We start from the raw sequence: 72089 nt of genomic DNA on the forward strand, positions 1-72089 counted from the left end.
TGGTTGATGCATGCAACATCTGAGCTGGAGAACGCGATCATCAAATCATGTATTGCTTGAGTGGACTTTATGCAAACTGGAAACCACATATCCTGAGGCTGCATTTATTGTAGCTGGGGATTTTAACAAAGCAAATTTGAAGAAAATGCTACCGAAGTTCTAACAACACAGACTGCAGTACTCGTGCTGCTAAAACACTTGACCACTGATACTCCAACTTCCGGGATGCCTACAAGGCCCTCCCTTCGGCAGATCATACCACGACTCCATATTAGCTCCTCCTTTCCTATAGGCAGAAACTCAAACAGGAAGTACCCATGCTAAGGACTATTCAACGCTGGTCTGACCAATCGGAATCCGCGCTTCAAGATTGTTTTGATTATGTGGACCGGGATATGTTCCGGGTAGCCTCTGACAATAACATAGACAAATACACTGATACGGTGACTGAGTTTATCAGGAAATGTGTAGGAAGAAGAATTATAGTAGACGGTTTGTGTTCGAAAGTGATTGATGACCTGTTTTATGTGTCACGTGGTTATGCCCATTTATAAACATCTGGTCCGGATGTTCTCACGTTATCGAGTGAGTGCTTATGTAACCTGATAGTGGAGCTGTTTGGGTAAAGCCTGTGTTTGCACTAAAGCTGTCCTGGTGAATGTTGTGTAGTGACCTTGTTGAACTGTGGAATGTGTTTGAACATTTGAAAGAGTTGTGAATTAGTTTTTTTGTAGTGAGCTTATGTCTCTGCTGTTTAGTGATCTTGTATATGAAACAGTAATTTCCGGGGGGGTAGGTATGCCTCAGTATAAGTAAAGAGCTGTGAACACTACGCGCGACAAGAAACCTCAAGAGAGATAAACCACAGAAGACCAATTGTTGGTGTATTGTGTCCTTCGTGTCATGAACAAAATTACAAAACCATCGAAGCCATTCTTTGTGAGACCATTGATTGTTTTAATGCTGTGGTGGATATGAGTGACAGACATATGGGTTACATTTTCCAACCGGACAATTCAACAGTGAAGATTTTCACAAACGGCTGCCTCAACACCCCTTTTCAAGTTTTTCTCCTGCATTGGGGATGAGAGAATGACTTAAGTAAACACTTGCTCTTGTTTAGATCGAACAGGCCCTCAGTGGAACATCCCTCCCGGGGTACGCATTGGAAGAGGCAGTCTGTGGGCGAGATGATTTGAAAGCCATAACAATCTCTTCAGTGGCATATAGTCCAAACTCCAAAGTGACAATTTTAGGTTGTGCCGAATTCAATTGTTCAAATGCAACCAAATCCGTTAGTTCGTATGTATTTTCAAAAGCCTAGAGGTCAACTATTTTGTGCCTGTCTTTAGCTTTAGGTGGGGAGATTACTTTAAAGTCCTTGAAATCATGAAACAAGTGGAAAATCTTTTCCAACATTGTGAACAATTAAGTTGATGGGCCCTTCTGTCTTCATGATATAACATGGGCCTAAAGGCAAGAAGGCTGATCTATCAGGGAAAAGAAAACATATGAAACCTGGAATGCACTAGAGATCAAGGGGGGAAGAGACAGTGTCGGAACCGGTCACATCTTGACGATGGGGATTTAGAGACAGATGGTAGTGTAGGCTTACAATAGATCATTCACAAGGCCTTTTTCTCTAAGAAAGGAATTAAAGAAGAATTACGTGTAAACAGTTGTATGAACAGTTGAAGACGGGAGTTTACATACACCTTAGCCAAATACATTTAAACTCAGTTTTTCACAATTCCTGACATTTAATCCTAGTAAAAATGTCCTGTCTAGGCCAGTCAAAAAATTGAAATGTCCGAATAATAGTAGAGAGAATGATTTATTTCAGCTTTTATTTCTTTCATCACATTCCCAGTGGGTCAGAAGTTGACATACATACAATTAGTATTTGGTAGCATTGCCTTTAAATTGTTTAACTCTGGGCAAATGTTTTGGGTAGCCTTCCACAAGCTTCCCACAATAAGTTGGGTGAATTTTGGGTCATTCCTCCTGACAGAGCTGGTGTAACTTTTTCAGTTCTGCCACACATTTTCTAAGTAATTTATCCAACAATTATTTACAGACAGATTATTTCACTTATAATTCACTGTATCACAATTACAGTGGGTCAGAAATGTACATACACTAAGTTGACTGCCTTTAAACAGCTTGGAAAATTCCATAAAATTATGTCATAGCTTTAGAAGCTTCTGATAGGCTAATTGACATAATTTGAGTCAATTGGAGGTATACATGTGGATGTATTTGGCGAAGCCAGGTAGGAGACCTGCGCCAACTTCCTGTGCTTACTGGAGGGCGAGAGAGACCGGGCAGGCACCGTGTTATGCGGTGGAGCGCACGGTGTCCCCAGTGCGGGTGCATAGCCCGGTGCGGTACCTACCAGCTCCTAGTATCGGCCGGGCTAGAGTGGGCATCGAGCCAGGTGCCATGAAGCCGGCTCTACGCATCTGGTCTCCAGTGCATCTCCTTGGGCCGGCGTACATGGCACCAGCCTTATGCATGGTGTCCACGGTTCGCCTGCACAGCCCAGTGCGGGCTATTCCACCTCGCAGCACTGGCAGGGCGGCCGGGAGCATTCAACCAGGTAAGGTTGGGCAGGCTCGGTGCTCAAGAGCTCCAGTGCGCCTGCACGGTCTGGTCTATCCAGTATCACCTCCACGCACCAGCCCTCCGATGGAAGCCCCCCGCACCAGGCTGTCTCTCCGTCTCGTCCCTACAGGTGCTCCCGCCTGTCCAACGCTGCCGGACCCTTCCTCCTCTCTAGCGCCTCTCTAGCGCCGTGAGCTGGCCGTCTGCCCAGCGCCGTCTGAGCTGGCCGTCTGCCCAGCGTCGTCTGAGCTGGCCATCTGTCCAGAGCTGCTAGAGTCTCCCGTCTGTCCAGAGCTGCTAGAGTCTCCCGTCTGTCCAGAGCTGCTAGAGTCGCCAGTCTGTCCAGAGTTGCCAGTCTGTCATGAGCCACCAGAGCCGCCAGTCAGCATGGAGCCGCCAGAGCTGCCAGTCAGCATGGAGCCGCCAGAGCCGCAGGGAGCTGCCAGAGCCGTCTGTCAGCCAGAAGCTGCCAGAGCCGTCAACCAGCCTGAGCTACCCCTCAGTCCTGAGCTACCCCTCAGTCCTGAACTACCTCAGTCCCGAGCTCTCCCTCAGTCCGGAGCTGCCCCTCAGTCCAGTGGGGCCCTTGGTTAGGGTTTCTAGGCCAAGGTCGGCGGCGAGGGTCGCCACTCAAAGGACGCTAAGGAGGTGGACAAAGACAATGATGCCCACCTAGACCCTCCCCTATAGGTTTAGGTTATGCGGTCGGAGTCCGCACCTTGGGGGGGGGGGGGTACTGTCACGTTCTGACCATAGTTCTTTTGTGTTTTCCTTGTTTTATTGTTGGTCAAACGTGAGCTGGGTGGGCATTCTATGTTGGATGTCTAGTTTGTCTGTTTCTGTGTTTGGCCTGATATGGTTCTCAATCAGAGGCAGGTGTTAGTCGTTGTCTCTGATTGGAAACCATATTTAGGTAGCCTGTTTTGTCATTGTGGGTTGTGGGTGATTGTCTATGTTAGTTGCTTGTGTCAGCACAGTTCTTATGATAGCTGCAGGGTCATTATTTGTTTATTGTTTTTGTACAGTTTATTTCGTGTTATATCCAACAATTGTAACTTTTAATCACCTGCAATCTGCAGTTAGAATGACTGTCAATTTATCTTTCTGTAGTAAAAGATACATTAATCAATCAATGTGCATGCAAAAACATAGATATTAAAACAAACTATTCTAAAAAAACTTGCAACAAAGCCTGCTGGGAAATATGGTAATGAGGCCTCTCCATGTATTTTTCACTCAGAGTTAACAGAAATGAATTCAATACAGTTGAGTAACAATGTGGTGTTGATTCCACTGTGATTCAAATAACCCTTAATTTATTCACTGCAGGTGGCATCAATTTCAATCCCACTGGTGTTAACCCCTCTAGAATCAACATTCAGATATAAAACTTACAACACTTTTTACCTCAACACCAAGATTTTAACACCTGCATATTTGCTGTGCATGGACAGAGCCATGCTCTGTTTGTTTCTATTGCAGAGGTTGTGGTACAGCTACGCCTAATCAGACTTGCCTGTGCTAATGGGCCTCCAGGCAAAGTAAAATGATACGAATTACTTTTTTGATGCATGCCCCTCAAATGATACAAATGTAACAACAGCCTGAGCGCACAGAACTTGAAACAACAATACAGATGAAACCAAGTGTGCAATACAATGTATTATCTGAGTGGCACTGGTGCTCCCAAATCAAAATTCCATGTGCATTCCACAGGTCACGTTTATAAGTGTGTTCCAAAAAATTATCAAGATTAGGTAATATTTCGCAGCACACCTGAGAGTTCCAGTAGAGTGAAGTATAATGTACTCTGCTATACTATACTGTACTTAACTGTAGTCTACTGTACTCCACTCTATTGAACTAAACACTGCTGTGCTGCACTGCACTCTAATCACTGTACTGTGCTGTACTGTCCAACTTGTGAAATGTAGATGTGTATGATCGTTCAGATTTGGTCCGGTCCAGACCAACCAAACGTGATCATGTTTGGAACGGGGCTCATTAGAACCAGGCAATTTATACATTTACATTTTGATCATTTAGAGATCTACAGTCAGTGCATTCAATTAAGGTATTTAAACAACCACATATCACAGTCATAGCAAGACAAAAACGTTTCTGTAACCTTTACTGAGAATGTTGAAGTGTTCCATTATTTTTTTTCTCTTGGTCAGCTTTTGAAAAAGCAAACATAAGTGCATGTGACAGATGGGAGCAATAATACATATTCCACACAGCAATCTTCAGTTGGCTCCATTTTCTCTTTTAAATTGTAATTCAATGTCGAGAAAATAAGTATTTTCACATAATTGCAAATAGCCTACAAAAATCATACCGGTATTCATTGAAGTTTATAAACAAGCGCACCCTAAACCTATGCGGCTACACTCGAAAGTCTGCTGTGGAGATAACCGCTCTTTAACCAAACTATCAACAGAGTACTGGGTATAATAAATAATTAAATTGCGCGAAGGGAGCTGCAGCTGAATTGCTGATGTAAGGGGTTCAGTGCAGCATTTCATGTCGCAGGGTGGAAGGAAGCTTTGCAATCTGCCCGGCGTTTTTTGCTATCTCACACATGCAAATCCGACAAAAAAATATGCTGTCAATAGTTAAAAACTGCGTATTATTTTCAGTTGTGTGCTTGTACATAGCTACGCCGATTTCTTTAAAAAGGATTTCCAGATGTCCTTCAGCATGCAGCTGTTCCAAGGAGTCCATCATTTGTTTTGGATCTTCCTATGTCCCAAGGATCATCCCGAACGACATTAATTCACTGTAAGTAACTTCAGTCATACCTGATTTAGTCTAGGCTACTAAAAATTGTCTTTGCCGCTAATGCAAATTATGACATATGAACGAACGAGTTATAGTAGGCCTACATATCTCATATTGTATAGGCTAAGAGATGTTTGTGGTGACACTGGCACAAGCTTGTTATACATTTTTATATATTTATATATATATCCATATATATTATATACATGCAATGACATAGGGGAGACCGGGGCTAACACTTTGGTTTATTTCTGAAAAAACTGAGTGAGATTAATAATATTTTTACACAAACATAGGCTACATGTCTCAGCTACCATTGCCCACTGTCACTACGTTTCTAGGACATACCAGTCATGTACAATTTAAACCGAAGGTGGTGGAGGTGAAATGTTACATTTAACCCCACAGACTGGGTTATATGTAACACTGTCTTCAATTGTAGAAATGAGGGGTTATAGATAAATGTTATGATTTGAAACTGATATTAAGATAAAAAATACACTAAATGGACAAATGTTTTTTACAGTTTAAGAATGCCATATTGACCAGAAACGGTGTAGCCAGAATTTATTAGCATTCAAATGTATAAATTAAACTCAATATATATATATATATTATCCTATTTCTAGTTGATGTAAAGACGTGACATTTGATACAATTATGTAAATATGTCTAAATACCATAATATATGATATAATTCTTGGTAACCTGCGTTTAAAACTAACCCTGTTACAACTAGCCCCCATTTACTAATCTGAGGTTTGTGGGGAAATACAACAATAATGAATGTCATTAACTATACCAATCAAAATACCTCTTCATACGGATCAAAATTAGGCCATGGCTACGGTTATAGTGTTTTTGCGTCCGGAAAGCTCTTTTTTAAATCTGAGGATCCGAATCACGTTCTGCGCATGTGTTATTTTACGTTTTTTCTAATTTAGCTGCTGCTCATACTCCCCTCCCTTCACGTTTCGCTCTTCTGAGCCATGATGTTGCCTTTGTTTTTGCCTCATATTTTTCTGAATATCTGAAATAAAAACCCTGCAGCGATTTGAACGAACATTCCAAAACATATTTATTATCAACCTTCTCTGTCTGTTGTAACGGATATTGCAGATGCACAAGCAGGACGCAGTCCTTACACTTTGGACACATTTTGTATGATTATGTAGACTAATCTTTATAGTTGCTGCCATATCATGGTTCCTGAAAAAAGTGTATAAGGACCGGTAAAAAAATAATCGGACATTGGGCGAGTTCGTTTTGCATCGCCCGGTGCCATAGGTATGCCATATATACTGACATCGTGTCGATAATACAGAGCTGAATGCATGTCAGCAGCTAAGAAGACCATGGAACCGCTAGACGGCCTGTTTGTGTCGTATGTACAGTATTCTTGCAATACTAACAACACATTTTGGACCAACATGTCGATATTGTATTTTGTGTAAAACATTTAAATAGCTGCATGTAGCCTAATCCCCTCCTGGAAAAAACAACATGAAATCGCGTTTATGCCTACTGAGGAATGGAATACAATAGTTTGTTGTGTACAACATGAAATGTGTAAACTACCCCAGTGACCAGACAAAGACGATCAAGGAGGGTGAGTGGCGCCAGGACACTCAGCACAGCAGCTAAGTAATCACCGGAGTGAGCACAAAAAATATCCTGCACATGCACAGCAATATCCGTATTTTGCGGGAAAACTCTGTATCAGTAACCACTCCCGAGGGTTCCCGAGTGGCGCAGCGGTCTAAGGCATTTCATATCAGTGCTAGAGGGGTCACTACAGACCCTGGTTCGATTCTAGGCTGTATCACAATCGGCCGTGATTGGGAATCACATAGGGCAGTGCACAATTGGGTCACTGTCGTCAGGAGTAGGCCTTCATTGTAAATAAGAATTTGCTCTTAATTAACTGACTTGCCTAGTTAAGTAATGGGGAATGTTCTACAGGTCAATAATCAAAAAAGAGAGGCAGGCAAGAATATTCATTTTAGGGCTCCATTTTTTTTTTGTCAATACAAAAAAGGAAACTGATGGATTTAAATAAACAGTGCCTTCAGAAAGTAGTCACACACCTTGACTTGTTCCACATTTTGTGGACAAAGTGAAAACATGTTTTTATAAATGTTAGCACATTTATTGAAAGTGAAATATAGAAATATCTAAATTACATATGTATTCACACCCCAGACTCAATACATCTTAGAATTACCTTTGGCAATGATTACAGCTCAAATCAAATTTGATTTATTTGTCACATACACATGTGTAGCAGATGTTATTGCGGGTGTAGCGAAATGCTTGTGTTTCTAGATACAACAGTGCAGTAATATCTTAAAATTCACAACAATACAGACAAGGCACACAACCTAATAGAATGGAATTAAGGAATATATAAATATTAGGATGAGCATTGTCAGAGTGGCATAGACTAAAATACAGTAGAATAGAATACAGTATATAAGATGAGTAAAGCAAAAATATGTAACCATTATTAAAGTGACTAGTGTTCCATTATTAAAGTGGTCAGTGATTTCAAGTCTATGAATATGGGGCAGTGGCCTCTAAGGTTCAGGGTTACGAAACTGGGTGGAAGCCGCCTAGTGATGGCTATTTAAAAGTCTGATGTCCACCATTGTTCCTGTACCTGCCACCCTACACCCACTTCAATTTGCATACTGCCCCAATATGTCCACAGATGATGCGATCACCATCACACTGCACACTGCCCTATCCCATCTGGACCAGAGGAATAACTATGTAAGAATGCTGTTCGTTGACTACAGTGCGGCATTCAAGATCATAGTACCCTCCAAGCTCATCATTAAGCTTGAGGCCCTGGGTCTCAACCCCACCCTGTGCAATTGGGTTCTGGACTTCCTGACGGGCTACCTCCAGGTGGTGAAGGTAGGATACATCTCCACTTTGCGATCCTCAACACTGGGGCCCCACAATGGTGCATGCTCAGCCCCCTCCTGTACTCCCTGTTCACCCATGACTGCATGGCCAATTACACCTCCAACTCAATCATCAAGTTTGCAGACGATACAACAGTAGTAGGCCTGATTACCAACAATGACGAGACAGCCTACAGAGAGGAGGTGATTGCACTCGGAGTGTGGTGTCAGGAAAATAACCTCTTACTCAACATCAACAAAACAAAAGGAGATTATTGTGGATTTCAGGAAACAGCAGAGGGAACATGCTCCTATCCACACGGCGTACACATCACTGACGATCTGAAATGATCCACCCACACAGACAGAGCGGTGAAGGCGCAACAGCGCCTCTTCAACCTCAGGAGGCAGAAGAAATTTGTCTTGGCACCTAAAACCCTCACAAACTTTTACAGATGCACAATTGAGAGCATTCTGTCGGGCTGTATCACCAGAGGGTGGTGTGGTCTTCCCAACACATCACCGGGGGCAAACTACCCACCCGCCAGGACACCTACAGCACCCGATGTCACAGGAAGGCAAAAAAGATAATCAAGGTCAACAACCACCCAAGCCACTGCCTGTTCACCCTGCTATCATCCAGAAGGTGAGGTCAGTACAGGTGCATCAAAGCTGGGACAGAGAGACTGAAAAACAGCTTCTATCTCAAGGCCACTGTTAAATAGCCACCACTAGGCGGCTTCCACCCAGTTACTTAACCCTGAACCTTAGAGGCTGCTGCCCCATATACATAGACTTGAAATCACTGGCCACTTTAATAATGGTTACATATTTCTGCTTTACTCATCTCATATGTACAGTGGGGCAAAAAAGTATTTAGTCAGCCACCAATTGTGAAAGTTCTCCCATTTAAAAAGATGAGAGAGGCCTGTAATTTTCATCATAGGTACACTTCAACTATGACAGGCAAAATGAGGGAAAAAAATCCAGAAAATCACATTGTAGCATTTTTAATGAATTTATTTGCAAATTATGGTGGAAAATAAGTATTTGGTCACCTACAAACAAGCAAGATTTATGGCTCTCACAGACCTGTAACTTCTTCTTTAAGAGGCTTCTCTGTCCTCCACTCGTTACCTGTATTAATGGCACCTGTTTGAACTTGTTATCAGTATAAAAGACACCTGTCCACAACCTCAAACAGTCACACTCCAAACTCCACTATGGCCAAGACCAAAGAGCTGTCAAAGGACACCAGAAACAACATTGTAGACCTGCACCAGGCTGGGAAGACTGAATCTGCAATAGGTAAGCAGCTTGGTTTGAAGAAATCAACTATGGGAGCAATTATTAGGAAATGGAAGCCATACAAGACCACTGATAATCTCCCTTGATCTGGGGCTCCACGCAAGATCTCACCCCATGGGGTCAAAATGATCACAAGAACGGTGAGCAAAAATCCCAGAACCATACAGGGGGACCTAGTGAATGACCTGCAGAGAGCTGGGACCAAAGTAACAAAGCCTACCATCAGTAACACACTACGTCGCCAGGGACTCAAATCCTGCAGTGCTAGACGTGTCCCCCTGCTTAAGCCAGTACATGTCCAGGCCCGTCTGAAGTTCGCTAGAGAATTTGGATGATCCAGAAGAAGATTGGGAGAATGTCATATGGTCAGATGAAACCAAAATATAAATTTTTGGTAAAAACTCAACTCGTCTTGTTTGGAGGACAAAGAACGCTGAGTTGCATCCAAAGAACACCATACCTCCTGTGAAGCATGGGGGTGGAAACATCATGCTTTGGGGCTGTTTTTCTGCAAAGGGACGAGGACGACTGATCCGTGTAAAGGAAAGAATGAATGGGGCCATGTATCGTGAGATTTTGAGTGAAAACCTCCTTCCATCAGCAAGGGTATTGAAGATGAAACGTGGCTGGGTCTTTCAGCATGACGATGATCCCAAACACATGCCCGGGCAACGAAGGAGTGGCTTCGTAAGAAGCATTTCAAGGTCCTGTAGTGGCCTAGCCAGTCTCCAGATCTCAACCCCATAGAAAATCTTTGGAGGGAGTTGAAAGTCTGCGTTGCCCGGCAACAGCCCCAAAACATCACTGCTCTAGAGGAGATCTGCATGGAGGAATGGGCCAAAATACCAGCAACAGTGTGTGAAAACCTTGTGAAGACTTACAGAAAACGTTTGACCTCTGTCATTGCCAACAAAGGGTATATAACAAAGTATTGAGATAAACTTTTGTTATTGACCAAATACTTATTTTCCACCATAATTTGCAAATAAATTCATAAAAAATCCTACAATGTGATTTTCTGGATTTTTTTTCTCATGTTGTCTGTCATAGTTGAAGTGTACCTATGATGAAAATTATAGGCCTCTCTCATCTTTTTAAGTGGGAGAACTTGCACAGTTGGTGGCTGACTAAATACTTTTTTGCCCCAATGTATATACTGTATTCTATTCTACTGTATTTTCGTCTATGCCACTCTGACAATGCTCATCCTAATATTTATATATTCCTTAATTCCATTCTTTACTTTTAGGTTGTGTGTCTTGTCTGTATTGTTGTGAAGCAAGTGGGCACAGCAGACTGGGATAGGGTGAGATTGAATATGTCCGTAAACACTCCAGCCAGCTGGTCTGCACATGCTCTGAGGACGCGGCTAGGGACGCCGTCTGGGCCGGCAGCCATGCGAGTGTTAACACGCTTAAATGTCTTTCTCACCTCAGCCACGGAGAAGGAGAGCCCAAAGTCCTTGGTAGCGGGCCGCATCGGTGGCAATGTCTTATCCTCAAAGCGGGCGAAGAAGGTGTTTAGCTTGTCCGGGAGCAAGACGTCGGTGTCTGTGACAGGGCTGGTTACCCATTTGTAGTCTGTGATTGTCTGTAGACCCTGCCACATACAGTGCCTTGCGAAAGTATTCGGCCCCCTTGAACTTTGCGACCTTTTGCCACATTTCAGGCTTCAAACATAAAGATATAAAACTGTATTTTTTTGTGAAGAATCAACAACAAGTGGAACACAATCATGAAGTGGAACGACATTTATTGGATATTTCAAACTTTTTTAACAAATGAAAAACTGAAAAATTGGGCGTGCAAAATTATTCAGCCCCTTAAGTTAATACTTTGTAGCGCCACCTTTTGCTGCGATTACAGCTGTAAGTCGCTTGGGGTATGTCTCTATCAGTTTTGCACATCGAGAGACTGAAATTTTTTCCCATTCCTCCTTGCAAAACAGCTCGAGCTCAGTGAGGTTGGATGGAGAGCATTTGTGAACAGCAGTTTTCAGTTCTTTCCACAGATTCTCGATTGGATTCAGGTCTGGACTTTGACTTGGCCATTCTAACACCTGGATATGTTTATTTTTGAACCATTCCATTGTAGATTTTGCTTTATGTTTTGGATCATTGTCTTGTTGGAAGACAAATCTCCGTCCCAGTCTCAGGTCTTTTGCAGACTCCATCAGGTTTTCTTCCAGAATGGTCCTGTATTTGGCTCCATCCATCTTCCCATCAATTTTAACCATCTTCCCTGTCCCTGCTGAAGAAAAGCAGGCCCAAACCATGATGCTGCCACCACCATGTTTGACAGTGGGGATGGTGTGTTCAGGGTGATGAGCTGTGTTGCTTTTACGCCAAACATAATGTTTTGTATTGTTGCCAAAAAGTTCAATTTTGGTTTCATCTGACCAGAGCACCTTCTTCCACATGTTTGGTGTGTCTCCCAGGTGGCTTCTGGCAAACTTTAAACGACACTTTTTACGGATATCTTTAAGAAATGGCTTTCTTCTTGCCACTCTTCCATAAAGGCCAGATTTGTGCAATATACGACTGATTGTTGTCCTATGGACAGAGTCTCCCACCTCAGCTGTAGATCTCTGCAGTTCATCCAGAGTGATCATGGGCCTCTTGGCTGCATCTCTGATCAGTCTTCTCCTTGTATGAGCTGAAAGTTTAGAGGGATGGCCAGGTCTTGGTAGATTTGCAGTGGTCTGATACTCCTTCCATTTCAATATTATCGCTTGCACAGTGCTCCTTGGGATGTTTAAAGCTTGGGAAATCTTTTTGTATCCAAATCCGGCTTTAAACTTCTTCACAACAGTATCTCGGACCTGCCTGGTGTGTTCCTTGTTCTTCATGATGCTCTCTGCGCTTTTAACGGACCTCTGAGACTATCACAGTGCAGGTGCATTTATACGGAGACTTGATTACACACAGGTGGATTGTATTTATCATCATTAATCATTTAGGTCAACATTGGATCATTCAGAGATTCTCACTGAACTTCTGGAGAGAGTTTGCTGCACTGAAAGTAAAGGGGCTGAATAATTTTGCACGCCCAATTTTTCAGTTTTTGATTTGTTAAAAAGGTTTGAAATATCCAATACATGTCATTCCACTTCACGATTGTGTCCCACTTGTTGTTGATTCTTCACAAAAAAATACAGTTTTATATGTTTGAAGCCTGAAATGTGGCAAAAGGTCGCAAAGTTCAAGGGGGCCGAATACTTTCGCAAGGCACTGTACGTGTTGTGTCTCAAACCGTTGAACTGCAACTCCACTTTGTCTCTATACTGACGTTTTGCCTGTTTGATTGCCTTGTGGACGGAATAACTACACTGTTTGTATTCAGTCATATTCCCAGTCAACTTGCCATGGTTAAATACAGTGGTTCACGCTTTCAGTTTTGTGCGAATGCTGACATCTATCCACTGTTTCTGGTTGGGGTTGCTTAATAGTCACACTGGGTACAACATCTCCTATTAACTTCCTGATAAACTCAGTCACAGTATCCGTGTATTTGTCAATGTTATTCTCAGAGGCTACCTGGAACATGTCCCAGTCCGCTTGATCAAAACAATCTTGACGGGTGGATTCTGATTGGTCAGACCAGCTTTGAATAGTACTTAGCACAGGTGCTTCCTGTTTGAGTTTCTGCCTATAGAATGGGAGGAGCAAAATGGAGTCGTGATCAGATTTGTAGAAGGGATGGGGGGGGAAGGGCCTTGTAGGCATCCCAGAAGTTGGAGTAGCAGTGGTCGAGTGCTACAGTCAATGTGTTGATAGAACTTCGGTAGCTTTTTCCTCAAATTTGCTTTATTAAAAACCCCAGCTACAATAAATGCGGCCTCAGCATATGTGGTTTCCAGATTGCGTAAAGTCCAGTGAAGTTCTTTAAGGGCCGTTGTGGTATTGGCTTGAGGGGGAATATACATGGCTGTGACTATAACCAAAGATAATTATTTTGGGAGGTAATACAGTCAGAATTTGATTGAGGTATTCTAAGTTGGGTGAACAGAAGGACTTAAGTTTCTGTGTGTTATCACAATGGTTAATCATGCACCCTCGCCTTTCTTCTTCCCGGAGAGTTCTTTATTCCTGTCTGCGAGATATACTGAGAACCCAGCTGGCTGTATGGACAAAGGCAGTATATCCCGAGAGAACCATGTTTCTGTGAAACAGAGTATGTTACAATCCCTGATGTCTCTCTGGAAGGAAATTCTCGCCCACTCCGAAAACCTCTTCTCTGCCGGCTGTGTTTTGGATCAGCCTCTGGAATCAGTTCAATTGCCCTGGGCTGTACGAACAAAGGATCCAATGTGGGAAAGTCGTATTCCTGGTTGTAATGCTGGTGAGTTACCGCTGCTCTGATATAAAAAAGTTAATTCCGGCTGTATGTAATAACACAAAAAATTTCCTGGGCAAATAATGTAAGAATTAACACAAAAAAACATGAAGAGTGGTACTCGGTGATGCGTTGCGTTAGATTTGCCCCAAACATAACGCTTTCTATTCAGGACATAAAGTTTATTTCTTTAACACATTTTTTGCAGTTTTACTTTAGTGCCTTATTGCAAACAGGATGCATGTTTTGGAATATTTTTTATTCTGTATAGGTGTCCTTCTTTTCACTCTGTCATTTAGTGTTGTTGATCCACCCTCAGATTTATCCTAACATAGCCATTAAACTCTGTAACTGTTTTAAAGTCACCATTGGCCTCATGGTGAAATTCCTGAGTGGTTTCCTTCCTCAGGCATCAGAGTTAGGAAGTATTCCTGTATCTTTGTAGTGACTGGGTGTACTGATACACCATCCAAAGTGTAAATAATATATTCACTGTGCTCAAAGGGATATTCAATGTATGTTTCTTTTTTAACTAACAATAGGTGCCCTTTTTTTTGCAATGCATTGGAAAACATCACTGGTCTTTGTGGTTGAATCTGTGTTTGATACCTCCAGGCTGTGTAATGGCTATTTGACCAAGAAGGAAAGTGATGGAGTGCTGCATCAGATGACCTGGCCTCCACAATCACCTGACCTCAACTCAACTGAGATGGTTTGGGATGAGTTGGACCGCAGAGTGAAGGAAAAGCAGCCAATAAGTGCTCAGAATATGTGGGAACTCCTTAAAGACTGTTGGAAAAGCATTCCAGGTGAGGCTGGTTGAGAGAATGCCAAGAGTATGCAAAGCTGTCATCAAGGCGAAGGGTGGCTACTTTGAAGATTGTCAAATATGTTTTGATTTGTGCAACACTTTTTTGGTTACTACATTATTCCATGTGTGTCATTTCATAGTTTTGATGTCTTCACTAGTCTTGAAGGAGTTCCCATGTATGCTGAGAACTTGATGGCTGCTTTTCCTTCACTCTACAGTCTAACTCATCCCAAACCATCTCAATTGGGTTGAGGTCGGGTGATTGTGGAGGCCAGGTCATCTGATGCAGCACTCCATCACTCTCCTTCTTGGTCAAATAGCCCTTACACAGCCTGGAGGTGTGTTGGGTCATTGTCCTGTTGAAAAACAAATGATAGTCCCACTAATGCCAAGAGTGTGCAAAGGTGTCATCAAGGCAAAGGGTAGCTACTTTGAAAAATCTAAAATATACAATATATTTTGACTTGTTTAACACATTTTTTGGTTACTACATGGTTCCATATGTGTCATTTTATAGTTTGATGTCTTCACTATTATTCTACAATGTAGAAAATAGTAAAAAATAAATAAAAACCCTTGAATGAGTAGGTGTGTCCAAACTTTTGACTGGTACTGTATTTATTCAACAGTTTTTAAAATACCTGTACCCTCAATTAGATCTTTATTTATTCATTGTACAATGGGACATTTCACACAATAAGCTAGGAGTATCACAATGTCAGCCTCAGAGTTCAAGGTCTAAATGGCAGTAGGGGATGCAACCAGACCTGGGTGTAAATAGTATTATTCTTGCCTGCCACAATGGAAATCAATGGAATAGTCCCAAAAGTCCCTGTCCATCTAGCACTCCAGTCTCATGCAAACGCTCAAAGTATTGAACGATTTAAAATACAAGTTAAAGCTAGGTCTGGATAGGACATAAGCAATTTATGCCATTGTAATGTGTTAAGTAACCTTGGCTGAGACAGTGAGGCGTAATCTCGGCAACCCAGAACCAAATCTAAAAAACAGTGCACCCATACAATTTTTCCTCATACTGTATCCCACAGCCAATCAATCTTCTGTTCCCAACAACACACTCACAAAGCAGCGTAATCTTCACTCCACAAGTGCCATGTGTGTGAAATCGTTGTTAGCGCCAACTGAGAATGCAGTAGCCTAAAGTTGCACACTTCTGTACTGTTCACAGATTCTGTGAAACCCACGAATAGTCAGTTCCTTCAGGATTTAGCAACAATTTGCAGCATATTATGCGGGGCTTGCACATTTGACCAATCACGCACTAGTCCTATTACAACATAAAACAGTAAAATCATCCCAATATTACCGTTAGATCACCGCACTACAAAAACAGGGCTCTCAATTTTAACCAATCAACCTACTTTTGCCACATAAAATGGTTCAATCAGAAGTTTACATACACTAAGTTGACTGTGCCTTTAACTTCATGGCTTTAGAAGCTTCTGATAGGCTAAATAACATAATTTTGAGTCAATTGGAGGTGTACCTGTGTCTGTATTTCAAGGCCTACCTTCAAACTCAGTGCCTCTTTGCTTGACATCATGGGCAAATCAAAATAAATAAGCCAAGACCTCAGAAAAAAAATTGTAGACCTCCACAAGTCTGGTTCATCCTTGAGAGCAATTTCCAAACACCTGAAGGTACCACGTTCATCTGTACAAACAATAGTATGCAAGTATAAACACCATGGGACCACGCAGCCGTCATACCGCTCAGGAAGGAGATGCGCTCTGACTCCTAGAGATGAACATACTATGGTGCGAAAAGTGCAAATCAATCCCAGAACAACAGCAAAGCACCTCGTGAAGATGCTGGAGGAAACAGGTACAAAAGTTTCTATGTCCACAATAAAACGAGTCCTATATTGACATAACCTGAAAGGCCGCTCAGCAAGGTAGAAGCCACTGCCCCAAAACCGCCATAAAAAAGCCAGACTACGGTTTGCAACTGCACATGGGGACAAAGATTGTACTTTTTGGAGAAATGTCCTCTGGTCTGATGAAACAAAAATAGAACTGTTTGGCCATAATGACCATCGTTATGTTTGGAGGAAAAAAGAGGGAGACTTGCAAGCCGAAGAACACCATCCCAACCAACGGGCCTGGCAGCATCATGTTGTGGGGGTGCTTTGCTGCAGGAGGGACTGGTGCACTTCACAAAATAGATGAGATCATGAGGGAGGAAAATTACGTGGATATATTGAAGCAACATCTCAAGACATCAGTCAGGAAGTTAAAGATTAGTCGCAAATGGGTTTTCCAAATGGACAATGACCACCAAGCATACTTCCAAAGTTGTGAAAAAATGGCTTAAGGACAACAAAGTCAAGGTATTGGAGTGGCCATCACAAAGCACTGACCTCAATCCTATAGAAAATGTGTGGACAGAACATAAAAAGCGTGTGTGAGCAAAGAGGCCTACAAAATTGACTCAGTTACACCAGCTCTGTCAGGAGGAAGGGGATTCACCCAATTTATAGTGGGAAGCTTGTGGAAGTCTACTCAAAACGTTTGACCCAAGTTAAACAATTTAAGGGCAATGCTATCAAATAGTAATTGAGTGTATGTAAACTTCTGACCCACTGGGAATGTGGTGAAAGAAATAAAAGCTGAAATAAATCTCTCTCTACTATTGTTCTAAAATTTCACATTCTTAAAATAAAGTGGTGATCCTATCTGACATAGAACAGGGAATTTTTACTAGGATTAAATGTCAAGAATTGTGAAAAACTGAGTTTAAATCCATTTGGTTAAGGTGTATGTAAACTTCCGACTTCAATTGCATGTACATAGTGTACAGTTTGCCACTACTCTCCTGCACTGTAAAAAAAGAAAAACAAGTCTGTCCACTGATCATTGCACTGCTACAACTGGCCTGCCTCCTCCTTTGAAACTGTACCTTTTTTCTATATATATATTTATATACAGTATATATATATTTTTACCTTTATTTAAGTTAAGAAAAAATTCTTACTTTCAATGACGGCCTACCCCAGCCAAACCCTCCCTTAACCCGGACGACGCTGGGCCAATTGTGTGCCGCCCAATGGGACTCCTTGATCACGGCCGGTTGTGATACAGCCCGGGATCGAACCCGGTTTGGTAGTGATGCCTCTAGCACTGCAATGACTGCAATGTGCCACTCGGTCCCCTAAACATAATCTTTTCTACTTTTAATTTGCTCTGTGCTTACTCCATAATCTTACTATCTTTCAGGAGCATTGTCAACGGGTCCTTCTCCGAGATCAAGGAGACCATGTTTGCTCACATGCCATCTCTCCAACTCCTGTGAGTCAATGACACTTGTACTATACATTAATATGCAAACGAGACATGACTACCAGTTTGTGTGTCCATGGGAATGGGTAGGGGTTTAACCAGTTGGGAAATTAAGTTGAACTCAACAACAGATGGTCATAAAAAGTGTCGTTCTTAAAAAAAATTGATGTTTGAAAATTGATGACAGTAAGTCACTTTGGATAAAAGCGTCTGCTAAATGGCATATATTATTATATATTATTATTATATATAAGTTTGCGACTGTAGTTACATGTATTCACATCATAGTTAAGCCCCTGCTAGTGTTGCTGCAGGTATAAAATCCTAGGAAATGTTCTGTACCTGACACAAGCTTTCTCCAATTAATAAATCAATGTCTGGTTGTGTGTGTGTATGTGTTTTGCGGGGGCAGGAGAATCTTTGTTGCTTTAGTGATTCATTTAAGTTTGTCCCTCATTTTAAGCTCAACCCTGTAACGTGAACTGAACTCTTGTTTTAATATAGTAAAACTATACTTTTTTTTTTATCAAAAGAAAACATGTAACATCTAGTAGTCAAATCATAGTGGAAAAGCAGGTGATACTCTTTTTGGCTATTTTATGGTGTTTTGTGGTAGAAAACTGAGTACGTTGAGCGTAATAGATGTTACTCATAGATAGATGGGCTACACATGTTTTAACAAGTTCAAATGTTTTGTTAAGTTTGCATTTAATTGCACACAACATGCTTCCATTCCCCCTGTCACAAGGGGAGTTATAGCTGATTTTAAGATGAAATTGTCAACCCTGTTACTTTAATTGGCATTTTTCTTAACTTGATCTCTTGAGATGGTAAAACATGATTTTTATTAAGTTGAACATGTGTACTTATGACAGAATATAAACATTTGGTAAAAAAAATAGTTATTTTAACCATAAAATAGTTATTTTTGACAGACTTACACTACCCAAAAAGCACTCTATTTATGGAACGACGCATATCTATTTAGCCAAAGCCAAGACATGAATGTTGTTCTTACCATATTCTACCTTACATATGACTTGATATTCATATAGTTTTTGTGTGTTTTTTAATTACCTTAACATTTTACTTGTCTATTTTAGCATGTAGGGAATGTAGGCTTAGTGGAGTGCTCAGTACTGAATTTGATGATGAGCATACCTAGCAAACAGGGGATGTCCTGAGCACATTCGGTGACATTCCCATTAGGTCTCTTAAGAGTTTCGAACGTTGTGTGATGGTCCAAAGGCAATGTTCTCTGGGGGACCTTTGTCTAGTCCCCTATAAGTTCCTAGGATGTCACTGAGGACCATATCAGGACCTTTTTAGGATATTCTCAGGATGTTAATTTGACTAGTCCTTAGACATTGCGTGATGGTTCCAAGGGAACGTTCTCTAGGACTTTTCTTGGGACGTGTCTTTGTTCCCTGTAGGTTTTGTCTAGTTCCTGGTTTGTCCCGGGGATGTCCCCGAGAACATTTTTTGATCTTTCTTGGGAAGTTGTGTCATTTTGTTTAATTCCCGGTTTGTCCTAGGGACACCCCCGAATAATTTTTTAAAGACGTTCTTGGTACGTTGTGTCATGGTCCCCTGAAGCTCCCCTGATTGTCCTATGTGTCCCAAACCATGATACACTATATATACAGAAGTATGTGGACACACCTTGAAATTAGTGGATTCGGCTATTTCAGCCACACCCGTTGCTGACAGGTGTATAAAATTGAGCACACAGCAATGCAATCTCCATAGACAAACATTGGCAGTCGAATTGCCCATACTGAAGAGCTCAGTGACTTTCAACTTGGCACCGTCATAAGATGCAACCTTTCCAACAGTTCATCAAATTTCTGCCCTGCTAGAGCTGCCCCAGTCAACTGTAAGTGCTGTTATTGTGAAGTGGAAACATCTAGGAGCAACAACAACTCAACCGCAAAGTGACAGGCCACACAAGCACACATAATGGGACTGCCAAATCTGTCCTTTGCAACACACTCTACAGAGTTCCAAACTGTCCCTGGAAGAACTGGTCGTCGGGGGCTTCGGCCGTGCAGCCACACACACACAAGCCTTAGATCACCATGCACAATGTCAAGCATCAGCTGGGGTGGTGTAAAGCTTTCCGCCATTGGACTCTGGAGCAGTGGAAATGTGTTCTTTGTAGTGATGAATCACACTTCACCATCTGGAAGTCTGACGGACAAATCTGGGTTTGGCGGATGCCAGAAGAACGCTACCTGCCCAAATGCATAGTGTCAAATGTAAAGTTTGGTGGAGGAGGAATAATGGTCTGGGGCTGTTTTTCATGGTTCAGGCTAGGCCCCTTAATTCCAGTGAAGGGAAATCTTAACGCTACAGCATACAATGACATTCTAGATGATTCTGTGCTTCCAACTTTGTGGCAAAAGTTTTGGGAAGACCCTTCCCTGTTTCAGCATGACAATGCCCCCGTGCACAAAACGAGGTCCATACAGAATTGGTTTTTCGAGATCAGTGTGGAAGAACTTGACTGGCCTTCACGGAGCCCTGAACTAAACTCTATCGAACACCTTTGGGATGAATTGGGACGCCGACTGCGAGCCAGTGTAATGGATGTGAAACGGCTAGCTAGTTAGCGGTGGTGTGCGCTAAATAGTGTTTCAATTGGTGACATCACTTGCTTTGAGACCTTGAAGTAGTGGTTACCCTTGCTCTGCAAGGGCCGCGGCTTTTGTGGAGCGATGGGTAACGATGCTTTGAGGGTGACTGTTGTTGATGTGTGCAGAGGGTCCCTGGTTCGCGAGGGGACGGTCTAAAGTTATACTGTTACACCAGGTCTAATCACCCAAAATCAGTGCCTGACCTCACTAATGGTCTTGTGGCTGAATGGAAGCAAGTCCCTGCAGCAATGTTCCAACATCTAGTGGAAAGCCTTCCCAGAGGAGTGGAGGCTGTTACAGCAGCAAAGGGGGGACCAACTCCATATTAACGCCCATGATTTTGGTATGAGGTGTTTGACAAGCAGTTGTCCACATACTTTGGTCATGTAGTGTAAATGAAGTAATGAAAAATGTGTCAGGGTTTTAAGGTAAGTGGTATGCTATTCAGCTAAAATAGTGTAAATTATTTAAACAATGACAATGTTATTGCGTTTGACATGATCATTTAGTACTGACTTTCCAATACCCTACCTGTGCTTTGAATTCACAACCTCTGGATTTGGAGTATGCTTTTTCTTTCTGCTGTGCCACAGTTTGTAGAATTTCAGAATAGGTAATACACATGTATTACCTATAGTGCCATCTACACTGCTATTTTAATTATCAGTTAATCTGACTATTCTTTCATTAATCTTTCATTAATCTTTCATTAATTTCATTTATTTGAGGTTGGTTTTTTAGTATAGTTGTTGGTGTTTTAATGTTACTCCTGAATCACTATGATAAATATAATGGATTTTGCACCTTTGGCAGCAATTACAGCTTTGAGTTTTCTTGGGTTTGACGATACACTTGGCACACCTGTATTTGGGGAATTTCTCCCACTCTTCTCTGCAGATCCTCTCAAGCTCAGCAGAGGGAGCACCCCCCTATCCACATCGACGGGACAGTAGTGGATAAAGTGGAAACTTTTAACTTCCTCCGCGTACACATCACGGACAAACTGGAATGGTCCACCCACACAGACAGCGTGGTGAAGAAGGCGCAACAGCGCCTCTTCAACCTCAGGAGGCTGAAAAAATTTGGCTTGTCGCCAAAATCACTCACAAACTTTTACAGATGCACAATCGAGAGCATCCTGTCGGGCTGTATCACCACCTGGTACGGCAACTGCTCCGCCCACAACTGTAAGGCTCTCCAGAGGGTAGTGAGGTCTGCACAACGCATCACCGGGGGAAAACTACCTGCTCTCCAGGACACCTACACCACCCGATATCACAGGAAGGCCAAAAAGATCATCAAGGACAACAACCACCCGAGCCACTGCTTGTTCACCCCGTTAGCATCCAGATGGCAAGGTCAGTACAGGTGCATCAAAGCTGGGACCAAGAGACTGAAAAACAGCTTCTATCTCAAGGCCATCACACTGTTAAACAGCCATCACCTACATTGAGTGGCTGCTGCCAACATACTGACTCTATCTCCAGCCACTTTAATAATAAAAAATTGGATGCAATACATGTATCACTAGTCACTTTAAACTATGTCACTTTATATAATGCTTACATACCCTACACTGCTAATCTCATATGTATATACTGTACTCTATACCATCTACTGCATCTTGCCTATGCCATCGCTCATCCAAATATATTTTATGTACATATTCTTATTCATTCCTTTACACTGGTGTGTATAAGGTAGTTGATGTGAAATTGTATTTCGCTGCATTTCGCTGCACTCGCATTAACATCTGCTAACCGTGTGTATGTGACAAATAACATTTGATTTGATTTGAAGTGGGATGGGGCCCCTAGCTGCACAGCTATTTTCAGGTCTCTCCAGAGATGTCGATCAGGTTTAAGTCCGGGCTCTGGCTGGGCCACTCAAGGACCTTCAGAGACTTGTCCCAAAGCCAAAACCTGCGTTGTCTTGGCTGTGTGCTTAGGATCATTGTCTTGTTGGAAGGTGAACCTTCGCCCCCATTCTGACGTTCTGAGAGCTCTGGAGCAGGTTTTCATTAAGGATTTCTCTGTACTTTGCTCAGTTCATCTTTCCCTTGATCCTGACTATTGTCCCAGTCCCTGCCGTTGAAAAACATTCCCACAGCATGATGCTGCCACCATCATGCTTCACCATGGGGATGGTATTGGCCAGGTGATGAATGATGCCTGGTTTCCTTCAGACTTGACGCTTAGCATTCAGGCCAAAGAGATCAATCTTGGTTTCATCAGACCAGAGAATCTTGTTTCTCATGGTCTGAGAGTCCTAAAGGTGCCTTTTGGCAAACTCTAAAAGGGCTTTAATGTGCCCTTTACTGAGGAGTGGCTTCCATCTAGCCACTCTACCGTAAGGGCCTATTTGGTGCTGCAGAGATGGTTGTCCTTCTGGAAGATTCCCCCCATCTCCACAGAGGAACTCTGTAAGAGTGACCATCAGGTTCTTTGTTTTCTCCCGGACCAAAGCCCTTCTCCACCGATTGCTCATTTTGGCCGGGTCGGCCAGTTCTAGGAAGTCTTGGTGGTTCAAAACTTCTTCCATTTAATAATGATGGAGGCCACTGTGTTCTTGGGGACCTTCAATGCTGCATAAATGTTTTGTTACCCTTCCCCAGATATGTACCTTGACACAATCCTGTCTCAGAGCTCTACGGACAATTCCTTCAACCTCATAGCTTGGTTTTTGCTCTGACATGCACTGTCAACTGTGTGACCTTATATAGACAGGAGTGTGCCTTTCCAAATAATGTCCAATCAATTGAATTTACCACAGGTGGACTCCAATAAAGTTGTAGAAACATCAAGTATTGATGTGAGCTCAATTTCAAGTCTCATAGCAAATGGTCTGAAAACTTACAGTTGAAGTCGGAAGTTTACATACACCTTAGCCGAATACGAACCATCAAACAGGCAAAGCGTCAATACAGGACTAAGATCGAGTCAAACTACACCAGCTCTGACACGTGACGGATGTGGCAGGGCTTGCAAACCATTACAGACTACAAAGGGAAGCACAGCCGAGACCTACCCAGTAACACGAGCCTACCAGACGAGCTAAACTACTTCTATGCTCGCTTCAAGGCAAATAATACTGAAACATGCATGAGAGCACCAGCTGTACCTGAGGACTGTGTGATCACGCTCTCCGCAGCCGATGTGAGTAAGACCTTTAGACAGGTCAACATTCAAACAGATTACCAGGACGTGTACTGCGAGCATGCGCTAGCTAACCAAGTAGTAAGTGTCTTCACTGAAATGTTCAACCTTTCCCTGTCCGAGTCTGTAATACCAACATGTTTTAAGCAGACTACCATAGTGCCTGTGCCCAAGAACACTAAGGTAACCTACCTAAATGACTACTGACCTGCAGCACTCACATCTGTAGCCATGAAGTGCTTTGAAAGGCTGGTCATGGCTCACATCAACACCATCATCCCAAAAACCCTAGACCCACCCCAATTTGCATACCGCCTCAACAGATCCACAGATGATGCAATCTCTATTGCACTCCACACTGCCCTTTCCCACCTGGACAAAAGGAACACTTATGTGAGAATACTATTCATTGACTACAGCTCAGGGTTCAACACCATAGTGCCCTCAAAGCTCATCAATAAGTTATGGACACTGGGACTAAACACATCCCTCTGCAACTGGATCCTGGACTTCCTGACGGGCCGCCCCCAGGTGGTAAGGGCAGGTAACAACACATCCGCCACGCTGATCCTCAACACAGGAGCCCCTCAGGTGTGTATGCTCAGCCCCCTCCTGTACTCTCTGTTCACTCATGACTGCACGGCCAGGCACGACTCCAACACCATCATTAAGTTTGCCGATGACACAAGAGTGTCACCGACAACAACAAGACAGCCTATAGGGAGGAGGTCAGAGACCTGGCCGTGTGGTGCCAGGACAACAACCTCTCCCTCAACGTGATCAAGACAAAGGACATGATTGTGGACTACAGGAAAAAGAGGACAGAGCATGCCCCCATTCTCATCGACAGGGCTGCAGTGGAGCAGGTTGAGAGCTTCACGATCCTTGGTGTCCACATCACCAACAAACTAACATGGTCCAAACACACCAAGACAGTCATGAAGCGGGCACGACAAAACCTATTCCCCCTCAGGAGACTGAAAAGATTTGGCATGGGTCCTCAGATCCTCAAAAGGTTCCCCAGCTGCACCATCTGCCTGGTATGGCAAATGCTTGGCCTCTGACCGCAAGGCACAACAGAGGGTAGTGTGAATGGCCCAGTACATCACTGGGGCCAAGCTTCCTGCCATCCAGGACCTCTATACAAGGTGGTGTCAGAGGAAGGCCCTAAAAATTGTCAAAGACTCCAGCCACCCTAGTCATAGACTTCTCTCTGCTACCACATGGCAAGCGGTACTGGACCACCAAGTCTAGGTCCAAGAGGCTTCTAAACAGCTTCTACTCCCAAGCCATACAGCTCCTGAACATCTAGTCAAATGGCTACCCAGACTATCTTCATTGCCCCTCCCCCTTTCCACACCACTGCCACTCTCTGTTGTCATCTATGCATAACTCTACCTATATACCGTTGTATGTACATGTACTTAGTACCTCAACTAACCGGTGCCCCCACACATTGACTCTGTCCTGGCACCCCCTTGTATATATTGTTATTTTTTACTTCTGCTCTTTAATTACTTATTACTTTTATCTCTTATTCCTATCTCAATTTTTTTTTTAAACAGCACTGTTGCTTTGGGACTCGTAAGTAAGCATTTCACTGTAAGGTTGTTGTATGCGGAGCATGTGACTAATAAAATGTTATTTTATTTTATATTGCGTTGATTCGAGCACAATTCACACAGTAGAGCTAAACATTGATAGTGTTAACTAAATGGGAAAACTAAAGAGTTGAGTGAAGTTCAATCTCATGCTTCTCTGCGCAGGCTGATATTTCTTCTGTGTGGCACTCAGAGGGAACATTACCTACAGTTGTAATCAGTCATTGGTACAGACATTGTGGTGTAGCAGAAACATTGGAATGTCGTGAATCTAGAGGTTGTGAGTTCAAATCCCAGGTGAGGATGTGTTCAATAATAATTACTGTATGAATAAACATACACAATGTATGTCAAATTGTGTTAAATACAAAACCTCCAGGGGACCAGAACATAACATCCCAAGAATGTCCTTGGGGACATCCCAGGGAGCTAGACAAAACCTCTAGGGTACAATGACAGAATGTCCTGCTGATTTCGGGTGACCATTTTATGACGTCCCGGGGACATACTAACGGCTCATTATTGTTAGCAGGGTATATCCTTATTATGAGGTATACAAAGTATAAGTGAGGTATACATAATATGGACACACTACCAGTCTGTAATCAGTAGGCAATTTTAAGGACAGATGCCTTGTTCCAGTATAAGGTACAGTTGTCCATCAGCAATTTACATTTTAGTGCAAGCATGACATTGATTGTGACCCTCATGTTTATAAAAAGGCTTATCATAGCAAAACTGTACTTTTGAGCTCATCTCAGATTACAAGGTCACAAAAAGGGAACATGGAGATAATATATTGTCAGTGATATACTGGAGGACAGAGGTAGATTTATCCTCAAACCTAAACATCCCCACGCTGGGTAACACTATGATATCACTATAGTGAGATGACCATCATTTGAGGATACAATTTTGACTTAATTTTTGATTGCTATTATTAGAAATGAACTTAACCTTTTAGTTGTATAGTATATATCATGTTAAAATATCAGTGATTCTACATGTGAAGGTTTGTCAATGACGTGTGACATTAAATGTTATGATATAATGAATTATAATAAATCAAAATTATACATTTACTTTTTAAACTACAATGTCTTTCTATATTTGCACTTGTGTTCAAAGTAACTAACTGTTTATATATTTTTATCATAGACTTCTTAATTCAAATTCAGTGATGACAATAAGGGACGATGCATTTTCTGGCCTTCCACACCTGGAGTACCTGTAAGTGCCTTTCCATTCATTCACTCATCTTTAAAATAATGATATACTGAAGCTAATTTTGTTGTTCAAGAAATTAGCTACTGAGTAACTGTATCCCTTTTATTATAGTCAGGATTAATTCTACGATACATTAGCCCCATGTGATCACACAATCCATTTTCTCTTTTGAAGTGCTGTATAACCTTTGTTCTTTAGGTTCATTGAGAGTAATAAGATAGAGACGGTCTCCAAATATTCCTTCAGAGGACTCAGGGACCTGACTCACCTGTAAGTTCAAATAATCATCATTGTCATTAGAGGAAGTTAGATTTAACAACTTGATATTAGATGGTTCCTCACTTTCAAAGTAATCTATGGGCCAAGACTACGAATTTCAGCTAACTTTACCCACCACTTGCTAACAAGCAATGGAAGTGATAGGAGCAATCAACAACCACAAAAAATCATGGCCAAATCAACTAAAATCCACTACTTGTGGTTTGACATTACGTGACCTGACAGAATTCAGATAGAAATTTGAGTTATAGATCTGTCATTCTAATTGAAGGTAAGTATGATAAGTGTGTGTGTTATTGTGTGCTGTTATACAGTATGTGTTCTATTTCCTCCTTAAGATTTGTTTTTGTTTCTTTTTGTTCACCAGATTCTACAATATTGTTGGTTATTGAAAATGTATTTCACAACGGTATAGTTGGTACAATGATTCTCTACAAAATACATTGCTTGTTTTGTCACAAAAACTGAAATTAGGTGAACATTTTAGAATTTTAGCAACCAGTTAATGGCAGAGCAATTTCTACATAATGCAGCTTTAAAATTGATTAGGCCATTTACAATCACTTCCATTGATTGTTAGCTAGCGGTGGCTAAAATTAGCTGACGTTTATAGTGGTTGTTTAAAGAAAACTGAACTATGTATTATAGTATCTCCTGGCCCATAGACTACTTTAATAAGGGCGAGGAACCATCTAACTTCAAGTTGTTGAATCCTGAACTTCTCCTTTAATTCCGGTGAAGAAAATGTATGTTTGGGGATAATGCAGTAGTATTTTAGCCCACATTGTCTTCTTACCAGGGAATTACCAGGTCTACAAGGGCTTACCAGAGTTACAATGATATTCTACCCGAAATGCAACCTAATGGTTTCCCACTTATTTTCCACTTGCATTTGGTAGTAGTGATGTATTAATGTCAATTGAAGGCTAAGGGCTCTACTTTTAGCTTGTCACAAGGCAGTGCTATTGTCAAATGCAAGTAGGTTGGCCATTTTGGCTTGTTAATACTGGTGCTGTTATTTTCTAACCATATCGCCAGTTGGCAATTTACCGGTCTAACATCAGCTCGCCTGCACTGAGGTGAAAACTCAAGTGGTAACATTTAATGATCTAGTGCTGTCAAAAACATTATTTCCATGTGTTTCATATATATTTCCACACCATGAGGTTGGAATAATTACTGTGAAATTTAGAAAATTATGACAATGCCCTTTTAGTGTAAGAGCTGTTTGAAAAGACCGCCTGAAATTTCAGTCTGTTTTGGTGGGATGGAGTTTTAGTCTGCCTGGTAAATTAGTTAATAGACCAATAAGAAAGAGAGTTCCAAACCTCTCTGCCAATAACATCTAGTTTTCCCCTCCCCACTCAGAAATTGCTTGAGGAGTTGCTTTTAGCTAAGAAGCTATTTTTGTTTCGTTTTGACGATTTTAATTGAAAACAAACACAGTAAGGTACTTAATTGTTAACCAGAAATGATTTTATATTGAATAAAACAATGTCTGCATTGGGCCTTTAAGACCAACCAGCACGTCTTAGTGGTAATACAGTTTTTTTATGTCAATGATTTTGTCAGTGGGTGGGGCAGAGTAGTATATTATAGCCTAATCTGTAGTTTATCACTCTATTAAAAGATTACCTTTGGGAGCAGCAAAACAGTCAGCGGACATCCCTCTTTTCTTTTTATATTGGATATTCTTTTTGGTCAGCTCCTGTGAAAAGTTTGGATGAGCATCATATGCATTATACCCTCTACTTTCTATAGCCTACAATGATATTATGCCAATACAGTCTGAGTGTCTGACCTGAATGTAAAATTGTTTTGTATATAAATATTGCCAATATTTGACTGTTTGTTTGTTTACTCTTTCTTCGGGTGACAAAGTTTGGCATAACAACAACAAATGTAGGCTAATCTTATTAAAATGTTTGGCTCGCACATGCAATGTAATTTACTATGGTCTAGTGCAAATGCAATGTGTAGACTGATAGACTTCCATGTCGAAACAAAAATGTGAACTGCAAACATTTCTAACAAATGTAGAAAAATGGATGGATACTTATAGTTGTTATTACTGCTGCACTGGTCATTGCGTTTGAAAACAGAGCTGTTGAAGTGTGTGAAAACACAGACTACTGACATTTTTTTTTTAAATGTATGAACATACAATATTGTATGTGAAAAAAATATTTTACCATTTTTGGGTATATTTTTTTCTGGAAAATCTTGCCCTTTGGCCCTCTGTATTTCCATGATGATTAATTGACAGGAATATCTGCAGAATGAATCTGACAATGCTGTTTTCCCTCAGGTCTTTGGCAAACAATAAATTAAAAGCGTTACCCAGGGATTCCTTCATCGACCTGGACTCATTGATAGAGCTGTGAGTTGTTATGCATGTGCATTCGATGTGTAGTGATTCTTTCTTTAACTGTATAAAACATGTATGATTGCTTTCAGGATAACTTGAACAAAGGCAGTTTTCAAAGAAAGACTTGAAGGACAAGTTCTTATTTTTTTTAAACCAAATCTCTATTTTTTTTATGTAAATGGTATGTTATAGAAGAGTTCAGACACTTTTTTGGCAATTTTAGTTTGTTATGAGAAACTGTTTTGAGAAACTTGTTCTGCAATTCCAGGGTAGGAATAAAATATGTATTTTTACACTCTCTGTATAGTGATGCAGGTCTTTAGATGTTGTACATATAAAATTGTGTCATTCCAAACTTTTTTGGCAATGTTATATTCCATTGTGTTCGACTTGAGCAATACTTTTCTGGCTAGCCAGCGCATGCGCACTCTTCTATAACGTGTCATTTACATAAGAAATAATAATTTGGTTGAAAAAATATGAACTTGTCTTTTAAATGTTTTCTTTAATTTAACCTATTCTAATATTCATGCAGGGAAAGTAATCTAAAATTCATTATTTTGAGTAATCCAATGGATTACATTACTGATGACAATTTTAAACAGGTAATCTGATCTATAATGTAATACAAACCATCAAAATCACAATTGGAAACATTTTCATCAGCATAACACTGAAAGTCATTTTGTGTTTCCCATAAAGGTAACACATACAATGAGTTTATTTTGATGAGTCCTTGAAAGAAACATGTTCTTGTAAGGATGAGTTGGAGGTGGAAATTAAGAAGGATTCTTACACCCCTAACCACTATTTGAACGCCATTCTTACTCTAGAGAAGGTCAGAAAGGTTGAGCGGTCTAAACCGAAGATAGCCACAGGAATTGATGACTTATCTAATTCAGTTATGAAATCACCTAAATTGTTGTGAACACTCTTCCAGGCTTGTTTTGAGAACGGCATTATTCCATCTGTATCGTACAAATCTACAATCAAGCCTATTCCAAAATCCTCAAAAAATGACCCTAAAATCCCATTGAACTACAGAGGGATTACTCTAATTAGCACTGTATATAAATTGTATTCCTTCATTCTAAATAAAAGGCTCTCTCACTAACCAGAACTGTCTGGTCAGCTTGCTGATGAATAGAATGGCTTTAGGAAAGTCAGAGCCTGTATAGACCACGTACATGTACACTGAGTATACAAACACTAACTCAATTAACGCAACTCAATATTAGGAAGCTATTCCTAATGTTTGGTATACTCTGTGTATACAGTATACTGTCTCTAAAGTAATCCGAATGATAGAGAGAGAACCAATTTTTGCCTGTTTTATTGATTTTCAGAAGGCTTTCGATTTGGTTAATAGAAACCTTGCTTTTAGACAAAAATGGGAATTGATGGAAGATTCTATGATGCAATTAAAGCCCTGTGTAGATGCCCAGTTGCCTCTGTACAGGTAAATGAACAGAGGACTGGATGTTTTCCCACTCTGTTTGGGCTCAAACAAGGTGAGGTGCTCTCCCCAATGTTATTTGCCCTTTTTGTTAACAACTTGGCCCATCAAATCAAACATGAACATTTAGGAGTTAAACTAAATGACACGACTCGGGACACTACTGTATGCAGATTCTATTCTCCTTGCAGAGACTGAGCATGATTTGCAATGTATGTCAATCTCTGGTGTACGAAGTGGAGATAGTGATCAACCAAGATAAAACCCATATAATGCACTCCAGGAAAAAGTGTACAATAAGAAGTAATCATTACTTTTCTTAAGGAGCAATATGCGTAAAGTACACTTGTTCATATAAATACATTGGTTTCCTTTTTGATGAATACATGACCTTTGAGAGGTGTATAAAGTCCATATCTGATTCTGCAGGTAGAGCGTTGGGGTCCATTTGTAGTAAATTGAAAATCTGTAAAGACCTTGGCTATTGTACATATTCACAAGTCTATAATTCACATGTGTGTACTATATTGAACTATGCTGCTGAAATCTGGGGTTGTAAAGAAACCAAAATAACTAACTCAATTCAAAACAGAGCCATAAGATGCTTCCTTGGAGTGCATAAGCCTTGCTATTCAAGGAGATATGGGATGGGAGCCCAATGAAATAAGACAGAGGGGTGAAATTATTAGGTTATGGAACTGTTTTATCGATATGCATGAGGACAGAGTAACAAAAAAGGAGTTTCAACTGGGATAAAACACAATTACCCTTGGACAAAAGGAACTAAATTACATATGTTAGGAAGCTGATCTACAACACATATTTAGAAACAAGTTACGATGCAATGTCATCCTGATCAAACACAAGTTAACCCTTAGCTACAAAGAAAAATGATCAACTGATACAGTTGAAGTCGGAAGTTTACATACACTTAGGTTGGAGTCATTAAATCTAATTTTTCAACCACTCCACAAATTTCTTGTTCCCAAACTATAGTTTTGGCAAGTCGGTTAGGACATCTATTTTGTGCATGACACAAGTAATTTTTCCAACAATTGTTTACAGACAGATTATTTCACTTATAATTCATTGTATCACAATTCTAGTGGGTCAGAAGTTTACATCCACTAAGTTGACTGTGCCTAAAACAGCTTGGAAAATTCCAGAAAATGATGTCATGACTTTAGAAGCTTCTGATAGGCTAATTGACATAATTTGAGTCAATTGGAGGTGTACCTGTGGATGTATTTCAAGGCCTACCTTCAAACTCAGTGTCTCTTTGCTTGACATCATGGGAAAATCAAAAGAAATCAGCCAAGACCTCAGATCATTTTTGTAGATCTCCACAAGTCTGGTACATCCTTGAGAGCAATTTCCAAAAGCCTGAAGGTACCACGTTCATCTGTACAAACAACAGTACGCAAGTATAAACACCATGGGGCCACGCAGCCGTCATCCTGCTCAGGAAGGAGACGTGTTCTGTCTCCTAGAGAAGAATGTACTTTGGTGGGAAAACTGCAAATCAATCCCAAAACAACAGCAAAGGACCTTGTGAAGATGCTGGAGGAAACAGGTACCTAGTATCTATATCCACAATAAAACGAGTCCTATATTGACATAAACTGAAAGGCCTCTCAGCAAGGTAGAAGCCACTACTCCAAACCGCCATAAAAAAAAGCCTAACTACGGTTTGCAACTGCGTAGTACTTTTTGGAGAAATCATATTTTTTGGAGAAATGTCCTCTGGTCTGATGAAACAAAAACTGTTTGGACATAATGACCATCGTTATGTGAGGAGGAAAAATGGGTATGCTTGCAAGCTGAAGAACACCATCCCAACCGTGAAGCACGGGGGTGGCATCATCATGTTGTGGGGATGCTTTGCTGCAGGAGGGACTGGTGCACATCACAAAATAGATGGCATCATGAGAAAAAATTATGTGGATATATTGAAGCAACATCTCAAGACATCTAGTTAAAGATTGGTCTCAAATGGGTTCTCCAAATGGACAATGACCCCAAGCATACTTCCAATGTTGTGGCATAATGGCTTAAGGACAACAAAGTCAAGGTATTGGAGTGGCCGTCACTAAGCCCTGACCTCAATCCTATCGAACATTTGTGGGCAGAACTGAAAAAGTGTGTGCGAGCAAGGAGGACTTACAAACCTGACTCAGTTACACCAGCTCTGTCAGGAGAAATGGGCCAAAATTCACCCAACTTAATGTGGGAAGCTTGTGGAGGCTACCCAAAAAGTTTGACCCAAGTTAAACAATTTTAAGGCAATGCTACCAAATACTAATTGAGTGTATGTCAACTTCTGATCCACTGGGAATGTGATGAAATAAATAAAAGCTTAAATAAATATTATTCTGACATTTCATATTCTTAAAATAAGTGGTGACCTAACTGACCTAAAACAGGGAATTTTTACTAGGATTAAATGTCAGGAATCATGAAAAACATAGTTTACATGTATTTGGCTAAGGTGTTTGTAAATTTCTGACTTCAACTCTATGTTTTTATGTACATTACCAGTCAGAAGTTTGGACTCACCTACTCATTCAAGGGTTTTTCTTTATTTGTACTATTTTCTCAATTGCAGAATAATAGTGAAGACATCAAAGCTATGAAATTATGGAGTAACAAAAAAAAGGGTTAAACAAATCAAAATATATTTTAGATTTTAGATTCTTCAAAGTAGCCACCATTTTCCTCTATGACAGCTTTGCACACTCTTAGCATCATCTCAACCAGCTTCACCTGGAATGCTTTTCCAACAGTCTTGAAGTGTTCCCACATATGATGAGCACTTATTGGCTGCTTTTCCTTCACTCTGCGGTCCAACTCATCCCAAACCATCTTAACTGGATTGAGGTCAGGTGATTGTGGAGGCCAGTTCATCTGATGCAGGACTCCATCACTCTCCTTCCTTGTCAAATAGCCCTTACACAGCCTGGAAGTGTGCTGGGTCATTATCCTGTTAAAAAACAAATGATAGTCCCACTAAGCCAAACCAAATGGGATGGCATATCGCTGCAGAATGCTGTGGTAGCCATGCTCATTAAGTGTGCCTTGATTTCTAATTAAATCAATCATCAACAGTGTAACCAGCAAAGCACCCCCCTATCGCCACACCTCCTCCTCCATGCTTCATGGTGGGAACCACACACGCAGCGATCATCTGTTCACTTACTCTGCGTCTCACAAAGACACGGCGGTTGGAACCAAAAATCTCAAATTTAGTGCCATGATGTACACCTCTTTGTACACTCATCAGACCAAAGGACAGACAGATTTCCAGTGGTCTCATGTCCATTGCTTATGTTTCTTGGCCCAAGCAAGTCTCTACTTATTATTGGTGTCCTTTAGTAGTGGTTTCTTTGCAGCAATTTGACCATGAAGGCCCGATTCACCCAGTCTCCTCTGAACAGTTGATGTTGAGATGTGTCTGTTACTTGAACTCTGAAGCATTTATTTGGGCTCTGGTAACTCTAATGAACTTTTCCTCTGTAACTCTGGCTCTTCCTTTCCTGTTGCGGTCCTCATGAGAGCCAGTTTCATCATAGCGCTTGATGGTTTTTGCGACTACACTTGAAGAAACATTAAAAGTTATTGACATTTTCCAGATTGACTGACCTTCATGTCTTAAAGTAATGATGGACTGTCGTTTCTCTTTGCTCATTTGAGCTGTTCTTGCCGTAATATGGACTTGGTCTTTTACCAAATAGGGCTATCTTCTTTATACCTCCCCTACCTTGTCATAACACAACTGATTAGCTCAAACACATTGAGGAAAGAAATTCCACAAATGAACAAAACACACCTGTTAATTGAAATGCATTCCAGGTGACTACCTCATGAAGCTGGTTGAGAGAATGCCAGGAGTGTGCAAAGCTGTCATCGAGTCAAAGGTTGGCTACTTTGAAGAATCTCAAATATATTTTATTTGTTTAACACTTTCTTTGGGAACTACCTGATTCCATATGTGTTATTTCATAGTTTTGATGTCTTCACTATTTTATTCTACAATGTAGAAAATAGTAAAAATAAAGAAAAACCCTGGAATGAGTAGGTATGTCCAAACTTTTGACTGGTACTGTATGTGCATATATAAATATCATAATTTTAATTGGATACAGCCAATAAATGTCTTATAAGCCCATGTGGGCTGGGAATGAGGAAGATGCATGACATTAATATAAAATCAATCAAATAATCAATCATACAATGAAAACAATAACAGACGCTTTAGTGATGCAACATTTTACACTAGTTAAGGGGGTGGAGTCATCCTCTAATAGAACGAATTGGAGTCTGTCGAACAAGTAAAAGCGAAAGCAAGAGAGCGCCCGACCTCGAAGACCTACATTTGTCTCTAGGCGTCTGAGAAGAATATGATGGTCAATAGTATCACATGCTGCACTTAGAAGGAGACGCATGAGTATAGAGAGAGATGCTCATTTGTATGTTTTATAAGTGCGGGTTCAGTGCTGTGGCGACTGATAGGTTTCATTGACAGAATTGGAGTTTAGAAAATCTGTAAACTGCTGGGCTAGGGTATGGTTATGCTGTGACTGATATCTGGTTGTCTGTCCTTGCAAAGTGACCTGCGAGGAAATGCCTTTGAGTGTGACTGCCGTGCGAAGTGGCTGATGATGTGGCTGAAGAGCACCAATGCCACGGTTTCCGATGTAATTTGTGCCGGACCCAAGGACATGAAGGACAAGCGACTGAACGACATGGCCAGCCTGCACAATGAATGCATCTCCACTGGTGAGGGAGCTGACTAATTGCAGTGGTAGAAAAAGTATCCAATTGTCATACTTGAGAAAAAGTAAGAGAAAATTGCTTATATTAAGCAAACCGAATGGCACCATTTTAATGAATTTACAGATAGGCAGGGGCATATTCCAACACGTGTGTTTAATGAATCCGCCAGATGAGAGACAGTAGGGATGACCAGAGATGTTCTTTTGATAAGTGTATGAATTAGACCATTTTCCTGTCCCACTAAGCATTGAAAATGATCATTTTCCTGTCCCGCTAAGCATTGAAAATGTAACGTGTACTTTTGGGTGTCAGGGAAAATGTATGGATTAAAAAGTACATCATTTTCTTTAGGAATGTAGTGAAGTAAAAGTTGTTAAAAATATAAATGGTAAAGTACAGATACCACAAAAAACTACTTAAGTAAAAAATATATAATATAAAAGTATTACTTAACTTCTTTACACCACTGCTAATTGCCATGGTCTTACTTGAGCCCTCCATCATAAGGCCTACTTAACATAAACTCATTACAATGATAATATAATTTATAAGAGTTGCCATAAACTATGAGAAGCATATTATGCATAACCATAGTAGCACTTTGCAGGTTATGAGGAAATTCTCAAAACAACTGATGACAGCAGTTTACCTGACAAGACTGAATTCAAACATTACAGTTTTGAATTGATGTGCAATTTACTTTTATTGTTGCCTGACGACTGAATTTAATATAGCTGCTCTATCGATCGCTACATATAGGACATTGTCTGAATCTGTCATCCTAGATGTCGTTTGTGTGACTTCAAAATGAGGGGCGTTCTACAAAACAAATTCATCAGTGATAGGATAACGAACAACAGTTGATCCAGTGTTTGGGTTTTTCATCACTGGTTATTTGGATAAATCACAATTTTGCAGGTGTTAGCATCTTTCAAATTTCAGAAGGGGAGGGGACATTCAGCCAGTAACGTGCAAAGAGAGAGGGTGTAGCTCCTCATTCCAGTTCCGCTTCTCATACTAGCATCTCTTCATCTCTTAACACGTGTGGACCCAGAACTTAATTGAGCAGCTAACCAATTACGTGAAACTTTAGTTCAAGATTAGTTTACACTACACAACATGTTTTATTACAAATCATACTAATGCTAAGATTGCCCACTCTCCACAGATTTTATCCACCATCAGTCGGTGCCATCAGAGTCTCTGTCTGTGGACACATTCTCTTATAAAAATGACGTCTATGTGGCCATCGCTGCACCCAACACAGAGAGTTGTATGGTTTTACAGTGGGACCACATTGAGATGAACTTCAGGACTTATGACAATATCACAGGTATTTGGTAACATGACATCTTATGTCACTGAGGCTGACATATTCCTCTCTCAAACACACTTGTTGTGGGCAAGCGCACAGTAACATTTCAAATAGACAGGATGAGTGAAATTATTATTAGCAGCACGATTTATGTTTTAACTTATTTTTTTAATGAGAAGGATGTTTAATTTAACCAGAGTGTTAATATACATGCAGATACCTGCTGACACTGTATACACAAAGCTTTATTGAGCTCCAGTATCATATTTCCCATTTTTTTTTAAATTACATTGTGTTTACTGATAACGTGTGTGTTGGCGAGAGGAAAATGCCACCCTGAATGTCAGGTGACAAGATCATTGCTTAAATATTGGTGAGTATTTAAATGGGGATGAGGTAGTTGGGTGGGCTATTTACAGATGGGCTGTGTACAGGTGCAGTGATCGGTAAGCTGCTCTGACAGCTGATGCTTAAAGTTAGTGAGGGAGATGTAAGTCTCCAGCTTCAGTGATTTTTGCAGTTCGTTCCAGTCATTGGCAACAGAGAACTGGAAGGAAAGGCGGCCAAATGTGGAGTTGGCTTTGGGGATGACCAGTAAAATAGACCTGCTGGAGTACGTGCTACGGGTGGGTGTTGCTATGGTGACCAGTGAGTTGAGATAAGGCAGGGCTTTACCTAGCAAAGACATATAGATGACCTGGAACCAGTGGGTTTGGCGACGAATATGAAGCGAGGGCCAACCAACGAGAGCATACAGGCCGCAGTGGTGGGTAGTATATGGGGCTTTGGTGACAAAACGGATGGCACTGTGATAGACTACAACCAATTTTCTGAGTAGAGTGTTGGAGGCTATTTTGTAGATGACATCGCCAAAGTCAAGGATTGGTAGGATAGTCAGTTTTACGAGGGTATGTTTAACAGCATGAGTGAAGGATGCTTTGTTGCGATTTAATTTTGGATTGGAGATGCTTAATGTGAGTCTGGAATGAGAGTTTACAGTCTAACCAGACACCTAGGTATTTGTAGTTGTCCACATATGCTACGTCAGAACCGTCCAGAGTAGTGATGCTAGTCGGCCAGGCAGGTGCGGGCAGCAATCGGTTGAAGAGCATGCATTTAGTATTACTAGTATTTAAGAGCAGTTGGAGGCCACGGAAGGAGTGTTATAATTGCATTGAAGCTCATCTGGAGGTTTGTTAACACAGTGTCCAAAGAAGGGCCAGAAGTATACAGAATGGTGTTGTCTGTGTAGAGGTGGATCAGAGAAGCACCAGCAGCGAGAGGGACGTCATTGATATATACAGTGATATACATAGAACATAAATCATATACATATACAGAGAACATAAATTGTGCTGCATATTTATCAGCAATCATTTTGTGGTTTATATCTAGTGCCGTTTCTCTTCCTTAATTACTATATTTTCAGTATTTTAAAGCCAATAAACTATCATTTGAATTTCTAAATGTGTCTATTCTGTGTCTCAAATCTTAGGCCAGTCAATCGTTGGGTGCAAATCGGTCATCATCCAGAACCAGGTCTTTGTCATAGTGGCCCAGCTCTTTGGTGGTTCTCACATATACAAGTTTGATGAAGACCAGAGCAGGTTCAGCAAGTTTCAGGATATTGAGGTATCCAAGATCTCCAAGCCCAACGACATTGAAGCCTTCCAGATTTCTGGCGAGTGGTTCTTTGTGATTGCCGATAGCTCAAAGGCGGGGCTCTCCACTCTCTACAAGTGGAACGACAAGGGCTTCTACTCCTATCAGTCCCTGCATGAGTGGTTCCGTGACACTGACGCTGAGTTTGTGGATCTGGATGGCAAGTCCCACCTCATCTTGGCCAGCCGCTCCCAGGTGCCTGTAATCTACCAGTGGAGCAGGAATGCCCAGACGTTTGCCCTGCAGGGAGAGATCCCCAACATGGAGGATGTGGTGGCCGTCAAGACCTTCCGAGTCAAGGAGGACCTCTACCTGGCCATGACGCGCTATATAGGTGACTCTAAGGTACTCCGCTGGAGTGGCAAACAGTTTATGGAGATCCAATCCCTGCCCTCACGAGGTGCTATGATTCTCCAGCCATTCTCCTTCAAAGAGCGCCACTATCTGGCCCTGGGCAGCGACTTTACCTTCTCACAGATCTACCTGTGGGACGCTGATAAGAAACTCTTTGAGCGCTTCAAAGAGGTGTACATCATGGCGCCACGTTCCTTTACCGTGGTATCCACCGACCGCCGGGACTTCATTTTCTCCTCCAGCTTCAAGGGCAATACACAGATCTTCGAGCATATCATCATCGACTTGAGCTTATGAGATTTCCAGGGCTTCAGCCCCTGCATCTTATGTCTTCCATTATAAACGTTGACATTTTTGTGGGGGAAAGGAGGGAGAAGGGTCCAAGAGAGGGAGAGGTAACTCAAGCAGCATTATCAAATATTTTTTCCTATTAAGCACCTCTTGTGTTTGTATACCATTTTAAATCGGTCATGTCCCTACTGTTCTATTGACTTTTATACGCACAAGTAATCTCGGTTAACCAAGAACTAAAATCTCAAGTCATTTGGTCACCTCGGTGATTAAGTTGTGGATCTATACGTGGTAGTTCCGGTTTGCAAAGTCTTGCAAAAGGAAACTCTCAGCCAAGTCTTTTCCTTTTCCACAATGTACATTGCCTTTTCAGCACAGGCGTTTTAGTGTTTTGTTTGTCCTGCTGCTGCGCCATCTAGCTATGAATAGTGATCACTCCCAACTGCTTTGTCGATACAGGGAAAAGTCGCAGCAGCGCAAACCTTTAATAACAATATTGTGACACAGAACCATTGTGATCCCGAACCCAGAACTCTTAAACAATGATTAGCAGTACACATTTATGTTTGTATTTGTTTATATCGTCTATATAAGCAGTTTCACAAATATTTGGGGATTTACAAAAGTTTTCATTGCTCATATTTGTTCTTTATTCCACATAAATGTACAATTACTCAAGACCCTAAACAAGTCCTTGCTGCAGAGTACAACTAGATATGTGTGTATTGATTGACTAAGGGCTATATTCAATCAGATCTGCTTTAGCCAACAACCATATAGCTTATTTTTGGGGCTGTGTCAGAGGTGGAACTGCGTTAGAGCTGTCAAGTCCACAAGCAGCACATGGCATTATACCTAAAGCAGACATTGCCATTGGCTGCATGGAGTCACATTACGAGAAATCCCATGCAGCCTTGTTGACAAGTTCAAACACTGGAATGTGAGATGTAATCTAGAGCTCAATTAGGCTGATGATTTTCAATTTGAGCATCATTATTTATTATAGCCTACACTATCTCATTCTGAACTTCTAACGCAAGTAGGATGGTTGTTGCTTCGTAACAATGATCTGCTCATCTGCTCACCGATTTGACAGCTACAACGCAGTTACACCTCCGACACTTACAAAACATCAGTAATGCGGGTTTTGGCTGTTGCCAACTCTTGATCTGATTGAGTCTATGCCTGAGGCATCATCATAGATATTGACTATGCTAGCTTGATTATTAAAAACATTGACCAAATAAGTCAACATTAATGCTCTACAGATGTATTCTTTTGAACAATAATGATACATATTAACATATTAACACATACTTTCTGACAGAAACACATACTTTCTGACAGCAAAGTTACAGTTGGTGATCAGAGTTCAAATGAAAATGTATCATTTGTTTTGAAGAGAACACAGACACTATAATTGTATTGTAGTTTTTTTTTTACATACATTTCCCGGCCTCAAATGTAACATTTGCATAGTATATAATTTTACTGGTAGCGTATTTAACCACCATATGCCAATATTTGAGCCATACCTCCAACAATTCCTCTTCTAAAGAAACACGTGTATGCTGCGTGGAACTGTCCACTGTAAACTCCTGTCTTGAGGACTAGTAAAAATTGCTTTTCATAGAAACATATATATGAATGTTCTCTGCATGTTGATAAATGAGGCCGACTAAGAGTATGAGTCTACTTTATTAGACTATAGGCTGCTAGAGAAAATTCCTGCACAGTCTGCAGGTTCTCAATTATCCTTTCTTTCACTAGCAGGTTGAAATATCCAGGATACAACTGCGCATAACCAGCTAGCATTAGTATGGTGGCTAAGTGTGACATGTTTGCCTATGGGAAATCCTAACAGCTGCTTAAATTGTTAGCTGAGTTTTAAACCAGACTTGTTCCTCTACTTTAGCCTCTAATATGCTACATTGTAAGCATGGCCCCAATGAGTTCAGACAAGTTCATGTACTGCATGCAGGCATTATTGATAGGGTTGAGTAATTATTTTAGCAAAACACTGACCCTTCCAGTGTCACAGCTCTGTAAATAACTAGATGTCTGTCTATCAGACAATGGCATGTTTTATGCGTTTTATAGATTTAGTCAACCTATAACCTGAATATAGTCAAAAGACCAGGCCAAATTAATTAGAAGTTCAACAGTCACCGACAGAGATTTAGCATTGTAAAGTATTTTTTTGCGTGATTTCCCACAGCAATTGTTTGTGCCTAAAGTTTTGATCTGTGATGTTCTTGCATGAACAGATGACTTGTGTAGGTAAATTTTAATGATTAAATAGTAAATTAGAAAGTTGTACAGAATAATGCTGCCAATATTTTAACCAAAACTAGAAGGCATGAACACATCACTGCAATGTTATACTAATTTCACTGGCTGCTTGTAAGTATCAGTCTAATTTTCAGATTTTACTCTTAACTTTTAAATCATTGCACGGCCTTGCCCAGTCTTATCTGACATGCTCGTTCCATATAACCCAGAGAGAAAGCTCCACTCCCAAGCTGGCCTGTTGACAATACCAGTAGAACTAAGGCCGGGAGCGGAGCGTTCTGTCTATCAGAGACCCATAGCTATGGAGTGACTTACCCTGTTAGGTAAGAGGGACAGACACAATTGAGGTTTTTAAATCACATTTGAAAACCCACCTTTTTACTTTGCCTTTAAAATATGATTTTGTTGTTATTTTAGCATCCTTTTTTCCTTCATTTTTTTTTCTTTGTCTTTTTTTGCCTTCCGTTTTAAAAAATCTCTTACCTTTTATTTTTTTTTACTGTAATATGTGTTGTGATTTTAAATGCAAATAAAGTTTGATTTGATAAACGATGTTACTATACAATGTATTCAACTTTCTTGACTGACACATGATCACAGAAAATTCAAAGCTGAGCAATGGGGGGTGACATGGGACTGACAGGTATTGGTAAAAACATACCAAACATCGGTTAATTATTTGCCATAATATTCATGCGCTGACGACCTGGAAATTTCTAGCACATGCTTAATGCCATGGTAAAGCCCACACAATTGACAGCTCATTATTCTCAGAAGACTAGCTGGTCCGGACAGCCTCTTCCTGTTTCATAATTTGTTAGTTTCGAAAGTAGTTTATGCTGGGTATGAAAAATAAACTAAGGAGAGGTTTCATTTTTGCTGGCAGCCACAATCAGGAAGCACCTGAAACAATGATTTTACAGTCATTGTTTAGGCTTTTTCCTGCCGTCAGTAGTTTGATCTCCTGTCCAAAACTCGGTTGTTGTGTTACCTTAATCCAGTACTTTTCTGCATCGAACAGTTCGTCAGCAGTCAGTTCACCTTGCATCTTTATGGTTGTACGAGCATAGGCTATGAATCTCTTTATCCAGGCGGTGACTCTGAACACTCTTTTCAGTTTGCTGTACCTTTCAAGCTCCAACACAGGTTCAGTGCTGTCTGTGCTGTTTGCTGCGAGTTGTACAGTAACCTGGCAACTGGACTTGAGTTCTATATTCACCTCATCCGGAACCTTGTTATCATCAGTCTCTTCGGACTGATTGGGTGATGTCAGAATTCTGGGTCCATTCCACCATAGCTCGCTCTGTGTCAAGTTTCGAACAGTTTGTCCTCTTGTAGGGAGGTCAGCTGGATTAGTTTTCCCTTCAATATGTGACCATGACTCTGGATTGGTCAAGGACTGAATCTCCGTCACTCTGTTCGCAACAAACTGTTTCCATTTCTGAGCTGAGCTGCAAATCCAATGCAGCACGATCATTGAGTCTGTCCACATTTTGATCTGTTTTTCTTCCATTTTCAGTGTGGTCATCAAGTTGTTTGCTAGTCTCGCTCCAATCACAGCTCCCATGAGCTCCAGGCGTGGCAGCGCCATTTTCTTAAGTGGGGCTACCCGGGACTTGGATGCGACTAGACTTGTGGTTTCCCTGTCTTGTGACTCACCTTGCAAGTAAGCTACTGCACTGTAAGCCCTTTCACTTGCATCACAGAACACGTGTAGTTTCAGGGTGTGGTTATTCTGTGGCCTCATGTCTGTTCAGTACCACCTTGGTATGGTGAGCTGGTGTAACTGGGGTAGTTCTGAACACCACTGTTGCCATTCTCGTGTCAGATCAGGTGGTAATTCTTCGTCCCAGCTGAGTCCCCTCTCCCACATTTCCTGGAACATGCTCTTGATCCTGATGGTGAAGGGAGTTAAGAAACCAAGAGGGTCGAAGATACGTGCAGACGACTGCAGAACACTTCTCTTTGTGTTTTCCTTTTGCTTTAGAATGCTCAGTAACGGCCTGAGGTCAAACACAAAGTCATCCGTTTCCGGCCTCCATACTAAACCTAAAACCTTCAGCACTAATCCTTGTGTTTGTAACGTCAACGGGTGGTCAGTTGTCATACTCTCCTCCCATTTTGTTTTAAGTTTAGGGTGTGACTGTTTGAGGTTGTGGACAGGTGTCTTTTATACTGATAACAAGTTCAAACAGGTGCCATTAATACAGGTAACGAGTGGAGGACAGAGGAGCTTCTTAAAGAAGAAGTTACAGGTCTGTGAGAGCCAGAAATCTTGCTTGTTTGTAGGTGACCAAATACTTATTTTCCACCATAATTTGCAAATAAATTCATTGAAAATCCTACACTGTGATTTTCTGGATTTTTTTCTCATTTTGTCCGTCATAGTTGAAGTGCACCTATGATGAAAATTACAGGCCTCTCTCATCTTTTTAAGTGGGAGAACTTGCACAAAAAATACTTTTTTGCCCCACTGTACTAGAAAAACATTATGTACACCTAGCGGCAGGTAACGTGGTCACGAAAATCAATCGTTTACCTATATTTAACCAGGCAAGTCAGTTAGAACAAATTCTTATTTTCAATGACGGCCTAGGAACAGTGGGTTAACTGCCTGTTCAGGGGCAGAACGACAGATTTGTACCTTGTCAGCTCAGGGGTTTGAACTTGCAACCTTCCGGTTACTAGTCCAGCGCTCTAACCACTAGGCTACCCTACCTTTGATGAGCTTCGGATATTTTCACTCACGAGACTTCCAGTTAGACAGAAAATGTTCCTTTTGTTCCATAAAGATATTTTTTATATCCAAATACCTCCGTTAGTTTGATGCATTATGCCTAGGAACACTGGAAATAGCGGTTACGACAACGCAGACAAAAATTCAAAATTTTATCCATAATATCGACACAAACATGGCAAACGTTTTTTTTATAATCAATCCTCAAGGTGTTTTTCAAATATCTATTCGATAATATATCAACCGGGACAGTTGGCTTTTCACTAGGACTGGGAGGAAAAATGGCTACCTCTCTGTTTATCGCAAATATCACACTGAGAGCCAAAACTGACCACTTAGGCAATGTGGACGTTTACACTCATTCTTCAAAATAAAGGCCTGAAACTACGTCTAAAGGCTGTAGACACCTTATGGAAGCCACAGAAAAAGGAATCTGGTCGATATACCTTTCAATGGGCAATAGGGATGCATAGAAAGACAGGGGTTTCAAAATAAGAGTCCCTTCCTGATTGGATTTTTCTCAGGATTTCGCCAGCAATATCAGTTCTGTTATACTCACAGACAACATTTTTACAGTTTTGGAAACTTTAGAGTATTTTCTATCCCAAGCTGTCAAGTATATGCATATTCTAGCATCTGGTCTTGAGAAATAGGCAGTTTACTTTGGGAACGTTTTTCCAAATATAAAAATAGTGCCCACTAGCTTCAAGAGGTTAATGGCTAACACAGAATATGAGCTTTCCAAAAGTTCAATATATATTATACTGGTCAGTCCTTTTGGGAGCCCAGATAATTTATTTATATATCCCATTATTGGATGGTTCAGCAGTTCGGTTTCCCAAGGGAATCCATAGGCCAGCATACCTGACTTACGTTATAAAAAATATTTTTAAAAGGAGTTGTCTGGTAATGTGTATGTATCTTTCAAATCTTGGAATGTTCTCAAGCCATTATTGTCCATGATATCTGCAAGGGTATGGATTCCACTTTTGAACTATTGGGGGGGATGCAACAGGTCTGGGTTCCGATGAATAAACAAGTTGTGGATGTGTCGAGGCTTGACCCCTCACTGGCCAATCAGAACATGCTCGATGGCTAAATATGTGGTTGCTTCAAGTTGTGTATTTACGGTCTTTTATCCTATTTCATTCTCAGCAACTGAAATGTTAGTCCGTTATAGCCCTGCAGATTGCAAGGCATTATTGGGAAATATTGCAGTAGATGCATGCCATTTTGATTCCCATTTTGCACCTAATAGAAATTGTGTGAGCACAAGGAAAGCACAAAGGACAATGTCCAAGGACTAGTCAGCCCTTCCCCCTCAGAGAGGCTAAATGTATCTCTGTTACAGTATCCAGAGGACTGAATGTGTGATAGAACAATACTATAGTATCCATTTTTGGTAACTTGTTCACTGAGGATAACTCTGATGGAGACCATTGTTCCTGTACCCAAGGCAAAGGTAACTGAACTAAATGACTATCGCCTCATAGTACTCACTTCTGTCATCATGAAGTGCTTTGAGGGCCTAGTCAAGGATCATATCCTCTCCACCTTACCTGTCACCCTAGACCCACTTCAATTTGCTTACTGCCCCAATAGGTCCACAGACGATGCAATCGCCATTACACTGCACACTGCCATATCACATCTGGGCAAGAGGAATACCTATGTAAGAATGCTGTTCATTGACTATAGCTCAGCATTCAGCACCATAGCACCCTCCAAGCTCATCATTAAGCTTGAGGCCCTGGGTCTCAAGCCCGCCCTGTGCAATTGGGTCCTGGACTGATGGGCCACCCACATGTGGTGAAGGTCGGTAACAACATCTCCACTTCGCTGATCCTCAACACTGGGGCCCCACAAGGGTGCATGCTCAGACCCTTCCTGTACTCCCTATTAACCCATGACTGAGTGACCATGCCCTCCTCCAACTCAATCATAAAGTTTGCAGATGACACAACAGTAGTAGGCATGATTACCAACAACGACGAGACAGCCTACAGGGAGGAGGTGAGGGCACTCAGAGTGTGGTGTCAACAAAACAACCACTCACTCAACATCAACAAAGCAAAGGAGATGATCGTGGACTTCAGGAAACAGCAGAGGGAGCACCCCCCTATCCCTTGACGGGACAGCAGTGGAGAAAGTGGAAAGTTAAGTTTCTTGGCATAAACATCACGGACAAACTGTAATGGCCCACCCACACAGAGAGTGTGGCGAAGAAGGTGCAACAGTACCTCTTCAACCTCATGGGGCTGAAGAAATTTGTCTTGGCACCTAAAACCCTCACAAACTTTTACAGATGCACAATTGGGAGCATCCTGTCTGGCTGTATCACCACCTGGTACGGCAACTGCACCGCCAACAATTGCAAGGCTCTCCAGAGGGTGGTGCGGTCTGCACAACTCATCACCGGTGGAAAACTACCTGCCCTCCAGGACACCTACAGCACCTGATGTCACAGGAAGGCCAAAAAGATCAAGGACAACAACCACCCGAGACTGTTCTCCCCACTGTTCTCCCCACCCAGTAGGCAAGGTCAGTACAGATGCATCAAAGCTGGGACTGAGAGACTGAAAAACAGCTTCTATCTCAAGGCCATCAGACTGTTAAACAGCCATCACTAACACAGAGGCTGCTGCCCACATACAGACTTGAAATCATTGGTCACTTTAATAAATGGACCACTCGTCACTTTAATAATGCCACTAATTATGTTTACATAGCTTGCATAACTCATCTCATATCTACACTACAATTGAAAAGTTTGGGGTCACTTAGAAATGTCCTTGTTTTTGAAAGAAAAGCACATTTTTTTATCCATTAAAATAACATAAAATTGATCAGAAATACAGTGTTAATGTTGTAAATGACTACTGTAGGTGATTTTTAATGGAATATCTACATATGCGTACACAGGCCCATTATCAGCAACCATCACTCCTGTGTTCCAATGGCACGTTGTGTTAGCTAATTCAAGTTGATCATTTTAAAAGGCTAAATGATTATTAGAAAACCCTTTTGCAATTATGTTAGCACAGCTGAAAACTGTTGTTCTGATTAAAGAGGCAATAAAACTGGCCTTCTTTAGACTAGTTGAGTATCTGGAGCATCAGCATTTGTGGGTTCGATTACAGGCTAAACATGTCCAGAAACAAATACATTTCTTCTGAAACTCGTCAGTATATTCTTGTTCTGAGAAATTAAGGCTATTCCATGCGAAAAATTGCCAAGAAACTGAAGATCTCGTACAACGCTGTGTACTACTCCCTTCACAGAACAGTGCAAACTGGCTCTTAACCTTCTTAATGAATGATTATATTGAAGATTGAAGCCGGCTCTAAAGGAGGTCCGAGATCCGATCAGTTACCCAACAAAATAACATCAATTTATTTAGACTAATTGTTTTTATGACTACAGACATTTGGCTAATATTCCTCTTTTCCTGCATTTATTAATTTGTCTGCATGTCTATTCAACATTTGGCTAAAAGATTAACCATGCCATGAATTAAGAACGATTCATATATTTTTTTCACAATGCAATGCGACACATTGACAACTCAAATCGCTTTAAAGAGCCTTAGACAACAAATAAATAAACTAAAACAATAACTTCAAAAACAGTCCATTCATAACTGGATTTCTTCAAATTGCTGTGCAGGAAAAGGCTTTCATCCACCGTGCCTGGTCGCAGGCTTGCTGCTGGCTTCTCTCTGAAACCACACATCCATCTATAGGTGACGCTTTATCCTTTGGAACCACACAATTACCAGGTGGACAGTCGGCCTCTTGAAGCAGTAGAGGAAATCAACAAGATCCGCAATTATTCTTTCACACTAGCTGGCCTTACGTTATCTGCAGTTTTGAGGTGCACTGTCACACTCTGTGGTGGATAACATTCACTCTTCGTTCATGTAATGGGCTGTAATGGGTTGTAAGACACAGGTATCCTATTTTTCGAAAATCGTCAGTTCACATGTCAAGTGTAATTGCGCCATTGCATCAACCCCTACAAATATATTCTAATGTATTATAATGCACATAATAATTCAAACGAAATTAGCTGCACCTGCTCTTAAATGCAAGTAAAACTAAATGCATACTCTTCAACCGATCGCTGCCCGCACCTGCCCGCCCGTCCAGCATCACTATTCTGGACGGTTCTGACTTAGAATATGCGGACAACTACAATTACCTAGGTGTCTGGTTACACCGTAAACTCTCCTTCCAGACTCACATTAAGCATCTCCAATCCAAAATTAATTCTATAATTGACTTCCTATTTCGCAACAAAGCCTCCTTCACTCATGTTGCCAAACATACCCTCCTAAAACGGATTATTCTACCGATCCTTGACTTCGGCAATGTAATTTACAAAATAGCCTCCAACACTCTACTCAGCAAATTGGATGCAGTATTTCACATTGCCATACATTTTGTCACCATATACTACCCACGCCTGCGACCTGCATGCTCTCATTGGCTTGTCCTCGCTACACATTTGTCGCCAAACCCACTGGCTCCGGGTCATCTATAAGTATTTGCTAGGTAAAGCTACGCCGTATTTTAGCTCACTGGTCACCATAGCAACACCCACACGCAGCACGCACTCTATCAGGTATATTTCACTGGTCATCCCCAAAGCAAACACCTTATTTGGTCACCTTTCCTTCCAATTCTCTGCTGCCAATGACTGGAATGAATTGCAAAAATCACTGAAGTTGGAAACTTATATCTCCCTCTCTAACTTTAAGCATCAGTTGTCAAAGCAGCTGACCGATCGCTGCAGCTGTACACAGCCCATCTGTAAATAGCCCATCCAACCAACTTTCCACCTCATCCCCATATTTGTTTTTGTTTTTCTGCTCTTTTGCACATCCTCATCTGCACATCTATCACTCCAGTGTTAATTGCTAAATTGTAATTACTTCACCACTATGGCCTATTTATTGCTTTACCTCCTTACAACATTTGCACACACTGTATACAGATGTTTCTATTGTGTTATTGACTGTACGTTTGTTTATCCCATGTGTAGCTCTGTGTTGTTGTTTTTGTCCACTGCTTTGCTTTATCTTGGCCAGGTCGCAGTTGTAAATTAGAACTTGTTCTCAACTGGCCTACCTGGTTAAATAAAGCTGAAATAAAAAGTACATATAAAAAAGAGTTCGAACCACTTTGGATTTGAGCTGCAGTTCAACGCCTTTCTGGCCTAAATGTTAGTTTCATTACAAATCCTTTTATGCACTCTTTTCGAAATGGACGGTTCTGTCAGGCTGACATGTTCTCTGACCTCACTCGGGGCATGGCTACTTACGTGCAAAGTTTACAGGAGAGTCTTATGGCTCCTAAAATCACATTCCTATCTTAACAGAAATCTTTCATCGTCTTTCATACTTCATATACAACGTTAAGGATGGAGACTTCGTACATGTAGTGTATATACTTTTCAAGTTACAGTATTTCCTTTATAACACTTTTAATGACATCACAAAATAAAAACCAATATGACATTCGTTTTCTATAGCTCACCACTGACCATTCCTCACGTTATCTGTTAGGAACATTTTCCCAGTATTTGCTTAAGAACGTGTTAGAGTTTCGGCGGGAAACCTCTGTGTAGACAAAGCACATTCCTCTGTGAAATTTTGAAGAGGAATTTTCTTTCTTCTCTCCTTTAATTTACGACAAGGTGTGAATTGTCAATCTCCCACCAGCTCCCTCCTCCCCACACTGTTGGTGAGAGAGGGTCTGGTTACTGTCATCCATTGCCAAGCTGATCTGACCCATTTGGTTCATCACAGGACAGTCATGTCACTTAGAGCACAATAACTACATCAATCTTGTGAATCTACTATCTTGTTGGATGCATTTGCAGATGATTTTGTGCCCAATAGAAACAAGGCAAAATAATGTATTGTGTCATGTGTGTGAGTCATGTGTGTGAGAGAGAGAGAGAGAGAGAGAGAGAGAGAGAGAGAGAGAGAGAGAGAGAGAGAGAGAGAGAGAGAGAGAGAGAGAGAGAGAGAGAGAGAGAGAGAGAGAGAGAGAGAGAGAGAGAGAGAGAGAGAGAGAGAGAGAGAGACATGTGTGGAGAAACTCACCAGTGTGTGTGTTATTCTCTAGGTATGGAGTGATGCGGTAGGGGTAGGCAGACAGCTTCTCTCCTGACTGCTTCTCAAACCTCAGCTCCGATACTCTCTTCCACTTACTCTTGTCTGGTAAGGCAGCAGACAAGGACAATAACAACAACAACAACAACAACTCTCCATCTGACAGTACTATTTCACCTGGTAGCCACCTTTTGCCTTGATGACAGCTTTGCACACTTTTGGCATCCTCTCAACCAGCTTCACCTGGAATACTTTTCCAACAGTCTTGAAGGAGTTCCCACATATACTGAGCACATGTAGTCTGCTTTTCCTTCACTCCGCAGTCCAACTCATCACAAACCATCACAGTGGTCTAAGGCGCAGTGGTATAAGGCACTGCATCTCAGTGCAAGAGATGTCACTATATTACCTGGTTCAAATCCAGGCTGTATCACATCCGAACGTGATTGGAAGTCCCATTGGGCGGTGCACAATTGGCCCAGTGTTGTCGGGGTTTGGCTGGAGTAGGCTGTCATTGTAAATAATAATTTGTTCTTAACTGACTTGCCTAGTTAAATGTAAAAAAAAATAAAAGTTGGGTGATTGTTGAGGCCAGGTCACCTGATGCAGCATACCATCACTCGCCGTCTTGGTCAAATAGCTCTTACACAGCAAAGGCCTGATTCACGCAGTCTCCTCTGAACAGTTGATGTTGGTGATGTATTGGCTCTTAACCAACCATGCTATTTTGATTGATTTTTCAATTTGTTTGCAACTGGTTTTGTACAGAATGTTGCTGCTACTGTCTCTTAAGACGGAAAAGAGCTTCTGGAAATCAGAACAGTGATTACTCACCTCGAATTGAACAATTCATTTTTCTTTGAATTAGTCAGACGAGAAGGATAGATTCCAAACATCCGAACAGGCCCTCATCCCCGTCATTCGCCGGAGAAAGAAACTGAGATTTCATGGAAAGAGATCGGGGTGCCCTGTGAGGATCAGGCGACGAGTGGCTAATACAGTGCCTTGCGAAAGTATTCGGCCCCCTTGAACTTTGTGACCTTTTGCCACATTTCAGGCTTCAAACATAAAGATATAAAACTGTATTTTTTTTGTGAAGAATCAACAACAAGTGGGACACAATCATGAAGTGGAACGACATTTATTGGATATTTCAAACTTTTTTAACAAATCAAAAACTGAAAAATTGGGCGTGCAAAATTATTCAGCCCCCTTAAGTTAATACTTTGTAGCGCCACCTTTTGCTGCGATTACAGCTGTAAGTCGCTTGGGGTATGTCTCTATCAGTTTTGCACATCGAGAAACTGAATTTTTTTCCCATTCCTCCTTGCAAAACAGCTCGAGCTCAGTGAGGTTGGATGGAGAGCATTTGTGAACAGCAGTTTTCAGTTCTTTCCACAGATTCTCGATTGGATTCAGGTCTGGACTTTGACTTGGCCATTCTAACACCTGAATATGTTTATTTTTGAACCATTCCATTGTAGATTTTGCTTTATGTTTTGGATCATTGTCTTGTTGGAAGACAAATCTCCGTCCCAGTCTCAGGTCTTTTGCAGAATCCATCAGGTTTTCTTCCAGAATGGTCCTGTATTTGGCTCCATCCATCTTCCCATCAATTTTAACCATCTACCCTGTGTCCCTGCTGAAGAAAAGCAGGCCCAAACCATGATGCTGCCACCACCATGTTTGACAGTTGGGATGGTGTGTTCAGCTGTGTTGCTTTTACGCCAAACATAACGTTTTGCATTGTTGCCAAAAAGTTCAATTTTGGTTTCATCTGACCAGAGCACCTTCTTCCACATGTTTGGTGTGTCTCCCAGGTGGCTTGTGGCAAACTTTAAACAACACTTTTTATGGATATCTTTAAGAAATGGCTTTCTTCTTGCCACTCTTCCATAAAGGCCAGATTTGTGCAATATACGACTGATTGTTGTCCTATGGACAGAGTCTCCCACCTCAGCTGTAGATCTCTGCAGTTCATCCAGAGTGATCATGGGCCTCTTGGCTGCATCTCTGATCAGTCTTCTCCTTGTATGAGCTGAAAGTTTAGAGGGACGGCCAGGTCTTGGTAGATTTGCAGTGGTCTGATACTCCTTCCATTTCAATATTATCGCTTGCACAGTGCTCCTTGGGATGTTTAAAGCTTGGGAAATCTTTTTGTATCCAAATCCGGCTTTAAACTTCTTCACAACAGTATCTCGGACCTGCCTGGTGTGTTCCTTGTTCTTCATGATGCTCTCTGCGCTTTTAACGGACCTCTGAGACTATCACAGTGATGGTGCATTTATACGGAGACTTGATTACACACAGGTGGATTGTATTTATCATCATTAGTCATTTAGGTCAACATTGGATCATTCAGAGATCCTCACTGAACTTCTGGAGAGAGTTTGCTGCACTGAAAGTAAAGGGGCTGAATAATTTTGCACGCCCAATTTTTCAGTTTTTGATTTGTTAAAAAAGTTTGAAATATCCAATAAATGTCGTTCCACTTCATGATTGTGTCCCACTTGTTGTTGATTCTTCACAAAAAAAATACAGTTTTATATATTTATGTTTGAAGCCTGAAATGTGGCAAAAGGTCGCAAAGTTCAAGGGGGCCGAATACTTTCGCAAGGCACTGTATGTCTTTGCCATCAGTACTGTTAGCCAACGTTCAATTGCTGGAAAATATATAAGACGAACTGAAAGCACGTATATCCTTCTAACGGGACATTAAAGACTGTAATATCTTATGTTTCACTGAGTCATGGCTGAATGATGACATTAATAACATACAGCTGGTGGGTTATACACTCTATTGGCAGGATAGAACAGCAGCCTCTGGTAAGACACGAGGCGACGGCCTATGTATACTTGTAAACAAGAGCTGGTGCACAATATCTAAGGAAGTCTTGAGATTTTGCTGTTCACCTCACTCTCTACCTAGAGAGTGCTGTATTTTTCATTGCTGTCTACATACAACCACAGACCGATGCTGGCACCAACACAGCACTCAATGAGCTGTATACCGCCATAAGCAAACAGGAAAACACTCATCCAGAGGCGGCATTCCTAGTAGCTGGGGACTTTAATGTAGGGAAACTAAAATAAGTTTTACCTAATTTCTATCAGCATGATAAATGTGCAACCAGAGGTAAAAAAAAAACTCACCTTTACTCCACAAACAAAAACACTTACAAAGCTCTCCCTCGCCCTCCATTTGGAAAATCCAACCATAATTCTATCCTCCTGATTCCTGCTTACAAGCTAAAATTAAATCAGGAAGCACCAGTGACTGTCTTTAAAAAAGTGGTCAGATGAAGCAGATGCTTAACTACAGGACTGTTTTGCTAGCACAGACTGGAATATGTTCCGGGATTCTTCCGATGGCATTGAGGAGTACACCACATCAGTCACTGGCTTCATCAATAAGTGCATCGATGACGTCGGTCCCACAATGAGAGTACGTGCATGCCCCAACCAGAAGTCATGGATTACAGGCAACATTTGCACTGAGCTAAAGGTTAGAGCTTCCGCTTTCAAGGTGTGGGACTCTAACCCGGAAGCTTATAAGAAATCCCGCTATGCCCTCCGTCGAACCATCAAACAGGCAAACCATCAATACAGGATTAAGATTGAATCATACTACACCCTCTGACTGTGTGATCACGCTCTCCACAGCCGATGTGAGTAAGACCTTTAACTTCTTGGTGACAGGGGGCAGTATTTTCACATCCGGATGATTTGCATGCCCAACTTCAACTGCCTGCTACTCATCCCCAGAAGATAAGATATGCATAGTATTAGTAGATTTGGATAGAAAACACTCTGACGTTTCTAAAACTGTTTGAATCATGTCTGTGAGTATAACATAACTTATTTAGCAGGCAAAACCTTGAGGACAAATGTTACGTTCCCCAGTTTATGTGTTGTAGTTTGTGTATTTGCATGTGTTTTATTTCAGGAAATGGCTTCCTGAATTCCCTCAAGCAGCTGATTGGTCGACTCCAGGGCTAATTGGAGAGCTGACCTCGCCCCCTCGTCAAGACACAGCTGTCTCAAATTACCTGTTCCTTCTGAAGCTATATAAAAGCCAGTGTTCTGTTCAGGAGGGAGAGATTTATACAAGGTCATTGCAGAGTGATTGTTTGTGAGAGTTTTTGCTAGAGGTTGATTTTGCTGGGAGTTCATTGCTGAGAGTTGGTATGTTTTGTGAGTTTGTTGCTCAGATAGAGCTTATTTGATGTCCTTTGTTTCTTAGTTTGTTTGTGAAATTGTTTAATATTCTGTTTCATTTGTTCCCAGGGGGGAAGGGGAAGGCACCTTGGGAGTGCTTAGGCAAGAGGCCCGCGGGCATACATATCCCCGTAGTATATTCACTGTCTAGACACACTAGGTAAGACCTGGGCGGACCACCCCCTGTATTTTGGTTAGGGCACCAGGTGGTGCTAAATTAGGTAAAAGTGGTTAGGCAGGTAAGATAGGAGAGGGGAGGCTTTGAGATTTACTTTCTTTGCTTTGGTTCCGTCCAGCCCCTTTTCCCCATATTACCGTGTAAAGGAATAAAGTCCTTGTAAACGGTACCACATTCTGTCTGTTGTCATTCTTACTCGCACCTACAGTCCATACTTTTTTTCGCTTCACGGAGAGTTTAGTTGTAGCAGGGTGTTGCGTTCCCTCTTCATAGAGGCGTGCGTAACAACAAACCATTCAGATTTTTTGTTGAGGTCACTCTCTTTTCAATGGTTTTTCATTGGGAATCCAGATTTCTAAGGGACTTTCTACAAGAGACTTGTAGATAACCTGTAGCCAGTGGGTTTGGCGACGAGTATGAAGCGAGGGCCAACCAACGAGAGCGTACAGGTCGCAATGGTAGGTACTGTATGGGGCTTTGGTGACAAAACGGATGGCACTGTGATGGTTTAGATCTTATCTGTCGGAAAGATATCAGTTTGTCTCTGCGAATGGTTTGTCCTCTGACAGATCAACTGTAAATTTCGGTGTTCCTCAAGGTTCCGTTTTAGGACCACTATTGTTTTCACTATATATTTTACCTCTTGGGGATGTTATCTGACATAATGTTAACTTTCACTGCTATGCGGATGACACACAGCTGTACATTTCAATGAAACATGGTGAAGCCCCAAAATTGCCCTCGCTAGAAGCATGTGTTTCAGACATAAGGAAATGGATGGCTGCAAACTTTATACTTTTAAACTCGGACAAAACAGAGATGCTTGTTCTAGGTCCCAAGAAACAAAGAGATCTTCTGTTGAATCTGACAATTAATCTTAATGGTTGTACAGTCGTCTCAAATAAAACTGAAGGACCTCGGCGTTACTGGACCCTGATCTCTCTTTATCAAGACCATTTCAAGGACAGCTTTTTTCTATCTACGTAACATTGCAAAAATCAGAAACTTTCTGTCCAAAAATGATGCAGAAAAATGTATCCATGCTTTTGTCACTTCTAGGTTAGACTACTGCAATGCTCTACTTTCCGGCTACCCGGATAAAGCACTAAATAAACGTCAGTTAGTGCTAAATACGGCTGCTAGAATCCTGACTAGAACCAAAAAATGTGATCATATTACTCCAGTGCTAGCCTCCCTACACTGGCTTCCTGTCAAAGCAAGGGCTGATTTCAAGGTTTTACTGCTAACCTACAAAGCATTACATGGGCTTGCTCCTACCTATCTCTCTGATTTGGTCCTGCCGTACATACCTACACGTACGCTACGGTCACAAGACGCAGGCCTCCTAATTATCCCTAGAATTTCTAAGCAAACAGCTGGAGGCAGGGTTTTCTCCTATAGAGCTCCATTTTTATGGAACGGTCTGCCTACCCATGTCAGAGACGCAAACTCGGTCTCAACCTTTAAGTCTTTACTGAAGACTCATCTCTTCAGTGGGTCATATGATTGAGTGTAGTCTGGCCCAGGAGTGGGAAGGTGAACGGAAAGGCTCTGGAGCAACGAACCGCCCTTGCTGTCTCTGCCTGGCCGGATCCCCTCTTTCCACTGGGATTATCTGCCTATTACTTGGGCTGAGTCACTGGCTTACTGGGGCTCTCTCATGCCGTCCCTGGAAGGGGTGCGTCACCTGAGTGGGTTGATTCACTGATGTGGTCATCCTGTCTGGGTTGACGCCCCCCCTTGGGTTGTGCCATGGCGGAGGTCTTTGTGGGCTATCCTCAGCCTTGTCTCAGGATGGTAAGTTGGTGGTTGAAGATATCCCTCTAGTGGTGTGGGGGCTGTGCTTTGGCAAAGTGGGTGGGGTTATATCCTTCCTGCTTGGCCCTGTCCGGGGGTGTCCTCGGATGGGGCCACAGTGTCTCCTGACCCCTCCTGTCTCAGCCTCCAGTATTTATGCTGCAGTAGTTTATGTGTCGGGGGGCTAGGGTCAGTTTGTTATATCTGGAGTACTTCTCCTGTCCTATTCGGTGTCCTGTGTGAATCTAAGTGTGCGTTCTCTAATTCTCTCCTTCTCTCTTTCTTTCTCTCTCTCGGAGGACCTTAGCCCTAGGACCATGCCCCAGGACTACCTGACATGATGACTCCTTGCTGTCCCCAGTCCACCTGGCCGTGCTGCTGCTCCAGTTTCAACTGTTCTGCCTTACTATTATTCGACCATGCTGGTAATTTATGAACATTTGAACATCTTGGCCATGTTCTGTTATAATCTCCACCTGGCACAGCCAGAAGAGGACTGGCCACCCCACATAGCCTGGTTCCTCTCTAGGTTTCTTCCTAGGTTTTGGCCTTTCTAGGGAGTTTTTCCTAGCCACCGTGCTTCTACACCTGCATTGCTTGCTGTTTGTGGTTTTAGGCTGGGTTTCTGTGCAGCACTTTGAGATATCAGCTGATGTACAAAGGGCTATATAAATACATTTTATTTGATTTGAAATTTGATAGACTGCATCCAGTTTGTTGAGTAGAGTGTTGGAGGCTATTTTATAGATGACATCACCGATGTCAAGGATCGGTAGGATGGTCAGTTTTACGAGGGTATGTTTGGCAGCATGAGTGAAGGATGCTTTATTGCGATATAGGAAGCAGATTCTAGATTTAATTTTGGGTTGGAGATGCTCAATGTGAGTCTGGAAGGAAAGTTTACAGTCTAACCAGACACCTAGGTATTTGTAGTTGTCCACGTATTCTAAGTCAGAGCCGTCCAGAGTAGTGATGCTAGACGGGAGAGCAGTTGCGGGCAGGGATCAGTTGAATAGCATGCATTTAGTTTTCCCTGCGTTTAAGAGCAGTTGGAGGCCACGGAAGGAGAGTTGCATGGCATTGAAGCTCGTCTGGAGGTTAGTTAACTCAGTGTCCAAAGAGGGGCCAGAAGTATACAGAATGGTGTCATTCTGCGTAGAGGTATACCAGAGAATCACCAGCAGCAAATGCAACATCATTGATGTATACAGAGAAGAGTCGGCCCGAGAATTTAACCCTGTGGCACACCCATGGAGACTGCCAGAGGTCCGGACAACAGGCCCTCCGAACTCTATCAGAGAAGCAGTTGGTAACCCAGGCGAGGCAATCATTTGAGAAACCAAGGCTGTCGAGACTGCCAATAAGAATGTGGTGAATGACAGAGTCGAAAGCCTTGGCCAGGTCGATGAATACGGCTGTAAAGTAATGTCTCTTATCGATGGCGGTTATGATGTCGTTTAGGACCTTGAGCGTGGCTGAGGTAAACCCATGACCAGCTCTGAAACCAGATTGCATAGCGGAGAAGGTACGGTGGGATTCGAAATTGTCGGCAATCTGTTTGTTAACTTGGCTTTCGAAGACCTTAGAAAGACAGGGTAGGATAGATGTAGGTCTGTAGCAGTTTGGGTCTAGAGTGTCACCCCCTTTGAAGAGGGGGATGACCGCGGCAGCTTTCCAATCTTTGGAAATCTCAGACGATACGAAAGAGAGGTTGAACAGGCTTGTAATAGGGGATGCAACAATTTTGGTGGATTATTTTAGAAAGAGACGGTCCAGATTGTCTAGCCCGGCTGATTTTTAGGGGTCCAGATTTTGCATCTCTTTCAGAACATCAGCTATCTGGCTTTGGGTAAGGGAGAAATGGTGGGGGCTTTGGCGGGTTGCTGTGGAGGGTGCCGGGCAGTTGACCGGGGCAGGGGTAGCCAGGTGGAAAGCATGGCCAGCTGTAGAGAAATACTTATTGAAATTCTCAATTCTAGTGGATTTATCGGTGGTGTCATGACATTGGCCTCTTTGAGTATAGCAACCCCATCCCTCTATCCCTGCCTCCTTCAACTAGGCTGCTGTGGTCAGAGGTTGTAAATTCCTGAGAAGACCTCATGGACACACAGTTATAGAGTAGTTTTTCATGGAGACAAATGAAATCCTTCCACCTCACAGAACTTGAGGTACGAACAAAGTTCATGTTCCGGAGAAAGTGTAAAATATGGGGGAAGAATCCAGCTATGAACTGGTCCGTATGTCACAACTTGGGAAGGTCATGGGAGACGGTGTGGCCACATTACAATAACGCTGTTTATATAATAGCCCCAGATATAAGGTTTACATCTAATTGTTGTATAAGATGAATGAGTGAGTATGATACTGTTTACACAATTTTACAATGTGATTTTGGACTGTTTAATGAAGGAAAACTAAAAAAGGGAATTGGATTTGAACTAAATCAGAGGACCGCCCTGAGCCCAGTTAGGGTCAGACATCCTGGGACAGGCCTTTTCTGCCATTCTGAATAACACCCAACTTTGAGAAATTATCACTACACCATGTTTTTCTCCATTAGGAGAGGGACAAAGGTTGTAGACCGAGCTTACCTCAATTACGAGATGGCTAAATGTTGCAGACCATTGCTGAATCTTTTAACCATACTACATGGTTAAACTCTTAGACTATTGATACCGACAGAATGAGAACAAGTCCTTGATTTTAATTACTAGTACTCGGTATCATTGAACGCGAAGAACAACATCCGCCGAAACATCCATTCTATAACGAATGTCATTTTGAACTATTCCCTCTAACCAAGACAGAGAGAGGGAGAGAGACGGACAATTCTACACAAGAAAGACTTTTCACCAGCGATCAAGGCGACACACTGAGCGTAAATATATATATTGATTGCAATTGTTACCAAATGAGTGAGCGTTCATGTTTAAAGGATTAGCATTGTAATTGTTATAATTATCACTCTGTAGTGACTTCTTGGTCGACCTAACAAGCCGCCATGCCGGTTCAGCCCACCAGGGCACATTTTCCTATCATTTCATGTAACCACATTTACCTTTTTCGTTTGTTTATGCATTTCTGTGAATTACTTAGTAATAAATAAATGATTTAAGACAATTGATCTATGGATGACTCATAGTGAAGACTGGGTTTGTGTAAATAACCAACAATTTACGACGTTTGGAATGAGACTAACGTGAGGTAAAATAAATAAATCATTAATCAGAAGAATATTGATCAGATATGAAAATATCTGAAAGGTTATATTGTGAAATTATCTTTGTAATCTGAATACTTTCCTTGGTGCCACGACTTCCTAGTTAATTACAGTTGATTATTCAGTTAATCGCGTAATACTAATTACTGGAATCGTTGATTTAAAAAACTAAGTCTTCACTTTAATGATAGTAAAGACACGACCTTTATGGCGCCCCCTTGTGAGGACTAAAACCAGGAAGCACGTTTGGGTCATTTTGATAATATACATTTATGGAATCTAAGATAGAATTAGACGTTGCTGTGGAATTCTATATATCAAGTGTGCAAACAGAATTGTACAAACAGAATGCTTTGTATACATTCAAATTGGTTGTGTGTGTGTGTTCCCATTTGAAGAGGCTACAGAGAGTCTCCGGTAGTGGTTTTTAGCGTCAGAGCAATGAGTGATAAATTCCAGATTTAGTCCGTTAGGCCAAACGGTACTATTTCTGTCGGTCAATATTAACTTCTAGAGCCAGAAAGGTTAGAAATTAGAAGATATTTGTTCGGTGACCGAGCCAAAGTATTTTTAGCTGCCTACCGCACTACCAGTGTGGACAGACTACAGGCATATCGTATTATGTACCGTGTCGCTCCGGTCAACATAACGCTAGCAAAGTATGCCGAAAGGTTTAATGTGAGACGTCACTAGTAAACCCACCCTTTCCATGGTGAGAGGACCCTATTTCGTGCTTAGAACGTGATATAGCTGGCACGAGAGGCTAAGCTAACAGAGGGAACATTTTTCACTTCCTGTGTTCCGTTTAAATTCCTCCACCTTGCTCGACGGAAGTCTCGCTCTTTGTACCTCCGTTTGATTTCAGCATTCAGCATCACTGGTAGTGATGAATCGCAAGTACATCTAAAAAAAAAAAAGTGTTGGAAATCCAAACGTGGATCACATTAAAATAATCCAGCAATCTCAATTGCTTGGGTATTATCGTCTCATTCAATTTATTTATTTAAATTGTCAGACATACCTTTCTAGGTTCTTCCAATTAAATGAGACACCTTAAACCTTAAACTTTTCATTATCATTGATTAATTAAATTTGCTTTTGCAAATTCATTCACGTCCAACTTCCACAGTACTGTCCAGTACTGATGGTTCATTAACGTCTATAAATAGATTAAAATCTTCTTTGCAGCTCCCAATATATTCCAAAACCAAACTTTGGAAAATTAGGAAAAAAATGTTTTCCTTTCAAAATGTTCTGATATGTGCAAGCTATCAGAGGGGGTAGTCCCCACTCGCCTGCTAATTAGTGAACCTCCACCCGCAAATGGATTGATCTCTGACCTCAGCAGCGATACCAACCCTAATTATGCCATTCGTGGAAAAGCAGACAACAACGCTTTCCAAAATCAACCACTGGGCGCATGCCTCGTAAAGGTTCTCTCCAGTCTAGCCCTGATGTCTTGCCACCCAGGATTGGCATCTGTCCAATACCGCAGTGCACAGCTGAAGCACGAGCAGGTAATGAAGGGACAGATGGAGAGAACCGGGAAACCAATGACAAATGCAGAAAAAGGAAAAATTCTGCTAGCTATGGAACTGTGCTTGAAAACTGAACAAATAAATGTAATTGCAAAAACATATGACGATGATCAAGCACAATAGCCTTTCAACAAAATCGTCATCTACAGGAACAAAATCATATGCTTCAGGAACAACTCGATTTAGCCAAAACTAAATACGATGATGTTCACACCAAACTAGATAAATCTGAAGAGTTATCTACAAACAGGAGCGCTCAACTTGATAACATGCATGCAGTTTTGTTGAACGTTACTCAAAGTAACACGGTTCTACTCAAAACACTGCAGACCAAAGACGATCAGTTAATGAACACAATGACAAAGTTGGATAAATCAGCAGAACTCATTGAAGTCGCTGACCAAATGAATGATGAGAGAACTCAGGTGATGAAGATGGAAATATTGATTTCTAAGCAAGCGGAGGAAATCGCATCACTGAATCTCTCGCTCCGTACTCAAGACCTCTATCTGCAAACCATGACAGATAAGTTTCAGACCGAAAGGTGCAAGTGTGACACTCACGTGTCCAAAATCAGTACTCTAAGCACTCAAGTGGACTCTGCAATGCAGCAGAATACCACCCGTAGGTACCATCTGGAAGAAGTCCAGAATGGTCACACTCTACAGCGTGACTACCAATCCAGGCCCTGTACTCACAGGAGTAAAGACGATAGGTTTCAGACCTTGCCTACCTCATGTGTCCCTCAGTCTTCTCCTCTTGGCCATTCGTCACTGAGTAATATTGCGCCTCTTGGCCAACAACAACAAGGCTTGGCTTTTCCTCTTGGCCTTTCGGCCCCAATCTCTCCACAGGATGAAGCCAACCCTCTCCGCCTGCTTGGCACGGAATACCTTGACAAACTCATCAAGAATTTCCCCACCTTTGACCCCGTTCCAGGTCAGCCAAACGATACTGAGATGTTCCTAGCTGAACATGGATGGATGGCTAACCGAACGCTACGGGTTCTGACAGGGTTTACCTGTTGAAGCGAACGTCGAATAGACACATGACAAGGTTAATTCGTCTACAACAGCAACACGTGCTAAATGACTACGCTAAACTTGCCACAACTTTGAAAGTAGAATTCAGTGGTTCTGCGACTCGCAAACACGATAGCTCACTGGCTAACACCGTCAAACAAGCTCGGAACGAACACCCACAAGCTTACTATCATAGGCTTCGTTCAGCTTACTTTGGCCTACTCACTGAAACAGGCATGGAAGACCTTTTACCTTTTAAACAAATGTTCCTGTCGAACATGTATCCTACCTTCATTACCTACTTGGGCCCTGCCGCCCACGTTGGCTTGCCTATCTTACAACTCAGAGAGCTTGCAAGTACAGCTTTTGAGGCATTAAAAGTTCACAACGCTAAGAGCCCTGACCACTCGGTTTTGAAGTCTGACCAGGAGCACTCACTCCAGTTAGAGGGTGCATTATCAGGTATTGGAGCGTTGAGAGATGATGTACAACAACAGTTTCTACCACAAAACCATGATTCCAATAACCTCCGCGGTCGAAATAACGGTAAAGTACATCACCATCAACATGACTACCGCTACAATCGACCTGTTCGCTAAGTTCCTGCAACCAACCCACAAAAAGTGTCAGAGCACAAGGGTAACCAAGGGTTGAAGGACGATCAAAACGTAGACCAATGTTCTCCAGAAGTTCCACTATGGGAAGAACTGAAGCGAGAACGATTTGAGAAAAGGGTAAAAGATAAGTCACAAGGACTAGATGAGGAATTACCGGACACCAGGTCCGCAGGAATTAACACCCATAGCAAGGATGTTAAAGTTCTAATTTCTCCCACTCTCATTCAAGATATCAATCTCTACCAGAAGGTTATCATTAGCATCATCTCTAACAGCTACACAAAGTCTAGACATATGCGCGCAACACACATCCACAAAAAAAATATATAATTCAGAAAATAGCAGGATAATACGAATTAATCACTGATTTGTTTTGTTAATGTATTATGATTAACTTGAGCAAATTAAATACTTTTTCTAATAAGTTTAATACATTTACTTGATTTCGTAAAATGTTATATTGTTAAATTCCATTTTAGTCTGGATTCTGTGATTCCGTCCGCATTCTCTGCAACGTAGATTTAATAGGGCCCTAGGAATTAGGGGAGGACTGAAGGGGTAGTCTTAAAGGGCTTCTTAGGGCTGCAATCCCGTTAACAGGATGATATGAAAACAGCCAGTGAAAGTGCAGGGCACCAAATTCAAAACAACAGAAATCTCATAATAAAAATTCCTCAAACATACATGTATTTTATACCGTTTTAAAAGTAATCTTGTTGTTAATCCCACCACAGTGTCCGATTTCAAATAGGCTTTACAGTGAAGGCACCACAAACGATTATGTTAGGTCACCACCAAGCCAAAGAAAAACCATTTCTCCAGCCAAAGAGAGGAGTCACAAAAAGCACAAATAGAGATAAAATTAATCACTAACCTTTGATCTTCATCAGATGACACTCATAGGACTTCATGTTACACAATACATGTATGTTTTGTTTGACAAAGTTCATATTTATATAACAAATCTGAGTTTACATTGGCGCGCTACGTTCACTAGTTCCAAAAACATCCAGTGATTTTGCATAGCCACATCGATTCAACAGAAATACTCATCATAAATGTATATGATAATATGTGATATACACATGGAATTATAGATATACCTCTCCTTAATACAAAATCCTCATCGTCTAAACTATGGGTTAACTTGTTGAATCTAGGGGGCACTATTTTCATTTTTGGAAAGATAACGTTCCCAAAGTAAATGGGCTATTTTGTCAGGACCAGATAATAGAATATGCATATAATTGACAGCTTATGATAGGAAACACTCTAAAGTTTCCAAAACTGTAAAAATATTGTCTGTGAGTATAACAGAACTGATATTGGAGGCTCTCAGAGTGTTTTGTGCGTAAAAGACAAATGCGGCCATTGTTTCTCTCTTTCCTACTAAGAAGCCACCTGTCCCAGTTGATATATTATCGAATAGATATTTGAAAAACACCTTGAGGATTGATTATAAACAACGTTTGCCATGTTTCTGTCGATATTATGGAGCTAATTTTGAATATTTTTTTGGCGTTGTCGTGACTGCAATTTCCGGTCGAATTCTCAGCCAAACGTGAAGAACTAACGGAGTTATTTCGGCTACAAAAATTATATTTTTGGAAAAAAGGAACATTTGCTATCTAACTGGGAGTCTCGTGAGTGAAAACATCCGAAGCTCATCAAAGGTAAACGATTTAATTTGATTGCTTTTCTGATTTTCATGACCGGGTTGCCTGCTGCTAGCTAGGCATAATGCTATGATAGGCTATCGATAAACTTACACAAATGCTTGTCTTGCTTTGGCTGTAAAGCATAATTTCAAAATCTGAGATAACAGGGTGATTAACAAAAGGCTAAGCTGTGTTTCAATATATTTCACTTGTGATTTCATGAATATAAATATTTTCTAGTAATATTTATGTCCGTTGCGTTATGCTAATTAGTGTCAGTTGATGACGATTCTCCCGGATCCGGGATGGGTAGATCCAAGATTAAGTTACCACCTTCTGCATCCTCGGATGGGTCATGGTGTATTAGGAATATTGCTCTCACAATAAGATAGCTCAGACCAATCAGCACTCCTGTAAAGCCCCACCCTTTCCCGGGGAACATATCATCAGCTAGAGGCCAGCCCATACTTTCACTTCTATTAATGCACCCCCACATAGGGTGGGGTCAGGGAATCTTCGATAGAGAGGTAACCCTCCGAACTCTATTGGTATTTGGTTCTTCTCCTAACTCTGTGATTGTTCAACAGTGTCAGTGTGTCTTACCCTCCTGCAATGTGTGATATGAACCCAGGTAGCTCTTTCAGCTATTCTCACCGCGAAGGCCGTCACCAGGAGTACTCGGTATGGCCCCTCCCACGTGGCTGCTTCCAGTCCTTTTGCTTCCAGACCCAGTCTCCTGGCCCAATCTTGTGGGTAATCTCCTTCTGTAGTTCTCCTGTAGAGCATAAAACCCTTGACATACCGGTTTGGATAATGAACAGTTTTCTCATGTGTTCTGCTAGTATATCTTCAACTTATTTGCCTACTTGTTCTGGTCCCTAACTCTGGCCTTCTATTTGTGCTACCTGATTAGCTAAACTGCCCTCCATTATTTAAAGAAATAGCTCCTAGTAAACCAACTCTAGGGATAATATCTTGACCTAATATTTCAGTTACCATAATCGTGTCCGCCAAGTAAGTTAGGAACACTATATACATTTACATTTTTTATTAGTTTATTATCCAATAGGCCACAAAGTGTCCTATCCTAGGCCACGTCCTATCCTATGCCACAAATACCTATCCCCCTTTGGTACCTGGCTCTGCCTAGGTATCAACATTGCCGCATATCTAAACAATGACTTAGGTAAGATTAGTAAATTATCCTTATGTCTGCCATTATCATGTAGGAGCGCCCCTTTCATTCTCTACATGTCCAATTCTCCCTGGGGCATTAAGGTCATGGCCATCCTGTAACAATTCTCTGTCAAGTGTCTTATCTACTTTAAGAGTTATCTGTGCTGCTTTGTATGGTCTTATATGTCTATGTGCTTGTCTATGTAAACAGTAACCTTTCTCTCCTGTCTTATTTCACAGGCACTAGTCAAAGCTACTATTTCGGCCTGTTGTGCCGAATAATTTCTGGGCAATGTTTCCATGTTTAACATCTTAGTTCCTGAAGCCAACTAAGCTTTCATTCCCCTTTTGTCTCTACTCAGTAACTTTCTCATAACAGTCAGTAACAGTCAGTATCAAATATTTGTTACCAAATATTGACTAAGTGTCTCACTGTTTGGCATTATCTGAACTCATGGAGTTTTAGAAAAAAACATGTCTATGGTGGCAATCTCTAAAGTACTTACATAGGATTGAGATAACCTTAATCAACCTATCAATAATCCCGAATAACAACAGATGTCATATATCCCTGTCCTGTTGGCCTGGATTAGGTTCTAAATACTTAAAACAAGTCTACCATTAATCAAAGGCTACGCCATTTATTTTCTTCTCATTGGTTCAAATTACAACTATGTCAAATAACTATGAACTCAATTTACCTTAAAATCAGTATCACAAATTATCCAAATGGCCCTCCCATGAGGCTGATCAGACCACAAAGGAAAGCCATGATAGAGGTCAAAGGTCAACAACTGTCCCATCTTTTGGCTTCACCTTTATGAAGTGTTCCAGCCTTAAAAGTGACATGTAAAATCGCCAAAATGTATAACCTACATCCGTCAATCCATAAGAATAAAAACCACATTTCAATGGGCACAACTCTATCATAATTATCTCTCCGTTATTATTTAGAATTCGTTAGATTTAGGTAACTGTCTCTTCTATGATTCAGCATTTTAAATACGACTCCATTCTCAATATGTTATTCCAGCGGACCATTTAGGCAAGACAACGTATTCCATCGAAATCGCCCCGCTATTATTTAGAATGGATTAGTCTTTCAATTTAACCTAAACAAGCTATTAAAACGTTCAGTTTATATTTTAAACAAACACTAACTAACCGTATCTCTCCTGGCAAAACATATCAATATTTGAATTACAATCAGAATTAATTTTAGTCTATCGATGCATAGGCTGAGATACAAACCCGAGTCTCCCGCGTTATAGGCAAGAGTTCCACCCCTCGACCACCATCACTATTGGAATGACGGAGCCTCCCCGCAAACAACCCTATTATTATAATTGTCTGTCGTCGCAAACTCCGGCACGCACTACCGAGACCATTCCCAGAAAATAGCCCTAATTTAAAGGTTCAAGCGTTTCCCCAGCGAGGATTCTCATTAATCTCGCTCTCCTTGTCTCTGCCTCCCTCTTTCTCTCCCGATTTTCACGCCTGTCCTTCCCCTTAGTTGAATGACAATTTCGGTGGTTGTGTCCTACCCGGTCACAATGTTTACAGGGAGCCTTACACTCCTGGGCGAAATGTCCTGTCTCATTGCAACTGAAACACCGCTTCTCTCCGTCTCTGTCACCGTGTTTCTCTGTTTTTCCCCTTCTGTTTAAAATCTTTCCTGCCCTTTCCCCAAGAGCGGCGATGAAATGTTCCGTTCCTGTCTGATCTTCCTTACTTCTTGTTTCCTTGAAGCCTCCTGTATGCTTATCTACAGTTACTCCGATAGTGACCATTAGGTACTGATCTCCTTTCTTTTCTATTTCTCCTCTGAGTCTGGCTGTAGGCACCTGCCCTTTTTCTCTCTGTTTTTGCCTTTGACCCTCTCTCCTATCCTTTTTGTCCTTTCTACAGTCTCGGTGATTGTGGCCCACCTTATCGCAGTGCATGCATGGTTCCTCACACTCCTTAGCCAAATGTCCTGACTTGCTACAGTTGTAACATTTTCTGTTCTCGGGTTCTATCCATTTTTCCCTTCTCTCTTGGGTCCCTTCCCCTTAAGGCCTCCTCCTTTCTTTTGACTGTCTCTATCCACTTTTCTCAATAAGTTTGCTAAATCCTGTCCTGCTTCCCCAGCCCGTGGGTTGAGAAAGGAAATTAGAGGATACTAACTAGCCTCCCTTTCATCTTCGTCTTCCAGCTACTCTGCTACTCCACTCTCCCCTGGGCTCTGGTTATGCGACTTCAGCCTTCTGGGTGGTAAAGCTCTGTCTCTACCTCTTTCCCCTACATCCTGTCACTTGTTCAGCCTACGTCCTCGTTCGGTTAAATTAGTTTCATGACTTTCCCTATGGTAGCTAGCCCTATCCTATCCTCATCCGACTCTACCCCTCCCTCTGCATCATCAGGATTCTCCCTCCGTGCTTGGTCTAACCGGGTGGGACATAATTTAGGCTTATGAGGGACCTTCAGAGGAGCCGTGGGAGTGATTGCTCTCTGTTGCTGGCAACATACATCTTCCTTATTTTTCTTTTCTCCCTCAGCTCTCTTCCTCACCTCGGCTAACCATACCCTTGCTGTGTCTAGCCCCTCTGCCAGTTGTTTATCTGCCTTGTCTCCACAAACACTATTTATTTGTTTAATCATTGATTCCAGTTTTTCTATATTTAAACATCCGTCGAATCCGTACCTTTTCCTCCATTTCGAGGCAAAATAGGTGTTCCTCTTATCTTTTCCCTGCATATATAGTGGGGAGAACAAGTATTTGATACGCTGCCGATTTTGCAGGTTTTCCTACATACAAAGCATGTAGGGGTCTGTAAATCTTTTATCATAGGTACACTTCAACTGTGAGAGACGGAATCTAAAAAGAAATCCAGAAAATCACATTGTATGATTTTTAAGTAATTAATTCATATTTTATGAATAAAGATTACTGACCTTGTCTTGAAGACTGGGAAAAGCAATGTAGGTTGGATCTCGCCACCACCTCTGTCATGTACCAGTTCAAAACTGGCCTGAAATAAATCCTCAATTCAGAGGTCAGCTCTTTGTCTTACGGATCCTGGATCCGCCCGTGCACGGTTTTCAGCAGTTCCTTGGGACGACAGAGGCAGGTATTGAGATCCGGCTCGAAGGACCAAATTGTCACGAGAATTAGGTTCTCAATGTTCATAAACCAATTAATTTAAATTACTCCGTCTGTGACCAGGATTTGTAAGGTACTGGTTGGAATGAAAACAGACAGAGGCCCAGTCCACAATAGTCAAATGTTTTTTTCACAGGAACGTTCTGGCGTGCACAGTACAAAGACCTTCATTTTATAGCGACACACATACTTCCACACAAAACATTAGGTATACTAAGCCCACACTGTCCTGCTAACCAGCCTACAGAGATTATGGGAGTCCATGAGATTAACTTCTTCCCGGCCTCCCTTAAGATAGGGAGAGACCCTTGGAAGTTCTCAGTGCCCCCAGCCAAGGTCGGCACCGAATCTTGCTCAGACAGTCTGTTATCAAGATACTAGACATATTGTCACCAAAATATTCATTCTGACTAAGGACTACACTCCTGGATATATAATTCTACAGACTAAAACCACACACAGCATTAAAATGATCTAATGATTCTAATCAATTTCATATAATCATATGGTTTCAGAGTTATGGTTTCAGAGTGTAATATTCTAATAATTTATTAAAACATATCCCATTAACAACTACTGATCTTTGACTTCGGCAATGTCATTTACAAAATAGCCTGCAACACTCTACTCAGCAAATTGGATGCAGTCTATCACAGTGCCATCCGTTTTGTCACCAAAGCTACATATACTACCCAACATTGCGACCTGTATGCTCTCGTCGGTTGGCCCTCGCTTCATATTCGTCGCCAAACCCACTGGCTCCAGGCCATCTATAAATCTTTGCTCGGTGAAGCCCCGCCTTATCTCAGCTCACTGGTCACCATAGCAGCACCCACCCGTAGCACGCACTCTGGTATATTTCACTTGTCAACCCAAAGCCAGCTCCTCTTTTGGCCGCCTTTCCTTCCAGTTCTCTGATGCTAATGACTGGAATTGCAAAAAGTCTGGAGACTCATATCTCCCTCACAAACTTTAAGCGTCAGCTGTCAGAGCAGCTTACAGATCATTGCACCTGTACATAGCCCATCTGTAAATAGCCCACCCAACTACCTCATCCCCATATTGTTTTTTCTTCTCTTCTTTGCACCCCAGTATCTCTACTTGCACATTCATCTTCTGCACATCTATCACTCCAGTGTTTAATTGCTAAATTGTAATTATTTCACGACTATGGCATATTTATTGCCTTACCTCCCTAATCTTACTTCATTTGCACACACTGTATATATACTTTTCTATTGTGTTACTGACTGTACGTTTGTTTATTCCATGTGTCTCTGTTGTTCCAACAACTCTGTTGTTTGTGTCGCACTGCTTTGCTTTATCTTGGCCAGGTATTTCTAGTGCACAGCACCCTCTTAGAAGAAGTAGGAGGTGAAGATCTCCCGCACACGGATTGCCTTGAAACATTCTATACAGTAGCTTACATCTCCTCTGGCACATTGTGGCGAGCTGCAGATTGTGAGAGCAAAATTTAAAGATTATGTTATAATACTGTTATTGCATCAAATGGTTGTTTTATGGTATAGTATAGGGTTCATAGAACACCAATCTGTGCATGGTCTTCTGAGTTGGGCCTCTGGGGCATAATGCTGGTGGATTTACAATGCCTTTGGTGATAAAACCTAAAGACCACATTCCATAGCATGAGTTAGTGTTTGTGTACTGGAAGGTACCAGGGTGGAAATGGCTCGGGTATGGACAATTATTGTTTTTGGGGCCAGACCCTGGTTTCCACACGATGAGAACAGTCTTTACAGCAGATTCTGTCTGCTGTGAAATATAATTGTATTTAATACGTGTGTCCCATTCCACACATCTGTTGTTTGTCATGCAGACTAAGGGGGTATATCTTTGCTATAAAATATATTTTTATCCTTTGTGTCGGGGATCTCAACGAATCATCTAAGGGTGGTTCGTTGACCAGCCATCGTTATTGCAGAGCACTCACATCTGTCACGACTTCCGCCGAAGTCGGTTCCTCTCCTTGTTCGGGCGGCGTTTGGCGGTCGACGTCACCGGTCTTCGAGCCATCGCCGATCCACCTTTCATTTTCCATTTATTTTGTCTTGTTTTCCCACACACCTGGTTTACATTTCCCTCATTACTTGTTGTGTATTTAACCCTCTGTTCCCCCCATGTCTGTGTGTGAAATTGTTTGTTGCGTTTATTGTGTGACACGTCAGGCTGGTTTATTCCGGGTATTGTTTTGAACCCGTGTTATTGTATTGTTGTACATTATTTTGTGTGACTAGGGCGCTATTCGCTTTTGCCTTTGGCTGGAGTGTTGTGACACTGTTGCGTCCGACTGTTTTGATTCTGTCAATTAAAGTGTGACTGCTCACTCATCTCTGCTCTCCTGCACCTGACTCCAGTTGACCAGTTGCGCTCACAGTCTGACAACATCATTCACTTATGTGTGGGGTGTGACATGCTTTCCTTATTAATAAGTTAATAAAGATTTAGTTTAAGTTTAACTCAAACTTGTGTGATAAGTTTGTCTCTCCTCATTTGATAATAAAGAAATAACCACAACATTTGGTGACGGGGATGGAACTTCAATCATCACTTGGTGACCGCTCCTGATGACCTGGGTAAATCGTGCACCAGGGATCCCTCAAACTTGGGATCTCAGGGAGACCACGCTCTGTGAACGGAGCAGCTGGACCCACCTAAAGATTTGAGAGGAAGCAAGATGAGTGGATACCACATCCCGAACATAGTTTTAAAAAAAAATTAAAAGAGGTGATCGAACCACACAAAGACGAGTTAAGAAAAGCCTCTGTTACGTAGGCTCTGAGTGTGGTCCTGTGTGAGGGGACACCGTAGAGACGTAAGCAGGGCCGAGTCAGTGGAGGATGATCTGAGAGTTGGTAGCCTCAAAGACACCTATCATTGGTTGGTTGCGGGCGACTTAGAGCCGTCCTGACACTGAATTGATCACAGTGGGGACTGGTGTGGTCTGTTTTGGTGAGGAACCAGTGTGACTGTGGGTTCTGTGTGGAGCACGGTACCTGGTGAAGTCCCATTGGATGGACCTTTGTGTGAAGGGTGTGAGCCCCAGAAGTTGTGAAATCCAATTATGTTAAATGTGCTAGCCAGTGATGGGTTCAGATTTCTGAACTTTAAATGATCATTAGTTATGCTAAATACATGAGGGGTGCCATAGTTGAGGGTCTACACCAGAAGTGAATGGTTATCTGTAGGAGGAAT

The 72089-nt window shown here is 41.6% G+C and overlaps 1 protein-coding gene across 1 annotated transcript; it reads left to right on the top strand.

The window, feature by feature from the left end:
- The first annotated feature begins 5190 nt into the window (after window positions 1–5190).
- On the top strand, window positions 5191–42017 carry lgi2a (leucine-rich repeat LGI family, member 2a). The gene is made up of 8 exons (XM_021577630.3): window positions 5191–5385; window positions 17984–18055; window positions 26597–26668; window positions 26864–26935; window positions 29253–29324; window positions 35375–35544; window positions 36710–36874; window positions 38352–42017. The coding sequence occupies exons 1-8, from the start codon at window positions 5207–5209 to the stop codon at window positions 39167–39169; spliced, it is 1620 nt and encodes a 539-aa protein (XP_021433305.2). The 5' UTR covers window positions 5191–5206; the 3' UTR covers window positions 39170–42017.
- The last annotated feature ends 30072 nt before the right edge of the window (window positions 42018–72089 follow it).

This window comes from Oncorhynchus mykiss, chromosome 21 (assembly GCF_057628025.1).
Source record: "Oncorhynchus mykiss isolate SJ-2025 chromosome 21, ASM5762802v1, whole genome shotgun sequence".
In the NCBI taxonomy this organism is placed as follows: Eukaryota; Metazoa; Chordata; class Actinopteri; order Salmoniformes; family Salmonidae; genus Oncorhynchus; species Oncorhynchus mykiss.

What these genes read in the sequence shown, in the direction of transcription:
- lgi2a (XM_021577630.3), top strand. Translation starts at nt 5,207, where the DNA reads ATGCTGTCAATAGTTAAAAACTGCGTATTATTTTCAGTTGTGTGCTTG. An exon ending in ATGCCATCTCTCCAACTCCT is followed by an intron (nt 18,056 to 26,596) that starts GTGAGTCAATGA and finishes TTTTTATCATAG; the next exon opens with ACTTCTTAATTCAAATTCAG. An exon ending in CTGGACTCATTGATAGAGCT is followed by an intron (nt 29,325 to 35,374) that starts GTGAGTTGTTAT and finishes GTCCTTGCAAAG; the next exon opens with TGACCTGCGAGGAAATGCCT.